Below are 72,089 nucleotides of genomic sequence, written 5' to 3' on the forward strand. Positions count from 1 at the left end.
ACTAAAAAGGATTGCCACCGCCAATGATACACGGTCCGTACTTGACATCGTATATTTTTGTACGGGCAGTACATGACACCCTATTTCTCAGATTTGAGATCTGTCACTTGCATTGGAATGAAAACTCTCTAAACCTAAATTTACATAGGTTATGCATTCCATAATGTCTCAAATACTAAAAGACATACCTCCCCAAAGTTGGACCAAAATCCTGTCTAGAATTCTGCCAAATTTTTCCAAAGTTTCAACAACTTAATTTCTTCGATTCGCTTGATCTCAAAACCTTCCAATACCTACTAAAGGTCTTAAGCTCTTATACACTTAAGATAGACATGTCTAATCCCATATGACCTCAAAGGTTGTCCCGCTCTTCCAAGTCTACGACGACTAACTCGCGACGAAATCCACATATAAAAGTATGAGGTGTAACATTTGAACTGTCCTACGTATATTGAGGTAAGTATGTTATGTCCCGTATTTTCATACGTCGGGACGATTTAAAATAAGCGCGACAAGTTAAAGACAAGACTATCTTAAGATATGAAGTAGAGATTTTAACTTCCGGTTTCGTGTCGAGTCACAATTTATCCACAATTTTCGTGTGGCATTAAACTATTAATGGAAAATTGGGATTAAACTAACCATAATTGGATTAATAAGTGAGATTGGAAAGACCAAAAATCAGTCCACTTTTGGACCATGTTTGGCCGTGCCTTTCAAGGTTGTGGTCAAGGAATCTTGACTCAATTTAGTGTGATCCACATGTCCAAGTCAAGGAGGGGGGACATATAGACACAAAATTCTGATTCACTCCACTTTAGCAATTCATTTCAACACCCAAAGTTAGAGAAAGAAGAGTGTAGCGAGAGTTGCTCTCGGCTAAGAGCTAGCCGAGAGAGTGAGGTGAAATTGTGCCCAAGAATTCCAGTTTTTCTCCATCAAATTTACTCCTCATCTAGTGTATAAGAAGGTGTGTTAGTTGTTGAAGAGAAACAAGAAAGTGAAGCACCCAAATAGATTGAAGTTTCGGCCAAGTGAAGCACAAGATTGAAAGGTAAGAATGTTTGTTGTTTCTTGTGTTGCATGATGATTTGAATGTATAGTTCATGCAAGTTGTTGTTGGATTGTGGTTGTAGTTGAAGTAGGGAGTGAGCCGTGTGTGAGGTGAGTTCATGACTGATTTCATTGTGCATGTATTGTTGGTGAATTGAATATGTATCAACATATGTAAACGAACAAAGATTGTAGGAGTTTGGTTGTGATGTTGCATGTTGGATATTGGACTGTTTTTGCTCGAATTTAAAATGAATCATGTCTTGAAGATTCTAATGAAGTCATGCTTAATCTTGTTTAACATGTATTGGAAATGGATTGAATGCATTGTAGTTGGATAAACGGATGAAAATGATGAAATGGTGGAAGGGTGTTGTAGCCGTGTAGTAGGGACTGTTTTAGGGAGAATTAGGGACTGTTTTGGGTCACATTTCGATTGTTGTTGTTATGGACATTGTGGTGTATTGTATGCATGTTGAATATGTGAATTGGGGTGTTAAAGAAATGAATTATATTGAGGTGTAAAGGCAGTCCAAAACCGTGGACAGTTTTTGGAAGTTAGAAGTAAAAAATTGTGTGTGTTGAATGTTGATTCTTGTTGCAAACGTTTAGCGAATGTAAAATGCCATGATTCAAGTTAAAACTGAAATGATTGTGGGCTGTTGTAAGAATGAAAATGATGCTATAACAGTTCCAAGATTCATGAAAGTAAAGTAATTAAAAGTGTTGTGTTGTTGCAAGTTAAAACTGGAAATTTGCTAAGTAAGAATGGAAATGCGATGTGTGTTGATTAGCCGTGTGTATGAAACTGTTTTGGATGGTGTATGGACTGCCCAAGTTCCCTAAGTCATGCTTAAACAAGTTTTGATCAATATATGAAAGAACGATTAGCAATGGTAGCTTGTAACGCTAGTTGGTTCGAATGCGAACGAAACGTCGTTTAATTGTTAGAAAGGAAGTGTGAATGTCACAAGACGTATTGAATGCCCTTGTAGACTAATTGTAGTTCTTCACATCTTGATATAGGATAAGTGTTTTTGGGCATCAAGTACAAGTTAGAATACAACTAAACGCAAAAGGTATGTAAAGCCTATTCCTTCTTTCTTTTGGCATGTCCTAGACGTAAGAATGAAACGATATGAACGTTGGGGTAAATTCTATTCTCTAGTTCCATATATGACTTATGATTCTATATTTCATTAAGGTTATTGTCATGTGCCTACAATATGATTGACTAATGAATAATGCATGAAAGTTCCTATACTTAAAGAATTGCACAACTAGAGACATACTTGACTTTCAAAAGCTATACCTTGTTAAAGTGATACATGTACATGAAATCTGAAATGTTTCTTGAATAGTTTGTTATGAGACTTAAAATGAACTGAATATGAATATTATTTTGACACTTTAGAGCTGGTTAGTTGTTTATCCATTGAGTCTCAAAAAAAGATGAATTGCATATATGTGGTTGCCTATTATTCTGCTCGTGCTTACCGCTATATCCTTCACTGAGTCCCGGGCCAGGATACGTTTTCATGCGCATGTTTACTATATTATTCACCGAGTCCCTCATTAAAGGGTCGGGACACGTTATATATATATATATGATGGTATGATGATGATATAATGATATGATGATGATATGACGATATGATAATATGATGATGTGGAGATGATGGCCAGGAGGGCATATATATATTCCTTATTACCGAGTCCCTCATTAAAGGGCCGGGACACGTACATGTTTATGTTTATGATGCCATGATTATAAATACCGAGTCCCTCATAAAAAGGTCCGGGACACGTTATATATGTTATATACAGAATGACTATGCAGCTTTGATTACGAAACTATATAATGACATTGATATGAGAACGATACAGATGAAATATATTCAAAGGCAAATTTTATGAAAGTCTGGTTGTTGCATTGAATCCTATACACCTTGTCTCAATATAAGTCTATTACTATGTTTCAAGCTTTACATATTCAGTACATATTCCGTACTGACCCCCTTTCTTCGGGGGGCTGCGTTTATGCCCGCAGGTACAGATGCTCGTTTCGGAGATCCGCCAACTTCGGTCATCATTCAGCTATTTTGGACTGCTCCTTTGTTCCGGAGCTAGCTTGTGGTATAATCTCCTTATGTTGTGCTCGTATGTGTTTGTTTGGGTACGGCGGGGCCCTGTCCCGCCACATAATACGATCATTACTCTTAGAGGTTTGTGGACATCTGTGTGGGTCTGTTTACAGTTGTTGATGCGTTTTATGTTTTTGACTTAAGTTTGGGGCGTACCCATTCGTAATGGCAGCCTTGTCGGCTTGCATATGTTTGTATGTTTGGTATTTTGTATATCGTGGTAGCCTTGTCGGCATGCTTAGGATTATATATATATATATATATGTTGTTGTTTGAAAAGTGCAATTCCTCGGGAGACAGGTGACTAAGACATACAAAACTTGACGAATTTAAAATAACTCCTTATCTTTTTATATACAAATGAGATCATGACATGCTAATTGTAAATGACTATAGTTAACATATAATATGAGTGTCCAATTCGGGCACGAGTCACGGCCTACGGGGTTGGGTCGTGACAAAGTTAGTGCTTATATTTCCTTTTTCTAATCTTTTAGAAGGTGTAATCTTGTCGTAGAGGCTAGAACTTATTGGTTTTGGAAGAGCTGTTCTGTTGTTGATGTTGTGCCTTGTTGGGACTGTGTTGAAGGTTTTACTCTTGGTTTTTATGGCTGATTATAGTTAAGGAATGCTTAATAGAGTTGTTAAGATGGTTATATTGTGTTTTGAAGAATTATGGAAGTTGGAATTTATCGATTAGTAACTCTAAATCGAGCTTGTCGCTCGTTTGATTGTTGTTGTTGGGTTGTTGATTGTATTGTTCCGCCTATTAGGGGCTTGAGGGAGAGATAAGAACAAAGGAAATGCTGTCTATTTCGTTATAGGATAGGTTACTTTCCGTTATGCGATCATGAGAGTCGTTTGTATAGCTAACAATATTGTCATTCTTGTTATTGTATAGGTCGTGAAGCGAATATGAGTTGAGCTCTTGAACCACTGAGTTAAGACCAGGTATGTTAAGGCCAATCTTTTCTTCTCTTGGCATATTTTAAGTTGAAGCGAATTATAAACTAATGTTTTTCTAAAGTGAATCCACTTTTAGTTCGTAAGGACATCCAAACTATTCATTTCCTTACGATGTTGTTCAAGCATGTTAGATATCAGATTCCAAGTCTAGTCGATGCTCATGGTATTGATGTTAGTATTCATAGTGTAATCGGAGATATAACGATCTTACGTCACTCCGAAGGAAGTTCTAAAGATCCTAAAGGGTTCCCTAATCCTTATGTACTTTCGTAAGAGTAAGACATGATGTTATATATATATATATATATATATATATATATATATAGGTTGTAGTGACTAAAACACCCTAAACTTGGCACGAATTGCAACTTTAGTCCCTAAACTATTGCCACACTTAAAAACACCCCTAATCTTGGCTAACTGAATTTTAATTCACCCCCTAATTGACATGCCACAACAAGTGGAATGCACTCGCTGTCCACTTGGCATTTTCGTCCTATGTGTCCTCCACATAGATAAATTGTTTTTTAAAAAAATGGTAAAACTGATTTTCTTTAGATAAAAAATCTAAAACAATGGATTTTTTTAAAATCTGGAAAATTTGACCTTTAAAAAAAAAAAAAAAAAAAAAAAACTGCAAAACAAGAATTTTTTTTTTTAAAAAATGGATTTTTTTTAAAAAAATTGAAAACTTGATATTTTTTTAAAAAGTGTCCTAAAAATCCAGATTTTAATGATTCTTTTAGGACATTTCTTTAAAAAAGAACTGGAAAACAGTCGATTAAAATTGGAGTTTTATACAAATATGGAAAAACTGATATTTTTTTTTGGAACGTGGAAAACCCATCTTTTTAAAAAGAAAAAATTCGATAAATTAGATTATTTTTTAAATCTAGAAAAAATTTGTCAGTTTTTCACTTTATTCTTAAAAAAAATTAGTACTCCAGATTTTTAAAAAGTCCAGGTTTTTAACTAAAAATTCAATTTTCCAGATTTTTAAAAATTCCAGGTTTTTTAATAAAAAAAATCAATTTTGCTAGATTTTTTTTTTTTTTTAAATTGCACTTTTTTTAAGAAAAATTCAGTTTTCCGGATTTAAAAAGTTCCAGATTTTTTAATAAAAAATCCAGTCCAGATTTATTTTAAAAATGGGTTTTCCACTTTTTAATGGAGGAAGGGGATGATTTAGATATTGGAATAGGAAAAAAAACAAAGGGAAATGTAAAAATAAATTGATTCTTCTTCAAAAAGAAAAACAAAACTGATGTTGAAGCTTCTCACGCGTGTATAGGAGTTTGGGCACACTTTTTGTGCCATGTGTCAATTCGGGGGTGAATTAAAACCCAGTTAGCCAAGCTTAGGGGTGTCTTTGTTACACCCTGGAAAAAATTTCCGTTAACGCACAGTGAATAGACAATCGAAGCGCACGAAGTATACGGTATTGCAATAAGTGACAAATAACATTTGATGACCCTAACTCAAATTTGCGAAGACGTTCGGAGTAAGAGGAGAAAGTTTGCCAAGAGATAGCAAGGCGTACGATGTGTATCGGAAAGGATTTACAAGTAACAAGTTAATGATGACTTAATGGTGTCTTGGAGAAGAGTTATAACGTCCCTTAGATTGTTAATGAAGTGTTAAACAAGTGCGAAGAAGGTTCCATAAGGATTTGAGATCAAATGAAATGACGAGAAAAAAATCGGAGAAGAGATAGATTATACGACCAATTATACGGTCCGTATAATATTATACGGTCCGTATAATATTATACGGTCAGTATAATGGTCCGCAGAATCGTCAAAGTGAAGGTCCCTGACTGATGGGATTATACGGTCACTTATATGGACCGTATAAAATTATACGGACCGTATAATGTGACGTATAATGGTCACAGAAGCGAGATGTTGATGGGGTGATTTCACGGTCACTTATACGGACCGTATAAGTTTATACAGACCATATAAGTGTCCGTATATTTTCCCGACGGGTCAGATTTTAAGTTTTAAATAAAAGGACCCAAGTTCATTATTTTCATTTCCTATCTTCTTATTTCTTCTCCACGACTCAAGAACTCTCTAGAACATTCCACACTCTTCATCTACAAGAACCCAAGAAAAATTCATGATCAACTTCATCAAACCAAGAGAATCAAGTGTAAGAAACTCATTGAAGTTCATCTAAGCCAAGAAATTCCAATGGAAGTGAACTAGGGTTTTGGTGCAAGAGAAGTATTTCCACTAAAGGCTTATTCCTACATTATCTAAGGTAAGTTTTATGATCTTTTCATGTTGTTTAAGGTAATGAGGGGTTGAAAGATTTAGAATATGGAAGGAGAAAGAAAATGGGTCACAAAGATAAGAACAATGAGATTTTGAATAGTAGTTGGAATCAGTGATGAATATTGATATGTTGTGAATGTAAGTGTGCTATAAGTGATGTTTAGAATATGGGATAAGTATTATATGTGATAAAACGCAATAGTGAGCTATGACCATGATTATGGAGGAATTGAAGTAAAATTGTGAAATGTGGATAATGTAGATGAATTATGATTGTTGCTTATAATATTGCGAATGTTGTTATGGATGTTTGAGAGTTGATATGGAATATGGGGAAGGTTGTATAAACAAAGCAAATGCTGCCCAATTATCTCTAGCATTAGTAAGCACGTTCTTATAATCGCTTAGCTAATGTTAATATGAACTCCCTTGAAGGTAAAGACGTGAGCATTAAAGGAGAACGATCAAGCGGTAGGATAGCTAAAGGAAAAGGTATGTGAGGCTAGTCCCTTCTTTCTAAGGCATGAATCTTATGACATGATATTCCCTCCTTCTCCATGAATTTCCTACATTCCAGAAAACTAAAAGTCTATGTTCATGAATAGCCATATGAGTTAAAAATAAGAGATATTATGAACATGATGATGATGAGCGTAAGTCCAAAGATTCTAGAGTTCACGAATATGATGTTTCTACAAAGCTAATGATGTTAACTACGATCCATTGATGTTGTTCATTGTATACACTCACCTTATACGCTAATTCCTTCAAGGTGAGGCAAAATGCTTATGAATGCTCCGTAATGGAATCAGGGCTTCACGACCTTATGTCACCCCGATAAAGTATAGCTGTCTTTGAGTTCTATGCATGCATTATGACGAGTACATAATGAGGAGATAATCCGATAAGTTAGTTAAATTCCAGTGGAATGATGCTTGTGAACGCAGCTTCCAAGAGCTGAAGGACAGATTAACCTCAGCCCCAGTCTTGACACTCCCAGAAGGGACAGACGGTTATGTTGTATATTCTGATGCTTATGGTGTTGGGTTAGGATGTGTGTTAATGCAGCACGGTAAAGTCATAGCTTATGCTTTGAGGCAGCTGCGGAAACATGAAAAGAACTACCCAATTCATGATCTCGAATTGGCTACAGTTATTCATGCATTAAAGATGTGGAGACATTACTTGTATGGCGTGCATGTTGATATCTATATAGATCACAAGAGTCTTCAATACATTTTCAAACAGAAGGAGTTGAATCTGCGGCAGAGGCGGTGATTAGAATTATTGAAAGATTATGATGTGAGTATTTTATACCACCCCGGAAAGGCAAATGTAGTAGCTAATGCTCTTAGCCGCCGATCGATGAGCAGCCTATGTGAAGTTCCTCCGAAAAAGAAAGAATTAATTCATGAGCTCCACCAACTAGCTAATCTTGGAGTACGTTTAATTGATTCAGGTAGTGCAGGGATTGGTATTAATAATCCCATAGTTTCGTCCCTGAATATGGAAGTAAAAGAACATCAATATGAAGATCCTCAGTTGAGCCATTATAGAGACACACTACATGAAAAAGAGAAGTCTCCATTTGAAACTTCTATGGATAGAATTCTTAGATACCGAGGCAGGCTATGTGTTCCGAATGTTGCAGAATTACGTCATCGAATCCTCAAAGACGCTCATTATTCTCGGTATTCTATTCACCCAGGTGCAATGAAGATGTATCATGATCTCAAGTTAATATATTGGTGGGATGGCATGAATAAAGACATAGCAGACTTTGTAGCTCAATGTCCAAATTGCCAGCAAGTGAAAATCGAACATCAAAAGCCAGGAGGATTATTGCAGGCAATGGAAATTCCTACTTGGAAATGGGAAGTGATCATTATGGATTTTATTATGGGATTACCTCGTTCCCGAAGCAAGTATGATTCGATATGGGTGATTGTGGATAGATTGACGAAAGCAGCTCATTTTCTTCCTGTTAGAACCACATACTCAGCAGAAGATTATGCAAGGTTGTATCTCAAGGATAATGTGCAATTTACAGCCAAGTTCTGGAAATCTTTCCAAGAAGGTCTAGGTACTCAAGTAAAGCTCAGCACGGCATTTCATCCGCAAACTTATGGGCAAGCCGAACGTACTATTCAGACCTTGGAAGATATTCTACGGGCATGTGTACTAGATTTCGGTGGTAGTTGGGATGACTACTTACCTCTTATTGAGTTTGCATACAACAATAGCTACCATTCCAGTATCCAAATGGCTCCATATGAAGCTTTATATGGAAGGAAGTGTAGATCCCCAATTGGATGGTTTGAAATAGGAGAAGTGCAGTTAATAGGCTCTGAGTTGATTCAACAAGCAGTAGAAAAAGTCAAGGTGATCCGAGATCGATTATTGACAGGCCAAAGTCGCCAAAATTTTTATGCGGACAACCGCCGGCGAGACTTAGAATTTCAAGTTGATGATTGGGTATTCTTAAAGGTGTCACCAATGAAAAGAGTGATGAGATTTGGTAAGAAATGAAAGTCAAGTCCTTGATACATTGGACCCTATAAGATTACCCGCAAGGTGGGTCAAGTAGCTTATGAATTGGGCTTGCCTCCAGAACATGAATTAGTCCATCCAGTTTTTCATGCCTCCATTCTCCGCAAGTGTGTTAGAGATCCTACGAGGATTGTTCCAGTAGATGATGTTCAAGTGACAGAAAATATAGTCTATGAAGAAGTACCCATTGCCATATCAGACAGGTAGGTATGGAGACTGCGAAATAAGGAAGTGGCCTCAGTTAAAGTCATATGGAGAAATAACAACCGAGAAGAAATGACTTGGGAAGTAGAAGAGAGTATGAAATCCAAATACCCGCGCTTATTTCAGCCCCCAGAAGAGATCCACGATGAAACATCGATATTATGAGGTATGTATGTTTTCTTTTTATGCATATGGGCCGTGTGTGGCCAACTTATATTGCTATTGTGTTGTGGCCCTGTGAGGCAATGTTATTATGGGCTGTTGTGACAAGATAGTAGTTCCATATTACAGGGAAAACTCTGGCAAAATTTTCGTAGAATTCCCGAGTGCTTAACATTCGAGGACGAATGTTCCAAAAGGGAGGAAGAATGTTACACCCCGGAAAATTTTCTGTTAATGCACAGTGAATAAACTAACGAAGGGCACAAATTATACGGTATTGCAATAAGTGAGAAATGAAATTTGATGACCCTAATTCAGATTCGCGAAGACGTTCGGATTAAGAGGAGAAGGTTTGCCAAGAGAGAGCAAGGCGTACGATGTGTATCGGAAAGTATTTACGAGTAACAAGTAAATGATGACTTAATGGTGTCTTGGAGAAGAGTTATAACGTCCCTTAGATTGTTAATGAAGTGTTAAACAAGTGCGAAGAAGGTTCTATAAGGATTTGAGATCAAATGAAGTGACGAGAACAAAATCGGAGAAGAGATAGATTATACGACCAATTATACGGACCGTATAATATTATACGGTCCGTATAATGGTCTGCAGAATCGTCACAGTGAAGGTCCCTCACTGATGGGATTATATGGTCACTTATACGGACCGTATAATGTACCGTATAATGGTCAAAGAAGCGAGATGTTGATGGGGTGATTTTAGGGTCACTTATACGGACCATAGAAGTTTATATGGACCGTATAAGTGTCCGTATATTTTCCCGACGGGTCAGATTTTAAGTTTTAAATAAGAGGACCCAAGTTCATTATTCTCATTTCCCATCTTCTCATTTCTTCTCCACGACTCAAGAACTCTCTAGAACCTTCCACACTCTTCATCTACAAAAACCCAAGAGAAATTCATGATCATATTCATCAAACCAAGAGAATCAAGTGTAAGAAACTCATTGAAGTTCATCTAAGCCAAGAAATTCCAATGGAAGTGAACTAGGGTTTTGGTGCAAGAGACGTATTTCCACTCAAGGCTTATTCCTACATTATCTAAGGTAAGTTTTATGATATTTTCATGTTATTTAAGGTAATGAGGGGTTGAAATACTTAGATTATGGAAGGAGATATAAAATGGGTCACAAAGATAAGAATAATGAGATTTTGAATAGTAGTTGGAATGAGTCATGAATATTGATATGTTGTGAATGTAAGTGTGCTATAAGTGAAGTTTAGAATATGGGATAAGTATTATATGTGAGAAAATGCAATAGTGAACTATGATCATGATTATGGAGGAATTGAAGTGAAATGTGGATAATGTAGATGAATTATGATTGTTGCTTATAATATTGCGAATGTTGTTATGGATGTTTGAGAGTTGATATGGAATATGGGGAAGGTTGTATAAACAAAGGAAATGCTGCCCAATTTTCCCTAGCTTTAGTAAGCACGTTCTTACAATCGTTTAGCTATTGTTAATAGGAACTCCCTTGAAGGTAAAGACATGAGCATTGAAGGAGAACGATCAAGCGGTAGAATAGCTAAAGGAAAAGGTATGTAAGGCTAGTCCCATCTTTCTAAGGCATGAATCTTATGACATGATCTTCCCACCTTCTTCATGAATTTCCTACATTCCGGAAAACTAAGAGTCTATGTTCATGAATAGCCATATGAGTTAAAAATAAGAGATATTATGAACATGACGATGATGAGCTTAAGTCCAAAGATTCTAGAGTTCACGAGTATGATGTTTCTACAAAGCTAATGATGTTAACTACGATCCATTGATGTTGTTCATTGTATACACTCACCTTATATGCTAATTCCTTTAAGGTGAGGCAGAATGCTTATGAATGCTCCATAATAGAATCGGGGGTTCACGACCTTATGTCACCCCGATAAAGTATAACTGTCTTTGAGTTCTATGCATGCATTATGACAAGTACATGATGAGGAGATTACATCGCGCCTATATGGCCGGGCAGACACCGATAAGGCGGGCAGTGTATACACCATGTCTAGGTGGCATGGGCAGACACCACTAGTGGGCTGTTATATCCCGTGTTTTCGCACATTTGGAAAATTAGAAATAATCTTGACTTGTATAAACTAAGGTTATAATTGGTTACATCTAACACATGAGTTGTTTATGAAAGAATATTAATGTGGAAGGGTCGAGGAAGGCTAAGGGCAAAAACGTGGAATTTTGGAAATTAGTTTCGGGAATTACAAATATAAAATTTGTAGCCAATTGGGCTTGTAAAATAAGAAACAAATGAGGCCCAAATCAAGGCGGGGGGGGGGGGGGGGGGGTGGCCGACCAACATGGCCTTGGCCCAAACCCATTTAAGTAGTCATGTGCTTGGTCATGTGACAAACAAGACAAAAGGGGATAAGTCTTTATTTCTTCAAGAAAATTCAAGAAAAATCAAACAAGCAAAAGAGAGAGCAAAGAGTAGAGGGTTCGGCCATGTCCATGATTTTTCACCCCTCAAAAATCTTGTTCTAAAAATTGTTGTCTTGTGATTTTCCTACTAAACTAAGTGCCCTCTTCAACTTGGTGTAGTTGTCTTGGAGGAAGAAGCACTTGGTTCCTCAATTTGATCACCTATTCAAGTGAAGAAGACTAGGGAAAAAGGTAAGAAATTATCCCTTGTTCTTGTGTTATGAAGTCATGTTTATGTTGTAGTATGTAGAAATGAATTGATTGTATGAAAATATGGAAGTTTGCAAAGTGGGTAGGAGATATAGTATATGGCCGTGTGTGTATATATGTTGTATAATTATGGTGAGTTTAAATTATGTCATATTCTAGTTGTGATTGTGGTAAAATGCATATTGGGAATGAAAGTTGAATGAAATTGATAGAAGTTGTTAGTGGGGTGTTTGGCCTTGTGGTTTGGAGTGTGTGGAATGGAAATGGATTAAGTTTGTTTAATGTGTTATTATGATACTTGCAATGTATATGGAGATAAAATGATATAAGTTTGTATCGAAATGGAATATTAAAGCTTATGTCGTTTTAGTACGATTTTGCGACATTATGAAAATGAAGTTATTAGGTTACTAATTATGACAAGTATTGATGAACTTGGAAGAAGGAAACATGTTATGAATACGTATGCCAAAGATTAGGAGTTTTGGATAAATTACGACTTTGGCGGAAAGTTTGTATATTAGGTATATCGTGTGTATAATTTGAGGAAAACGATATGAAATGCTTCTAAACTATGTTGTGGTGATCTAGATTGATAATGAATGTGAAATCGTTTAGATTAGTTTGAAAGTTAAGGTAAAAGTAAAGGTTATGGCATTATGTCGGCAAGTAGAACTAGTTGTGCCATATTGTGTTTCTAGTATTTGTTGTTCATGTTGATGTTGTTGTTTGGGTTGTTGTTGATGATTTTAAGCCGAGTTGAATTCTCGGGGGTGCTATATGTATAGGGGAAGTGCTGCCGAAATTTCGGTAGACAAATATGAGTTGAATTGAATTCGTAGCATCTATAGCTTACAATTGGTAAATGTGACCATTTGCAGATTTTCGACGAAACGGAGAGTGAGCTTGGATAGGCTTAAAAAGCTCAAAGGGTATGTAAAGCTACCCCGATCCTTCTTTTGGCATGCCTAAGTGTATTAGGATCGAATTCGGGCCTCGAAAGACTTTCTGCCCCTCGGAATCCGCAAGTGAAAATATCACTTTTTCTTTCAGTAAGATTGAACTCTTTTGGTATGTTTTCTTGGAAATTATGCAAACTTTCTCTAAACTCCTTGGAAAGCTACAGAATGTCCGTAGAACCTTTATAGGTGACCCCATAAGCTTAAAGGGCGTAATTTGGACCCACCGCCTTGCTTGTCCCGAGGTGGGCCCACTATTCCCGGTTTTGCCCTTAATGTACTTAAGTCTTCTTTTCGAATAGTTCTTAAAAGAAACGTTTTGACTACTATTCTAGTTACCTAACAAACAATGTTTAAATACTCCATTGAGTCCAATAAATTGTGTTGACACTCGGAACGATTTCAGAAAGGTTATACTTCTGTAATCCATTATGATATCCGAAACTCGTTTATTATGTTCCCGTTCGACTTCATTGGATCGGTTTGTCTTTGATATGCCTCATCGAGTCTATTAAAACATTTATGATATTTTAATTGCATTAGTCTCTCACTACTCTATTCGTGGATGCCCCAATGTTTCCCACACTAAGCCCGGGCCAGGATATGTTGTCAAGCGTGATCCTTTGCATTGTTCGCCGTGCCTCGATGTGAGGGGGCAGGTATACGCGTACATGGGTTTGTGGAGTATGTTGTGCCATGTACGCTTGTTCTGATATGATTTACTATGGCCATCTGATATGACATATTATGTTATGGGGTTATGCCCCTATTCTGATTCTTCTGTGTTGTGGCACCAGCGTCGGGAGGGTGGCCACGTTCTGTCTGTCGAGTCCCTTGGCAGGGGCCGGATTTGATATGACATATGTCTCTGTACACACTCCGCATGTTTTGAAAATATGTCTGATACTTTGTATTTTCTGTTTACTTTCTGTACGTTCTATACCAGTTATGATTTTGTTTTTGCAATTCAGGCTTTACATATTTCGTACTGACCCCCTTTCCTCGGGGGCTGCGTTTTCATGCCGCGCAGGTACTGACGACAGGTTTGCCGATCCGTCTGTCTAGGATATATTTTCCGCCATTTGGAGCGCTCTTTTATTCAGAGCCATCTTTTGGTACAGTCTGTCACTTCTATATGTGAATATTCTCGTTCATGGGTACGACGGGGCCCTGTCCCGCCATATGATTCTGTTGGTCCATTTAGAGGTCTGTAGACATGTTTGCGGGTTGGGATCTTTCTGTACAGCTGTGTGTATGTGTTGTGTTTGGGCGATCCCATTCGCCGCGGTGGCCGGTCCGCATATATTTAAATGTTACTCTGTTGGCCCTGTGTGGCCTTTGTTGGTATTTTCTGCGTGCAGGGTATATGGGATAGTCCGTAAAACAAAGGAAACTCTGCCGAAATTTTTCTGGAAATTATCTAAATTGGAAATAAAGCCTTGTCGGCTTCTGCTATATACTAGAATGTGTTTGAGTGCCCAGATCGGGCACTAGTCACGGCCTACGGGGTTGGGTCGTGACAAAAGTGGTATCAGAGCGGTTCGTCCTCGGAATGTCTACAGACCGTGTCTAGTAGAGCCTTGTTTATCGGTGTGTTGTGCACCACACCTATAAACAGGAGGCTACAGGGCATTTAGGATACTACCTTTCTTTCTGTCTTAGATCGTGCGATAGAGCTGTGTTATCAGGATGATTCCTCCCTAACGAATTGTTACATTTGCAGTTATGCCTCCCAAAAAGGCAACAGCAGCCCAAAAGGCCAAGGCAGCAGTTGTGGGAGAGACTAGTCGGGCCCAGAGGGTTACCAGGGCCCATGCACATATTGCTCCTGATATTTTGCCCCCGGCAGAGGGCTCTTCCACACCGCCACACGTAGAGGAGATTGGAGCAGCAGCAGCTGCAGGTCGAGGAGCGGCTCCACCGCCAGCTCCCGAGATTCCAGTACCTGAGCCCCCAGCTCCACGGCCAGGCACTGAGGATCAGTCCATGAGAGAGGCATTCCAGCTATTGACCAGACTTGTGGCAGGACAAGTTCAGGGGCACGGACTGGGAGGTGATCGGGCTTACAGGCGTGACAGTTCGAGAGCCCGTGAGTTCTTGACTTGTGGTCCTCCAGAGTTCTTCGGGACTAAGCCCGAGGAGGATACTGAGGAGTTTATCAGGAAGATGCGGCGCACTTTACAGCTGATTAATGCTTCCGAGACAGAGTCAGTTGCGTTGGCCTCGTACCGGTTGTATGATGTGGCGGCTAATTGGTACGAGTCGTGGGAGTTATCTAGGGGTGACGGCGCTCCCCCAGCAGTTTGGGATGATTTTTCTCAGGCTTTGCTTAGCCATTTTCTGCCCCCGGAGCTACGGCGGGCCAAGGCTAACAGATTCTTATTATTGAGACAGAGGGGTCGCAGTGTTCGAGAGTACAGTATGGAGTTCGACTCGTTGGCCCGATACGCACCTGCTGTGGTAGCTACTATGGCTGACAGGATGCATAGGTACATTATTGGGCTGGACCGTTATTTTGTCGACAGCTGTTTGGTAGTGGCTGCTCAGCTCGGCATGGATATTGCCCGGATTCAAGCCCACGCCTAGGGCATGGAGGACCGGCATATGGAGCGTCAGCCTGATAGGAGCCAGGATCGGAGACAGCCCAAGAGGGCCAGATCATCTGGGTATTCTGGAGATTTTCGAGGCAGACAGCCGCAGCAGCCTAGCAGACATCTATCCCAGCCGGCACAGAGCGCACCTCCACAGCCTACAGGTCGCAGATTTGATAGCCCAGGGTATTCAGGAGCAGGTCAGAGCTCCAGGGCTTTAGGTTCGCGGACAGACAGGGGTTCTGGTCAGACGAGGCCACCTAGGCCTCAGTGTTCTTATTGTGGCAGATACCATCCTGGGGAGTGCTACAGAGCCACCGGTGCATGTTTTTCTTGTGGCCGTCAGGGCCATTCCGTGAGAGATTGCCCGTATAAAGGTAGTTCGGGTGGTGCAGCGCAGCCTACCGGGTCAGCCGCTGGGTCTTCATCTTCATCAGTGGCTATGCGCCCTATGGGGCCAGGTACTTCAGCACCAGCGGGTCGCGGCAGAGGTCGTGATGGAGCTTCTGGTACTAGCGGTCCTTCGAACCGCATTTATGCTTTGTCCAGCCGCCAGGATCAGGAGGCATCGCCTAATGTCGTTACAGGTACATTATTGGTTTTCTCTCGGTCCGTGTATGCATTGATTGATCCAGGTTCGACTTTGTCATATATTTCGCCTCTGGTTGCTACTAAAATTGGTATAACGTCTGAACCTATAGAGTCGTTTGAGGTAGCCACACCGATTGGGGACTTTATTGTAGCAAAACAGGTATATAAAAACTGTTCTGTAATTGTATGTGGCCGTGACACTAAGGCAGATCTGGTGGAGTTAGATATGATCGAGTTTGATGTTATTATGGGAATGGACTGGCTAGCCTCCTGTTATGCTAATGTTGACTGCCAAAATAAGGTAGTTCATTTCCAGTTTCCCGGGGAGCCAGTTATAGAATGGGCCGGTAATACAGCATCGCCGAAAGGTAAGTTTATTTCATACCTTAAGGCGAAGAAAATGATCAGAAAGGGTTATTTTTATCATCTGGTTCGGGTACAAGACTTGACAGCAGAAGCGCCGACTCTTCAGTCAGTTCCCGTGGTTAATGAATTTCCGGATGTATTCCCAGATGAGCTTCCAGGCCTTCCTCCGGAGCGGGAAATAGATTTTACTATTGATTTGCTTCCAGATACTCAGCCGATATCTATTCCCCCGTACAGAATGGCACCAGCAGAATTGAAAGAACTGAAAGAGCACTTGAAGGATCTGTTAGAAAAAGGCTTTATTAGGCCCAGTACTTCGCCTTGGGGAGCCCCGGTATTATTTGTGCGTAAGAAAGACGGGTCGCTGCGTATGTGTATTGATTATCGGCAGCTGAATAAGGTAACTATAAAGAATAAATACCCCTCCCCAGAATTGATGACTTGTTTGATCAGTTGCAGGGCGCCAAATATTTTTCGAAGATAGATATTCGGTCAGGTTATCATCAGGTACGGGTACGAGAGGGTGATATTCCTAAGACAGCATTCCGGACCAGATATGGGCATTATGAATTCAGAGTTATGTCTTTTGGGCTGACTAATGCTCCTGCGGTATTCATGGATTTAATGAACCGGGTATTCAGGCCATTCTTAGACATGTTCGTAATTGTATTTATCGATGATATCCTGGTTTATTCTCGGTCCGAGGCAGAGCACGCAGATCATCTGAGAGCGGTACTTGGGGTACTTCGGCATCGGAAATTATATGCAAAACTTTCTAAATGTGAATTCTGGCTGGCTTCAGTGGCATTCCTGGGGCATATTATTGCAGCTGATGGTGTCCGGGTGGATACACAGAAGATTGAGGCCGTGAAAAATTGGCCCAGACCCACGACGCCCACAGAGGTACGTAGTTTCCTGGGGTTAGCAGGCTATTACAGGAGATTTGTGGAAAGGTTTGCTTCGATTTCAGCGCCTTTGACAAGGCTAACTCAGAAGGGAGCCAAGTTCCAGTGGACTGATGCTTGTGAACGAAACTTCCAATTGCTGAAAGAGAAGCTGACTACAGCCCCAATTCTGACTCTCCCAGAGGGACCTGATGGATATGTTATTTATTGTGACGCTTCTGGCGTGGGATTGGGCTGTGTATTGATGCAGCACGGCAGAGTTATAGCTTATGCTTCTCGGCAATTGAAAAAGCATGAAAATAATTATCCTACTCACGATCTGGAGCTTGCAGCGGTGATCCATGCCCTGAAGATATGGAGACATTATTTATATGGCGTTCATGTTGATATCTGTACAGATCATAAGAGTCTCCAGTATATTTTCAGGCAGAAAGAGCTTAATTTGTGGCAGCGGAGGTGGCTGGAGCTCCTGAAAGACTATGATGTGGATATTTTGTATCATCCAGGCAATGCTAATGTTGTTGCAGATGCGCTTAGCCGGAAATCTATGGGCAGCTTGGTAGATTTATAGCTAGACAGGAGAGAGATAGTACGTGACATTCATCAGTTGGCTAAACTTGGGGTTCGTCTGGCCGATTCTGGAGGTACACGGATTTCTGTCCGAGGGGTTTCTGAATCATCTATTAAGGAAGATATCAAGCGGCATCAATATGAAGATCCTGTTTTGGCTCGATACAGAGACACAGCCTATGATAAGGAGAAGACTCCGTTCGAGTTCACTCCGGACGGGACTTTATTATTCAGGGGCAGGTTGTGTGTACCTGATATTGCAGGCCTTCGGCAGCAGGTTATGAGTGAGGCACATTATGCTCGCTATTCGGTCCATCCTGGGTCTACGAAGATGTACCATGATCTTAGATGCCTATACTGGTGGGATGGCATGAAACGGGATATCGCAGAGTTCGTCGCCCAGTGTCCCAATTGTCAACAGGTCAAAATTGAACATCAGAAACCGGGTGGACTGTTGCAAGAAATGGAAATTCCGACGTGGAAGTGGGAGATCATTAATATGAACTTCATTACAGGTTTGCCTCGCACTCCACGGAAGTATGATTCCATCTGGGTTATTGTTGCTAGGCTGACAAAATCAGCCCATTTTCTCCCCGTCAGAACTACTTATTCCGCCGAGGATTATGCCAGGCTTTATGTTAAAGAAATAGTGAAGCTTCATGGAGTTCCTATATCTATTATCACTGACAGAGGTGCTCAGTTCACAGCGAACTTCTGGAGATCTTTTCAGGAAGGATTAGGGACTCAGCTGAGCCTGAGCACAGCTTTCCATCCTCAGAGTGACGGACAGGCCGAGCGCACTATCCAGACGCTTGAAGATATGTTGCGGGCCTGCGTTATTGATTTCAGAGGTAGGTGGGAGGATCACTTGCTATTGACTGAATTTTCTTATAATAACAGCTACCATTCCAGCATCCAGATGGCTCCGTACGAGGCTTTATATGGTAGGAAATGCAGGTCACCTATCGGCTGGTTTGATATTGGCGAGACAGAGTTAATTGGCCCAGATATGATCCAGCAGGCCATTGATAAGGTGAAGCTTATCCGCGAGCGACTATTGGCAGCCCAGAGTCGACAGAAATCATACGCTGATAAACGGCAACGACCGTTGGAATTCCAGGTAGGCGATTGGGTATTCCTGAAGGTATCGCCTATGAAAGGCGTGATGCGGTTCGGCAGGAAGGGTAAGCGCAGTCCGCGTTATATTAGGCCTTATCAGATTATTAGAAAAATTAGAAATGTCGCCTATGAGTTAGATCTGCCATCAGATTTGGAAGCGGTACATCCGGTATTCCATGTGTCTATGCTCCGCAAGTGCATTGGTGATCTTTCCAGAATATTCCCTGCGGATGACATTCAGGTGACAGAGCAGTTATCTTACGAGAAGCAGCCCGTAGCCATTCTAGACCGCCAGGTAAGAAAGCTCCGGAACAAAGATGTAGCCTCTGTTAAGGTGCTGTGGCGGAACAATAATAGGGAGGAAATGACCTGGGAGGCCGAAGAGGAGATGAAGAAGAAATATCCTCATTTGTTCCCAGTGCCCTCAGGTAATTTCGAATCTTTGCTTAATTCCATTTCAATAATGAATGTGTACCACATGTGCTGTCTATATACATGAACTCCCCCACTGTATTTTCAAACCCTATAAGATTAATTTAACATTCGAGGACGAATGTTCTAAAGGGGGGGGAGGATGTTATATCCCGTGTTTTCGCACATTTGGAAAATTAGAAATAATCTTGACTTGTATAAACTAAGGTTATAATTGGTTACATCTAACACATGAGTTGTTTATGAAAGAATATTAATATATAAGGGTCGAGGAAGGCTAAGGGCAAAAACGTGGAATTTTGGAAATTAGTTTCGAGAATTTCAAAAATAAAATTTGTAGCCAATTGGGCTTGTAAAATAAGAAACAAATGAGGCCCAAATCAAGGGGGGGGGGGGGGGGGGGTGGCCGGCCAACATGGCCTTGGCCCAAACCCATTTAAGTAGTCATGTGCTTGGTCTTGTGACAAACAAGACAAAAGGGGATAAGTCTTCATTTCTTCAAGAAAATTCAAGAAAAATCAAACAAGCAAAGGAGAGAGCAAAGAGTAGAGGGTTCGGCCATGTCCATGATTTTTCACCCCTCAAAAATCTTGTTCTAAAAATTGTTGTCTTGTGATTTTCCTACTAAACTAAGTGCCCTCTTAAACTTGGTGTAGTTGTCTTGGAGGAAGAAGCACTTGGTTCCTCAATTTGATCACCTATTCAAGTGAAGAAGACTAGGGAAAAAGGTAAGAAATTATCCCTTGTTCTTGTGTTATGAAGTCATGTTTATGTTGTAGTATGTAGAAATGAATTGATTGTATGGAAATATGGAAGTTTGCAAAGTGGGTAGGAGATATAGTATATGGCCGTGTGTGTATATATGTTGTATAATTATGGTGAGTTTAAATTATGTCATATTCTAGTTGTGATTGTGGTAAAATGCATATTGGGAATGAAAGTTGAATGAAATTGATAGAAGTTGTTAGTGGGGTGTTTGGCCGTGTGGTTTGGAGTGTGTGGAATGGAAATGGATTAAGTTTGTTTAATGTGTTATTATGATACTTGCAATGTATATGGAGATAAAATGATATAAGTTTGTATCGAAATGGAATATTGAAGCTTATGTCGTTTAAGTACGATTTTGCGACATTATGAAAATGAAGTTATTAGGTTGCTAATTATGACAAGTATTGATGAACTTGGAAGAAGGAAAAATGTTATGAATACGTATGCCAAAGATTAGGAGTTTTGGATAAATTACGACTTTGGCGGAAAGTTTGTATATTTGGTATATCGTGTGTATAATTTGAGGAAAACTATATGAAATGCTTCTAAACTATGTTGTGGTGATCTAGATTGATAATGAATGTGAAATCGTTTAGATTAGTTTGAAAGTTAAGGTTAAAGTAAAGGTTATGGCATTATGTCGGCAAGTAGAACTAGTTGCGCCATATTGTGTTTCTAGTATTTGTTGTTGATGTAGATGTTGTTGTTTGGGTTGTTGTTGATGATTTTGAGCCGAGTTGAATTCTCGGGGGTGCTATATGTATAGGGGAAGTGCTGCCGAAATTTCGGTAGACAAATATGAGTTGAATTGAATTCGTAGCATCTATAGCTTACAATTGGTAAATGTGACCATTTGCAGATTTTCGACGAAACGGAGAGTGATCTTGGATAGGCTTAAAAAGCTCAAAAGGTATGTAAAGCTACCCCGATCCTTCTTTTGGCATGCCTAAGTGTATTAGGATCGAATTCGGGCCTCGAAAGACTTTCTGCCCCTCGGAATCCGCAAGTGAAAATATCACTTTTTCTTTCAGTAAGATTGAACTCTTTTGGTATGTTTTCTTGGAAATTATGCAAACTTTCTCTAAACTCCTTGGAAAGCTACAGAATGTCCGTAGAACCTTTATAGGTGACCCCATAAGCTTAAAGGGCGTAATTTGGACCCACCGCCTTGCTTGTCCCGAGGTGGGCCCACTATTCCCGATTTTGCCCTTAATGTACTTAAGTCTTCTTTTCGAATAGTTCTTAAAAGAAACGTTTTGACTACTATTCTATTTACCTAACAAACAATGTTTTAAATACTCCATTGGGTCCAATAAATTGTTTTGACACTCGGAACGATTTCAGAAAGGTTATACTTCTGTAATCCATTATGATATCCGAAACTCGTTTATTATGTTCCCGTTCGACTTCATTGGATCGGTTTATCTTTGATATGCCTCATCGAGTCTATTAAAACATTTATGATATTTTAATTGCATTAGTCTCTCACTACTCCATTCGTGGATGCCCCAATGTTTCCCACACTAAGCCCGGGCCAGGATATGTTGTCAAGCGTGATCCTTTGCATTGTTCGCCGTGCCTCGATGTGAGGGGGCAGGTATACGCATACATGGGTTTGTGGAGTATGTTGTGCCATGTACGCTTGTTCTGATATGATTTACTAGGGCCATCTGATATGACATATTATGTTACGGGGTTATGCCCATATTCTGATTCTTCTGTGTTGTGGCACCAGCATTGGGAGGGTGGCCACGTTCTGTCTGCCGAGTCCCTTGGCAGGGGCCGGATTTGATATGACATATGTCTCTGTACACACTCCGCATGTTTTGAAAATATGTCTGATACTTTGTATTTTCTGTTTACTTTCTGTACGTTCTATACCAGTTATGATTTTGTTTCTGCAATTCAGGCTTTACATATTCAGTACATATTTCGTACTGACCCCCTTTCCTCGGGGGCTGCGTTTTCATGCCGCGTAGGTACTGACGACAGGTTTGCCGATCCGTCTGTCTAGGATATATTTTCCGCCATTTGGAGCGCTCTTTTATTCAGAGCCATCTTTTGGTACAGTCTGTCACTTCTATATGTGTATATTCTCGTTCATGGGTACGGCGGGGCCCTGTCCCGCCATATGATTCTGTTGGTCCATTTAGAGGTCTGTAGACGTGTTTGCGGGTTGGGATCTTTCTGTACAGCTGTGTGTATGTGTTGTGTTTGGGCGATCCCATTCGCCGCGGTGGCCGGTCCGCATATATTTAAATGTTACTCTGTTGGCCCTGTGTGGCCTTTGTTGGTATTTTCTGCGTGCAGGGTATATGGGATAGTCCGTAAAACAAAGGAAACTCTGCCGAAATTTTTCTGGAAATTATCTAAATTGGAAATAAAGCCTTGTCGGCTTCTGCTATATACTAGAATGTGTTTGAGTGCCCAGGTCGGGCACTAGTCACGGCCTACGGGGTTGGGTCGTGACAAAAGTGGTATCAGAGCGGTTCGTCCTCGGAATGTCTACAGACCGTGTCTAGTAGAGCCTTGTTTATCGGTGTGTTGTGCACCACACCTATAAACAGGAGGCTACAGGGCATTTAGGATACTACCCTTCTTTCTGTCTTAGATCGTGCGATAGAGCTGTGTTATCAGGATGATTCCTCCCTAACGAATTGTTACATTTGCAGTTATGCCTCCCAAAAAGGCGACAGCGGCCCAAAAGGCCAAGGCAGCAGCTGTGGGAGAGACTAGTCGGGCCCAGAGGGTTACCAGGGCCCATGCACATATTGCTCCAGATATTTTGCCCCCGGCAGAGGGCTCTTACACACCGCCACACGTAGAGGAGATTCGAGCAGCAGCAGCTGCAGGTCAAGGAGCGGCTCCACCGCCAGCTCCTGAGATTCCAGTACCTGAGCCCCCAGCTCCACGGCCAGGCACTGAGAATCAGCCCATGAGAGAGGCAGTCCAGCTATTGACCAGACTTGTGGCAGGACAAGTTCAGGGGCACGGACTGGGAGGTGACCGGGCTTACAGGCGTGACAATTCGAGAGCCCGTGAGTTCTTGACTTGTGGTCCTCCAGAGTTCTTCGGGACTAAGCCCGAGGAGGATCCTGAGGAGTTTATCAGGAAGATGCGGCGCACTTTACAGCTGATTAATGCTTCCGAGACAGAGTCAGTTGCGTTGGCCTCGTACCGGTTGTATGATGTGGCGGCTAATTGGTACGAGTCGTGGGAGTTATCTAGGGGTGACGGCGCTCCCCCAGCAGTTTGGGATGATTTTTCTCAGGCTTTTCTTAGCCATTTTCTGCCCCCCGGAGCTACGGCGGGCCAAGGCTAACATATTCTTATTATTGAGACAGAGGGGTCGCAGTGTTCGAGAGTACAGTATGGAGTTCGACTCGTTGGCCCGATACGCACCTGCTGTGGTAGCTACTATGGCTGACAGGATGCACAGGTACATTATGGGGCTGGACCGTTATTTTGTCGTCAGCTGTTTGGTATTGGCTGCTCAGCTCGGCATGGATATTGCCCGGATTCAGGCCCACGCCCAGGGCATGGAGGACCGGCATAGGGAGCGTCAGCCTGATAGGAGCCAGGATCGGAGACAGCCCAAGAGGGCCAGATCATCTGGGTATTCTGGAGATTTTCGGGGCAGACAGCCTCAGCAGCCGCAGCAGCCTAGCAGACATCTATCCCAGCCGGCACAGAGCGCACCTCCAGAGCCTACAGGTCGCAGATTTGATAGCCCAGGGTATTCAGGAGCAGGTCAGAGCTCCAGGGCTTCAGGTTCGTGGACAGACAGGGGTTCTGGTCAGACGCGGCCACCTAGGCCTCAGTGTTCTTATTGTGGCAGATACCATCCTGGGGACTGCTACAGAGCCACCGGTGCATGTTTTTCTTGTGGCCGTCAGGGCCATTCCGTGAGAGATTGCCCGTATAAGGGTAGTTCGGGTGGTGCAGCGCAGCCTACCGGGTCAGCCGCCGGGTCTTCATCTTCATCAGTGGCTATGCGCCCTACGGGGCCAGGTACTTCAGCACCAGCGGGTCGCGGCAGAGGTCGTGGTGGAGCTTCTGGTACTAGCGGTCCTTCGAACCGCATTTATGCTTTGTCCAGCCGCCAGGATCAGGAGGCATCGCCTAATGTCGTTACAGGTACATTATTGGTTTTCTCTCAGTCTGTGCATGCATTGATTGATCCAGGTTCGACTTTGTCATATATTTCGCCTCTGGTTGCTAGTAAAATTGGTATAACGTCTGAACCTATAGAGTCGTTTGAGGTAGCCACACCGATTGGGGACTTTATTGTAGCAAAACAGGTATATAAAAACTGTTCTGTAATTGTATGTGGCCGTGACACTAAGGCAGATCTGGTGGAGTTAGATATGATCGAGTTCGATGTTATTATGGGAATGGACTGGCTAGCCTCCTGTTATGCTAATGTTGACTGCCAAAATAAGGTAGTTCGTTTCCCGTTTCCCGGGGAGCCAGTTATAGAATGGGCCGGTAATACATCATCGCCGAAAGGTAAGTTCATTTCATACCTTAAGGCGAAGAAAATGATCAGAAAGGGTTATTTTTATCATCTGGTTCGGGTACAAGACTTGACAGCAGAAGCGCCGACTCTTCAGTCAGTTCCCGTGGTTAATGAATTTCCGGATGTATTCCCAGATGAGCTTCCAGGCCTTCCTCCGGAGCGGGAAATAGATTTTACTATTGATTTGCTTCCAGATACTCAGCCGATATCTATTCCCCCGTACAGAATGGCACCAGCAGAATTGAAAGAACTGAAAGAGCACTTGAAGGATCTGTTAGAAAAAGGCTTTATTAGGCCCAGTACTTCGCCTTGGGGAGCCCCGGTATTATTTGTGCGTAAGAAAGACGGGTCGCTGCGTATGTGTATTGATTATCGGCAGCTGAATAAGGTAACTATAAAGAATAAATACCCCTCCCCAGAATTGATGACTTGTTTGATCAGTTGCAGGGCGCCAAATATTTTTCTAAGATAGATCTTCGGTCAGGTTATCATCAGGTACGGGTACGAGAGGCTGATATTCCTAAGACAGCATTCCGGACCAGATATGGGCATTATGAATTCAGAGTTATGTCTTTTGGGCTGACTAATGCTCCTGCGGTATTCATGGATTTAATGAACCGGGTATTCAGGCCATTCTTAGACATGTTCGTAATTGTATTTATCGATGATATCCTGGTTTATTCTCGGTCCGAGGCAGAGCACGCAGATCATCTGAGAGCGGTACTTGGGGTACTTCGGCATCGGAAATTATATGCAAAACTTTCTAAATGTGAATTCTGGTTGGCTTCTGTGGCATTCCTGGGGCATATTATTGCAGCTGATGATGTCCGGGTGGATACACAGAAGATTGAGGCCGTGAAAAATTAGCCCAGACCCACGACGCCCACAGAGGTACGTAGTTTTCTGGGGTTAGCAGGCTATTACAGGAGATTTGTGGAAAAGTTTGCTTCGATTTCAGCGCCTTTGACAAGGCTAACTCAGAAGGGAGCCAAGTTCCAGTGGACTGATGCTTGTGAACGAAACTTCCAATTGCTGAAAGAGAAGCTGACTACAGCCCCAATTCTGACTCTCCTAGAGGGACCCGATGGATATGTTATTTATTGTGACGCTTCTGGCGTGGGATTGGGCTGTGTATTGATGCAGCACGGCAGAGTTATAGCTTATTCTTCTCGGCAATTGAAAAATCATGAAAAGAATTATCCTACTCACGATCTGGAGCTTGCAGCGGTGATCCATGCCCTGAAGATATGGAGACATTATTTATATGGCGTTCATGTTGATATCTATACAGATCATAAGAGTCTCCAGTATATTTTCAGGCAGAAAGAGCTTAATTTGCGGCAGCGGAGGTGGCTGGAGCTCCTGAAAGACTATGATGTGGATATTCTGTATCATCCGGGCAAGGCTAATGTTGTTGCAGATGCGCTTAGCCGGAAATCTATGGGCAGCTTGGTAGATTTATAGCTAGATAGGAGAGAGATAGTACGTGACATTCATCAGTTGGCTAATCTTGGGGTTCGTCTGGCCGATTCTGGAGGTACACGGATTTCTGTCCGAGGGGTTTCTGAATCATCTATTAAGGAAGATATCAAGCGGCATCAATATGAAGATCATGTTTTGGCTCGATACAGAGACACAGCCTATGATAAGGAGAAGACTCCGTTCGAGTTCACTCCGGACGGGACTTTATTATTCAGGGGCAGGTTGTGTGTACCTGATATTGCAGGCCTTCGGCAGCAGGTTATGAGTGAGGAACATTATGCTCGCTATTCGGTCCATCCTGGGTCTACGAAGATGTACCATGATCTTAGATGCCTATACTGGTGGGATGGCATGAAACGGGATATCGCAGAGTTCGCCGCCTAGTGTCCCAATTGTCAACAGGTCAAAATTGAACATCAGAAACCGGGTGGACTGTTGCAAGAAATGGAAATTCCGACGTGGAAGTGGGAGATCATTAATATGAACTTCATTATAGGTTTGCCTCGCACTCCACGGAAGTATGATTCCATCTGGGTTATTGTTGATAGGCTGACAAAATCAGCCCATTTTCTCCCCGTCAGAACTACTTATTCCGCCGAGGATTATGCCAGGCTTTATATTAAAGAAATAGTGAAGCTTCATGGAGTTCCTATATCTATTATCACTGACAGAGGTGCTCAGTTCACAGCGAACTTCTGGAGATCTTTTCAGGAAGGATTAGGGACTCAGCTGAGCCTGAGCACAGCTTTCCATCCTCAGAGTGACGGACAGGCCGAGCGCACTATCCAGACGCTTGGAGATATGTTGCGGGCCTGCGTTATTGATTTCAGAGGTAGCTGGGAGGATCACTTGCCATTGACTGAATTTTCTTATAATAACAGCTACCATTCCAGCATCCAGATGGCTCCGTACGAGGCTTTATATGGTAGGAAATGCAGGTCACCTATCGGCTGGTTTGATATTGGCGAGACAGAGTTAATTGGCCCAGATATGATCCAGCAGGCCGTTGATAATGTGAAACTTATCCGAGAGCGACTATTGGCAGCCCAGAGTCGACAGAAATCATACGCTGATAAACGGCGACGACCGTTGGAATTCCAGGTAGGCGATTGGGTATTCCTGAAGGTATCGCCTATGAAAGGCGTGATGCGGTTCGGCAGGAAGGGTAAGCTCAGTCCGCATTATATTGGGCCTTATCAGATTATTAGAAAAATTAGAAATATCGCCTATGTGTTAGATCTGCCATCAGATTTGGAAGCGGTACATCCGGTATTCCATGTGTCTATGCTCCGCAAGTGCATTGGTGATCCTTCTAGAATATTCCCTGCGGATGACATTCGGGTGACGGAGCAGTTATCTTACGAGGAGCAGCCCGTAGCCATTCTAGAACTCCAGGTAAGAAAGCTCCGGAACAAAGATGTAACCTCTGTTAAGGTGCTGTGGCGGAACAATAATAGGGAGGAAATGACCTGGGAGGCCGAAGAGGAGATGAAGAAGAAATATCCTCATTTGTTCCCAGTGCCCTCAGGTAATTTCGAATCTTTGCTTAATTCCATTTCAATAATGAATGTGTACCACATGTGCTGTCTATATACATGAACTCCCCCACTGTATTTTCAAACCCTATAAGATTAATTTAACATTCGAGGACGAATGTTCTAAAGGGGGGGAGGATGTTATATCCCGTGTTTTCGCACATTTGGAAAATTAGAAATAATCTTGACTTGTATAAACTAAGGTTATAATTGGTTACATCTAACACATGAGTTGTTTATGAAAGAATATTAATGTGGAAGGGTCGAGGAAGGCTAAGGGCAAAAACGTGGAATTTTGGAAATTAGTTTCGGGAATTACAAAAATAAAATTTGTAGCCAATTGGGCTTGTAAAATAAGAAACAAATGAGGCCCAAATCAAGGGGGGTGGCCGGCCAACATGGCCTTGGCCCAAACCCATTTAAGTAGTCATGTGCTTGGTCATGTGACAAACAAGACAAAAGGGGATAAGTCTTCATTTCTTCAAGAAAATTCAAGAAAAATCAAACAAGCAAAAGTGAGAGCAAAGAGTAGAGGGTTCGGCCATGTCCATGATTTTTCACCCCTCAAAAATCTTGTTCTAAAAATTGTTGTCTTGTGATTTTTCTACTAAACTAAGTGCCCTCTTCAACTTGGTGTAGTTGTCTTGGAGGAAGAAGCACTTGGTTCCTCAATTTGATCACCTATTCAAGTGAAGAAGACTAGGGAAAAAGGTAAGAAATTATCCCTTGTTCTTTTGTTATGAAGTCATGTTTATGTTGTAGTATGTAGAAATGAATTGATTGTATGGAAATATGGAAGTTTTCAAAGTGGGTAGGAGATATAGTATATGGCCGTGTGTGTATATATGTTGTATAATTATGGTGAGTTTAAATTATGTCATATTCTAGTTGTGATTGTGGTAAAATGCATATTGGGAATGAAAGTTGAATGAAATTGATAGAAGTTGTTAGTGGGGTGTTTGGCCGTGTGGTTTGGAGTGTGTGGAATGGAAATGGATTAAGTTTGTTTAATGTGTTATTATGATACTTGCAATGTATATGGAGATAAAATGATATAAGTTTGTATCGAAATGGAATATTGAAGCTTATGTCGTTTTAGTACGATTTTGCGACATTATGAAAATGAAGTTATTAGGTTGCTAATTATGACAAGTATTGATGAACTTGGAAGAAGGAAACATGTTATGAATACGTATGCCAAAGATTAGGAGTTTTGGATAAATTACGACTTTGGCGGAAAGTTTGTATATTTGGTATATCGTGTGTATAATTTGAGGAAAACGATATGAAATGCTTCTAAACTATGTTGTGGTGATCTAGATTGATAATGAATGTGAAATCGTTTAGATTAGTTTGAAAGTTAAGGTTAAAGTAAAGGTTATGGCATTATGTCGGCAAGTAGAACTAGTTGCGCCATATTGTGTTTCTAGTATTTGTTGTTGATGTTGATGTTGTTGTTTGGGTTGTTGTTGATGATTTTGAGCCGAGTTGAATTCTCGGGGGTGCTATATGTATAGGGGAAGTGCTGCCGAAATTTCGGTAGACAAATATGAGTTGAATTGAATTCGTAGCATCTATAGCTTACAATTGGTAAATGTGACCATTTGCAGATTTTCGACGAAACGGAGAGTGAGCTTGGATAGGCTTAAAAAGCTCAAAAGGTATGTAAAGCTACCCCGATCCTTCTTTTGGCATGCCTAAGTGTATTAGGATCGAATTCGGGCCTCGAAAGACTTTCTGCCCCTCGGAATCCGCAAGTGAAAATATCACTTTTTCTTTCAGTAAGATTGAACTCTTTTGGTATGTTTTCTTCGAAATTATGCAAACTTTCTCTAAACTCCTTGGAAAGCTACAGAATGTCCGTAGAACCTTTATAGGTGACCCCATAAGCTTAAAGGGCGTAATTTGGACCCACCGCCTTGCTTGTCCCGAGGTGGGCCCACTATTCCCGGTTTTGCCCTTAATGTACTTAAGTCTTCTTTTCGAATAGTTCTTAAAAGAAACGTTTTGACTACTATTCTAGTTACCTAACAAACAATGTTTTAAATACTCCATTGGGTCCAATAAATTGTTTTGACACTCGGAACGATTTCAGAAAGGTTATACTTCTGTAATCCATTATGATATCTGAAACTCGTTTATTATGTTCCCGTTCGACTTCATTGGATCGGTTTGTCTTTGATATGCCTCATCGAGTCTATTAAAACATTTATGATATTTTAATTGCATTAGTCTCTCACTACTCCATTCGTGGATGCCCCAATGTTTCCCACACTAAGCCCGGGCCAGGATATGTTGTCAAGCGTGATCCTTTGCATTGTTCGCCGTGCCTCGATGTGAGGGGGCAGGTATACGCGTACATGGGTTTGTGGAGTATGTTGTGCCATGTACGCTTGTTCTGATATGATTTACTATGGCCATCTGATATGACATATTATGTTACGGGGTTATGCCCCTATTCTGATTCTTCTGTGTTGTGGCACCAGCGTCGGGAGGGTGGCCACGTTCTGTCTGCCGAGTCCCTTGGCAGGGGCCGGATTTGATATGACATATGTCTCTGTACACACTCCGCATGTTTTGAAAATATGTCTGATACTTTGTATTTTCTGTTTACTTTCTGTATGTTATATACCAGTTATGATTTTGTTTCTGCAATTCAGGCTTTACATATTCACTACATGTTTCGTACTGACCCCCTTTCCTCGGGGGCTGCGTTTTCATGCCGCGCAGGTACTGACGACAGGTTTGCCGATCCGTCTGTCTAGGATATATTTTCTGCCATTTGGAGCGCTCTTTTATTCAGAGCTATCTTTTGGTACAGTCTGTCACTTCTGTATGTGTATATTCTCGTTCATGGGTACGGCGGGGCCCTGTCCCGCCATATGATTCAGTTGGTCCATTTAGAGGTCTGTAGACATGTTTGTGGGTTGGGATCTTTCTGTACAGCTGTGTGTATATGTTGTGTTTGGGCGATCCCATTCGCAGCATCGGCCGGTCCGCATATATTTAAATGTTACTCTGTTGGCCCTGTGTGGCCTTTGTTGGTATTTTCTGCGTGCAGGGTATATGGGATAGTCCGTAAAACAAAGGAAACTCTGCCGAAATCTTTCTGGAAATTATCTAAATATAAAGCCTTGTCGGCTTCTGCTATATACTAGAATGTGTTTGAGTGCCCAGATCGGGCACTAGTCACGGCCTACGGGGTTGGGTCGTGACAAAAGTGGTATCAGAGCGGTTCGTCCGCGAAATGTCTACAGACCGTGTCTAGTAGAGTCTTGTTTATCGGTGTGTTGTGCACCACACCTATAAACAGGAGGCTACAGGGCATTTAGGATACTACCCTTCTTTCTGTCTTAGATCGTGCGATAGAGCTGTGTTATCAGGATGATTCCTACCTAACGAATTGTTACATTTGCAGTTATGCCTCCCAAAAAGGCGACAGCGGACCAAAAGGCCAAGGCAGCAGCTGTGGGAGAGACTAGTCGGGCCCAGAGGGTTACCAGGGCCCATGCACATATTGCTCCTGATATTTTGCCCCCGGCAGAGGGCTCTTCCACACCGCCACACGTAGAGGAGATTGGAGCAGCAGCAGCTGCAGGTCGAGGAGCAGCTCCACCGCCAGCTCCCGAGATTCCAGTACCTGAGCCCCCAGCTCCACGGCCAGGCACTGAGGATCAGTCCATGAGAGAGACAGTCCAGCTATTGACCAGACTTGTGGCAGGACAAGTTCAGGGGCACGGACTGGGAGGTGACCGGGCTTACATGCGTGACAGTTCGAGAGCCCGTGAGTTCTTGACTTGTGGTCCTCCAGAGTTCTTCGGGACTAAGCCCGAGGAGGATCCTGAGGAGTTTATCAGGAAGATGCGGCGCACTTTACAGCTGATTAATGCTTCCGAGACAGAGTCAGTTGTGTTGGCCTCGTACCGGTTGTATGATGTGGCGGATAATTGGTACGAGTCGTGGGAGTTATCTAGGGGTGACGGCGCTCCCCAGCAGTTTGGGATGATTTTTCTCAGGCTTTTCTTAGCCATTTTCTGCCCCCGGAGCTACGGCGGGCCAAGGCTAACAGATTCTTATTATTGAGACAGAGGGGTCGCAGTGTTCGAGAGTACAGTATGGAGTTCGACTCGTTGGCCCGATACGCACCTGCTGTGGTAGCTACTATGGCTGACAGGATGCACATGTACATTATGGGGCTGGACCGTTATTTTGTCGACAGCTGTTTGGTATTGGCTGCTCAGCCCGGCATGGATATTGCCCGGATTCAGGCCCACGCCCAGGGCATGGAGGACCGGCATAGGGAGCGTCAGCCTGATAGGAGCCAGGATCGGAGACAGCCCAAGAGGGCCAGATCATCTGGGTATTCTGGAGATTTTCGGGGCAGACAGCCTCAGCAGCCGCAGCAGCCTAGCAGACATCTATCCCAGCCGGCACAGAGCGCACCTCTACAGCCTACAGGTCGCAGATTTGATAGCCCAGGGTATTCAGGAGCAGGTCAGAGCTCCAGGGCTTCAGGTTCGCGGACAGACAGGGGTTCTGGTCAGACGAGGCCACCTAGGCCTCAGTGTTCTTATTGTGGCAGATACCATCCTGGGGAGTGCTACAGAGCCACCGGTGCATGTTTTTCTTGTGGCCGTCAGGGCCATTCCGTAAGAGATTGCCCGTATAAGGGTAGTTCGGGTGGTGCAGCGCAGCCTACCGGGTCAGCCGCCGGGTCTTCATCTTCATCAGTGGCTATGCGCCCTACGGGGCCAGGTACTTCAGCACCAGCGGGTCGCGGCAGAGGTCGTGGTGGAGCTTCTGGTACTAGCGGTCCTTCGGACCGCATTTATGCTTTGTCCAGCCGCCAGGATCAGGAGGCATCGCCTAATGTCGTTACAGGTACATTATTGGTTTTCTCTCGGTCTGTGTATGCATTGATTGATCCAGGTTCGACTTTGTCATATATTTCGCCTCTGGTTGCTAGTTAAATTGGTATAACGTCTGAACCTATAGAGTCGTTTGAGGTAGCCACACCGATTGGGGACTTTATTGTAGCAAAACAGGTATATAAAAACTGTTCTGTAATTGTATGTGGCCGTGACACTAAGGCAGATCTGGTGGAGTTAGATATGATCGAGTTCAATGTTATTATGGGAATGGACTGGCTAGCCTCCTGTTATGCTAATGTTGACTGCCAAAATAAGGTAGTTCGTTTCCAGTTTCCCGGGGAGCCAGTTATAGAATGGGCCGGTAATATAGCATCGCCGAAAGGTAAGTTTATTTCATACCTTAAGGCGAAGAAAATGATCAGAAAGGGTTATTTTTATCATCTGGTTCGGGTACAAGACTTGACAGCAGAAGCGCCGACTCTTTAGTCAGTTCCCGTGGTTAATGAATTTCCAGATGTATTCCCAGATGAGCTTCCAGGCCTTCCTCCGGAGCGGGAAATAGATTTTACTATTGATTTGCTTCCAGATACTCAGCCGATATCTATTCCCCCGTACAGAATGGCACCAGCAGAATTGAAAGAACTGAAAGAGCACTTGAAGGATCTGTTAGAAAAAGGCTTTATTAGGTCCAGTACTTCGCCTTGGGGAGCCCCGGTATTATTTGTGCGTAAGAAAGACGGGTCGCTGCGTATGTGTATTGATTATCGGCAGCTGAATAAGGTAACTATAAAGAACAAATACCCCTCCCCAGAATTGATGACTTGTTTGATCAGTTGCAGGGCGCCAAATATTTTTCGAAGATAGATCTTCGGTCAGGTTATCATCAGGTACGGGTACGAGAGGCTGATATTCCTAAGACAGCATTCCGGACCAAATATGGGCATTATGAATTCAGAGTTATGTCTTTTGGGCTGACTAATGCTCCTGCGGTATTCATGGATTTAATGAACCGGGTATTCAGGCCATTCTTAAACATGTTCATAATTGTATTTATCGATAATATCCTGGTTTATTCTCGGTCCGAGGCAGAGCACGCAGATCATCTGAGAGCGGTACTTGGGGTACTTCGGCATCGGAAATTATATGCAAAACTTTCTAAATGTGAATTCTGGCAGGCTTCAGTGGCATTCCTGGGGCATATTATTGCAGCTGATGGTGTCCGGGTGGATACACAGAAGATTGAGGCCGTGAAAAATTGGCCCAGACCCACGACGCCCACAGAGGTACGTAGTTTCCTGGGGTTAGCAGGCTATTACAGGAGATTTGTGGAAAAGTTTGCTTCGATTTCAGCGCCTTTGACAAGGCTAACTCAAAAGGGAGCCAAGTTCCAGTGGACTGATTCTTGTGAACGAAACTTCCAATTACTGAAAGAGAAGCTGACTACAGCCCCAATTCTGACTCTCCCAGAGGGACCCGATGGATATGTTATTTATTGTGACGCTTCTGGCGTGGGATTGGGCTGTGTATTGATGCAGCACGGCAGAGTTATAGCTTATGCTTCTCGGCAATTGAAAAATCATGAAAATAATTATCCTACTCACGATCTGGAGCTTGCAGCGGTGATCCATGCCCTGAAGATATGGAGACATTATTTATATGGCATTCATGTTGATATCTATACAGATCATAAGAGTCTCTAGTATATTTTCAGGCAGAAAGAGCTTAATTTGCGGCAGCGGAGGTGGCTGGAGCTCCTGAATGACTATGATGTGGATATTCTGTATCATCCGGGCAAGGCTAATGTTGTTGTAGATTTATAGCTAGACAGGAGAGAGATAGTACGTGACATTCATCAGTTGGCTAATCTTGGGGTTCGTCTGGCCGATTCTGGAGGTACACGGATTTCTGTCCGAGGGGTTTCTGAATCATCTATTAAGGAAGATATCAAGCGGCATCAATTTGAAGATCCTGTTTTGGCTCGATACAGAGACACAGCCTATGATAAGGAGAAGACTCCGTTCGAGTTCACTCCGGACGGGACTTTATTATTCAGGGGCAGGTTGTGTGTACCTGATATTGCAGGCCTTCGGCAGCAGGTTATGAGTGAGGCACATTATGCTCGCTATTCGGTCCATCCTGGGTCTACGAAGATGTACCATGATCTTAGATGCCTATACTGGTGGGACGGCATGAAACGGGATATCGCAGAGTTCGCCGCCCAGTGTCCCAATTGTCAACAGGTCAAAATTGAACATCAGAAACTGGGTGGACTGTTGCAAGAAATGGAAATTCCGACGTGGAAGTGGGACATCATTAATATGAACTTCATTACAGGTTTGCCTCGCACTCCACGGAAGTATGATTCCATCTGGGTTATTGTTGATAGGCTGACAAAATCAGCCCATTTTCTCCCCGTCAGAACTACTTATTCCGCCGAGGATTATGCCAGGATTTATATTAAAGAAATAGTGAAGCTTCATGGAGTTCCTATATCTATTATCACTGACAGAGGTGCTCAGTTCACAGCGAACTTCTGGAGATCTTTTCAGGAAGGATTAGGGACTCAGCTGAGCCTGAGCACAGCTTTCCATCCTCAGAGTGACGGACAGGCCGAGCGCACTATCCAGACGCTTGGAGATATGTTGCGGGCCTGCGTTATTGATTTCAGAGGTAGCTGGGAGGATCACTTGCCATTGACTGAATTTTCTTATAATAACAGCTACCATTCGAGCATCCAGATGGCTCCGTACGAGGCTTTATATGGTAGGAAATGCAGGTCACCTATCGGCTGGTTTGATATTGGCGAGACAGAGTTAATTGGCCCAGATATGATCCAGCAGGCCGTTGATAAGGTGAAACTTATCCGAGAGCGACTATTGGTAGCCCAGAGTCGACAGAAATCATACGCTGATAAACGGCGATGACCGTTGGAATTCCAGGTAGGCGATTTGGTATTCCTGAAGGTATCGCCTATGAAAGGCGTGATGCGGTTCGGCAGGAAGGGTAAGCTCAGTCCGCGTTATATTGGGCCTTATCAGATTATTAGAAAAATTAGAAATGTCGCCTATGAGTTAGATCTGCCATCAGATTTGGAAGCGGTACATCCGGTATTCCATGTGTCTATGCTCCGCAAGTGCATTGGTGATCCTTCCAGAATATTCCCTGCGGATGACATTCAGGTGACGGAGCAGTTATCTTACGAGGAGCAGCCCGTAGCCATTCTAGACCGCCAGGTAAGAAAGCTCCGGAACAAAGATGTATCCTCTGTTAAGGTGCTGTGGCGGAACAATAATAGGGAGGAAATGACCTGGGAGGCCGAAGAGGAGATGAAGAAGAAATATCCTCATTTGTTCCCAGTGCCCTCAGGTAATTTCGAATCTTTGCTTAATTCCATTTCAATAATGAATGTGTAGCACATGTGCTGTCTATATACATGAACTCCCCCACTGTATTTTCAAACCCTATAAGATTAATTTAACATTCGAGGACGAATGTTCTAAAGGGGGGGAGGATGTTATATCCCGTGTTTTCGCACATTTGGAAAATTAGAAATAATCTTGACTTGTATAAACTAAGGTTATAATTGGTTACATCTAACACATGAGTTGTTTATGAAAGAATATTAATGTGGAAGGGTCGAGGAAGGCTAAGGGCAAAAACGTGGAATTTTGGAAATTAGTTTCGGGAATTACAAAAATAAAATTTGTAGCCAATTGGGCTTGTAAAATAAGAAACAAATTAGGCCCAAATCAAGGGGGGGTGGCCGGCCAACATGGCCTTGGCCCAAACCCATTTAAGTAGTCATGTGCTTGGTCATGTGACAAACAAGACAAAAGGGGATAAGTCTACATTTCTTCAAGAAAATTCAAGAAAAATCAAACAAGCAAAAGAGAGAGCAAAGAGTAGAGGGTTCGGCCATGTCCATGATTTTTCACCCCTCAAAAATCTTGTTCTAAAAATTGTTGTCTTGTGATTTTTCTACTAAACTAAGTGCCCTCTTCAACTTGGTGTAGTTGTCTTGGAGGAAGAAGCACTTGGTTCCTCAATTTGATCACCTATTCAAGTGAAGAAGACTAGGGAAAAAGGTAAGAAATTATCCCTTGTTCTTGTGTTATGAAGTCATGTTTATGTTGTAGTATGTAGAAATGAATTGATTGTATGGAAATATGGAAGTTTATAAAGTGGGTAGGAGATATAGTATATGGCCGTGTGTGTATATATGTTGTATAATTATGGTGAGTTTAAATTATGTCATATTCTAGTTGTGATTGTGGTAAAATACATATTGGGAATGAAAGTTGAATGAAATTGATAGAAGTTGTTAGTGGGGTGTTTGGCCGTGTGGTTTGGATTGTGTGGAATGGAAATGGATTAAGTTTGTTTAATGTGTTATTATGATACTTGCAATGTATATGGAGATAAAATGAAATAAGTTTGTATCGAAATGGAATATTGAAGCTTATGTCGTTTTAGTACGATTTTGCGACATTATGAAAATGAAGTTATTAGGTTGCTAATTATGACAAGTATTGATGAACTTGGAAGAAGGAAACATGTTATGAATACGTATGCCAAAGATTAGGAGTTTTGGATAAATTACGACTTTGGCGGAAAGTTTGTATATTTGGTATATCGTGTGTATAATTTGAGGAAAACGATATGAAATGCTTCTAAACTATGTTGTGGTGATCTAGATTGATAATGAATGTGAAATCGTTTAGATTAGTTTGAAAGTTAAGGTTAAAGTAAAGGTTATGGCATTATGTCGGCAAGTAGAACTAGTTGCGCCATATTGTGTTTCTAGTATTTGTTGTTGATGTTGATGTTGTTGTTTGGGTTGTTGTTGATGATTTTGAGCCGAGTTGAATTCTCGGGGGTGCTATATGTATAGGGGAAGTGCTGCCGAAATTTCGGTAGACAAATATGAGTTGAATTGAATTCGTAGCATCTATAGCTTACAATTGGTAAATGTGACCATTTGCAGATTTTCGACGAAACGGAGAGTGAGCTTGGATAGGCTTAAAAAGCTCAAAAGGTATGTAAAGCTACCCCGATCCTTCTTTTGGCATGCCTAAGTGTATTAGGATCGAATTCGGGCCTCGAAAGACTTTCTGCCCCTCGGAATCCGCAAGTGAAAATATCACTTTTTCTTTCAGTAAGATTGAACTCTTTTGGTATGTTTTCTTCGAAATTATGCAAACTTTCTCTAAACTCCTTGGAAAGCTACAGAATGTCCGTAGAACCTTTATAGGTGACCCCATAAGCTTAAAGGGCGTAATTTGGACCCACCGCCTTGCTTGTCCCGAGGTGGGCCCACTATTCCCGGTTTTGCCCTTAATGTACTTAAGTCTTCTTTTCGAATAGTTCTTAAAAGAAACGTTTTGACTACTATTCTAGTTACCTAACAAACAATGTTTTAAATACTCCATTGGGTCCAATAAATTGTTTTGACACTCGGAACGATTTCAGAAAGGTTATACTTCTGTAATCCATTATGATATCCGAAACTCGTTTATTATGTTCCCGTTCGACTTCATTGGATCGGTTTGTCTTTGATATGCCTCATCGAGTCTATTAAAACATTTATGATATTTTAATTGCATTAGTCTCTCACTACTCCATTCGTGGATGCCCCAATGTTTCCCACACTGAGCCCGGGCCAGGATATGTTGTCAAGCGTGATCCTTTGCATTGTTCGCCGTGCCTCGATGTGAGGGGGCAGGTATACGCGTACATGGGTTTGTGGAGTATGTTGTGCCATGTACGCTTGTTCTGATATGATTTACTATGGCCATCTGATATGACATATTATGTTACGGGGTTATGCCCCTATTCTGATTCTTCTGTGTTGTGGCACCAGCGTCGGGAGGGTGGCCACGTTCTGTCTGCCGAGTCCCTTGGCAGGGGCCGGATTTGATATGACATATGTCTCTGTACACACTCCGCATGTTTTGAAAATATGTCTGATACTTTGTATTTTATGTTTACTTTCTGTACGTTCTATACCAGTTATGATTTTGTTTCTGCAATTCAGGCTTTACATATTCAGTACATATTTCGTACTGACCCCCTTTTCTTGGGGGCTGCGTTTTCATGCCGCGCAGGTACTGACGACAGGTTTGCCGATCCATCTGTCTAGGATATATTTTCTGCCATTTGGAGCGCTCTTTTATTCAGAGCCATCTTTTGGTACAGTCTGTCACTTCTATATGTGTATATTCTCGTTCATGGGTACGGCGGGGCCCTGTCCCGCCATATGATTCTGTTGGTCCATTTAGAGGTCTGTAGACATGTTTGTGGGTTGGGATCTTTCTGTACAGCTGTGTGTATATGTTGTGTTTGGGCGATCCCATTCGCCGCGGCGGCCGGTCCGCATATATTTAAATGTTACTCTGTTGGCCCTGTGTAGCCTTTGTTGGTATTTTCTGCGTGCAGGGTATATGGGATAGTCCGTAAAACAAAGGAAACTCTGCCGAAATTTTTCTGGAAATTATCTAAATTGGAAATAAAGCCTTGTCGGCTTCTGCTATATAATAGAATGTGTTTGAGTGCCCAGATCGGGCACTAGTCACGGCCTACGGGGTTGGGTCGTGACATGGGCGTCATGAGATGGTACCCCGGACGCGGGCTAATGATTATCACACCGTACCTATATGGTCGGGCAGCTTATACATATATGCATACATGATATAATGATGATTATGGAGTAAGCCAGCATGCATTATTTCTTTTTTAATTGATAGTCAGTTACAGGTTGCTCCTCATTTGATGCTTCCTTATTTCATTGATGTATTGTTATTGTTGATGCCTTACATAATTAGTACAATGTTCGTACTGACGTCCGTTTTATTTGGACGCTGTGTTCATCCCCACAGGTAGACAGGGAGGTGATCCAGACTCGTAGGAGCTACTACCAGACTTGAGAGCACTCTATTATTCCGGAGGTGCCATTGATTTACTGTTTTGTATATATATATGTTTTGGGCATGACGGGGTCCTGTCCCTTCCATATGTCTAGTACTCTAGTAGAGGCTCGTAGATATGCATGTGTGGGTAGAATGGTCTCACAATTTTTCCCACGTGTATATATATATATATATATATATATATATATATATATGTTGATAGTCGAAGGGCTTATGTATATAAAGGTAACTATGTTTCAATGTGAAAAATGGTTTTCCTATGATTTGAGTATAAGATTAATGAATGAATGGTTGATGTGTACGATGGGTAATGGTATGAGCGGTGCTCGGTGGTTAGCCCTGGGTACCCGTCATGGCCCCTAGTCGGGTCGTGACAGTCTTGAAGTGCATCAATAGTTTGGGGTCTAAAACTGCAATTCGTGCCAAGTTTAGGGGTGTTTTAGTCACTTCAGCCATATGTATATATATATAGGCTTGACTATTACATTTTCATTTACCACCGAGCTACTGCTGGTTGGGCAGTTATGTTATATGCATTTACCACCGAGCTACGGCCGGTTGGGCAATTATCCATTTACCACCGTGCTACGACTGTTTGGGTAGTTACCACTGATCAGTTGGGCAGTTACGTCTCGATAATGATGTAGTGAAAAGTCTGGCATTCTAGATATACTTATTCGAGGTAGTATTCATTATGCATATATTCTTGTCACGGAAAGTCAAAGCTTACAGGTTGATTCTTATCCCTCTCAGTGATAGTTTCTTATTGTTGTGTTATGTTTCATTTCTGCCTTACATACTCGGTACATTCTTCGTACTGACGTCCTTTACCTAGGGGCACTATGTTTCATGTCACGCAGGTGTAGATAGACGAGGCAAGGATCATCTACTATAGGGTTCCTCCAGATATCAGCTTTTGGTTGGTGAGCTCCATTTCCTCCTGTAGTAATGCCGAGTCAAGGTTATGTATATGTCTTTTGATATGGGTATGTCGGGGGCCCTGTCCCAACATATGTACGATGATCATGTTTCTCTTAGAGGCTTTGCAGACAGTTACATATGTGCAGTTTTAGTAGTATCATGTCAGTTTAGTATGATGGCCTTGTTGGCCTTTATATATATATATATATATATATATATCCTTTTGGATTGCGTTTATAAGTTAACTTCGATGTTCCCATTTTACGATGAACGTTAGTATGGCCTTATCGGCCCACGACGAGCTTTATTGTACGAGAAGCAGTAATGTATGTTGGCGCTCGGTTATGTAGGTCACCAATTGTCACTCATGGTCTAGGGTTTGTGTCATGACAATAGTGTTTTCCAGTTCTTATGTCTAGAATCTTGTATTAGGTTGTTCTAACGAGTTGTATCTTTATCAGCTCATTAAGAAGCACAAAATTAGATACAAACCATTGTAACTTCAAGTAGGAGTTTACTACTTGAAGATATCTTGCTAGTCACATTTGGATAGCAAGGCTGGGGCTAGGAATTAGATTGCAAAATTTGTAACCTAATTTGCAGTTGGCTCATAGTTGTAGTGGAGTTTGGGGTAAATCTTGTAGGTTTGTAGGTTGTGATTTTTATCGCCCTTGTGAGTCGGCTGGTTTCCACGTAAATATCGTGTGTCCTTTACTTACCTGCTGATTAAATTCTGCAAGATGTTAGCATAGAACAGGTAGAGTAAGGTGTTCCATCCTATTAGTGAAAATCCAATATGCCATAGGATAGAAAGTAGGTCGTGCAAACTAACACCCTTCTTCAGCATATTCTATATGAACTATCACCACTATTAACAAGTAAGGTTATCACCGCGTTATTAGCTAGCAATCATCAAAAAATAAATCCCCATACTACCTTTACTAATGGTCGTTATAACACACCACAATTATCAAACAAGTAAGATTCCTACCCCATCGTCCACTAACCGCCGTCATGCTATGAAAACTCTTTTGAGGGTACCACTATTGTCTCAACCCGAATAGGGGGCCATGACGGGTACCTGGAGCTGACTACCGAGCACCACTCAACACGCTAATCATCATACCCATCCTGGACACACATAATCTCCAAGGCAATACATAAATATACATAAGCCCTCACGGCTGAAAAAATGATATAAAAAAATATACACTGATGTATTCGTGAGACCACTATTACCCACACATACATATCTATGAGCCTCTACTAGAGTATTGAAACATAAGGACGGGACGGGACCCCGTCGTGCCCAAATATATACATAAAATAATGTATCACAAAAGGCACCTCCGGAATAGTGGAGTGCTCCTGTAAATCTGCTGAGTAGCTCCTAGGAATCAGTACCGCCTCCCTGCCTACCTGTGGGCATGAACACAACGTCCATAAAGGAAAAGGACGTCAGTACAAATGATGTACTGAGTATGTAAGGCATGAACAATAATAACATATCGAAGAAATAAGGAAACATCAAGTAATGAAACAACCTGTAACTGAATGTCACTTAAGACGGAATAATGCATGCTAACTTACATCATAAACAACATCATATCAAGTATGTATATCTAAGCTGCCCGACCATATAGGTACGGCGTTATCATCATTAGCCCGCATCTGGGGTAACTATCTCATGCCACCCACTTATGGTGTCTGCCTATGCCATCTAGACATAGTGTATATGCTGCCCACCTTAGCGGTGTGTGCCCGACCATATAGGCGCGGTGTAATCAAGTCATCATATACTTATCATAAAGCATTTATTAGAAATCAAGTACCAACTATAACTCTATCGGGGTGACGTCAGGGCGAGAACCCCCGATTCTATTATGGAGTAATCATGATCATCATGCCTCACCTTGAAGGAACTAGCACTATAAGGTGAGTCTAACAACAATGAATAACATCAAGGAATAATTAGCTTCATAAGAATATCATAACATAAGCTTTGGAATTCTCTAGACTTAGACTCATCATCATCATTGTCCTGTTCACAACACATCTCTTATCTTTATTTCATGAGAAGCTCTTAATAATCATAGACTCATAGTTTCCGGAATATAAGAGAGTCATAGAAAGATGGAGGAAGTCATGCCTTAGAAAAGAAAGGACTAGCCTTATATACCTTTATGTTTCCTTAACGACTAAGCGTCCACCTTCCAAGCTTACAACTCTACATTCAAGGGAATTCGTACTAAGATTAGATAATCGGAAACATACTTAAGCTTAAGCTAAAGCTAATGAAAATTGGGCAGCTTTTCCTTTGTTTCTACAACTTTCTCCATATAATATAACAACTCCCAAACATCAATAACAACATTCTTAATATCATAATCAACAACTTCAACAAGTTCGACATTATCCAATTCTCAAAATTCCCTCTCAAAGTCATTCATAACCATAGCCATAATATATAACCACATTCATCCTCATATAATGCTTCTCCAATATTCTTAATACCATTTATAACAATATTATACTCATAACATGTCAAGAATCATGATTTATGTCAAGCTACTACTCAAGAATACTACTATTCTCATATTTTTAACCCATTTTCTACTTTCTTCCATATTCGAAGTCTTTCAACCACTCAATACTATTAATAGCATGAAATGAACATAAAACTCACCTTTGATTGTGACGGAATGGGTTTTGGATGGAAATACTTCACTTGGAGAAAACCCTAGTTTCAATTCCAAAGAGATTTCTAGCTTCCATCAACCCTAGAGTGCTTCCTTGCACTTGATTTCCTTGGATTAATGATGTTGATCTTTGAGTTCCCTTGAATTTATGTTAGTGAAATGTGTGAAACCTTCTAGAGGTCTTGAGAGAAGTGGAGAAGTTGGAAGAATGAAAAATTAGAAGTGGGAACATGTATTTATACTTGGAAAATACTCAACCCGACGGGACTTATAGGGACCCTTATACGGTCCATAAAATATTATACGATCCGTATAAAGTGGTTGTATTTCACCATCAAGGAAATCCCTTTTTCTGTAAGGTTATCCGGACTGTATAAAGTTATACAGACCGTATAATTAGTCGTATAACTCCATTTTTTTCTGAAGTTAATCTCATCGTTTCGTTTGATCTCCAATCCTTATGGAACCTTCTTAGCACTTGTTTAACACTTCATTAACAATATAAGGAGCGTTATAACTCTTCCTCAAGACATCATTAAGTCAACATTAGTTCGGTACTTTGCAAAACCCCTTCAAAAACATGACTCGTGCTTTACATTCTTCCAAAAACTTTCTTCTCTTACTTCAAATGTCTTTGGAATATTAATTAGAACCGTTAAGTACTACTTCTTACTTGTAGAAACATCATATACTTCTTACCCTGCATTAGTCTATCTATCATACAACGACATGAAATTTTCCGAGGTGTAACACTCTTCCCCCCTTTAAAAACATTCGTCCTCGAATGTTAAGTTCTCAGGAATCCTACAGAAATTTCGCCAGAGTTTCCCCTGTAATATGGCACTACCATCCTGTCACAACAGCCCATAATAATATCGCCTCACAGGGCTACAGCACGATAGCAAGAAAATGTGGCCACACACGACCAAAAGCATTAAAAAAAACATTACATACCTCATAATACTGATGTCTCATCTTAAGTCTCTTCCGGGGGTGGAAACAAGTGCGGGTACTTGGACTTCATGTTTTATTCCACTTCCCAAGTCATTTCCTGTCGATTATTATTTTGCCACAAGACCTTAACTGAGGCTACCTCTTTATTTCTAAGTTTCCGTACTTGCCTATCTAGTATGGAAATGGGTACCTCTTCGTAAGCTAACCCTTCTGTAGCTTGAACATCATCTATAGGCACAATTCTAGTAGGATCTTGGACACATTTATGGAGCATTGATACGTGGAAAACTGGATGGACTGATTCAAGTTCTGTAGGTAAGTCCAGTTCATAATCTACTTGGCTTATCATGCGGACCATCTTATAAGGTCCAATGTATCGAGGACTTAATTTTCCCTTCTTGCCAAATCTCATCACGCCTTTCATCGGAGATACCTTCAGAAATACCCAATCATCAACTTGGAATTCTAAGTCTCGCCGACGGTTGTCCGCATAAAATTTCTGGCGACTTTGGGCTGTCAATAATCGATCTCGGATGACCTTGATCTTTTTCATGCTTGTTGAATCAATTCTGGACCTATTAATTGTACCTCTCCTACTTCAAACCACCGAATTGGCGATCCACACTTCCTTCCATAGAGACCTTCATACGGAGCCATTTGGATGCCGGAATGGTAGCTACTGTTATACGCAAACTCAATAAGTGGCAAGTGAACATCCCAGCTACCTCCAAAATCTAGCACGCATGCCCGTAACATGTCTTCCAAGGTTTGAATGGTACGTTCAGCTTGTCCATTAGTTTGTGGGTGAAATGCGGTGCTAAGTCTCACTTGAGTACCCAAACCTTCTTGGAAAGACTGCCAGAACTTAGCTGTAAATTGTGCTCCTCTATCTGTGATAATAGATATCGGGACACCATGAAGTCGTACGATCTCTTTAAGATACAACCTTGCATAATATTCTGCTGAATATGTGGTTTTGACTAGAAGAAAATGAGGTGATTTCGTGAGTCTGTCAACAATCACCCATACGGAGTCATATTTTCACCGAGAATGAGGCAAGCCTACAATGAAATCCATGTTAATCACTTCCCATTTCCAGGCTGGAATTTCCATCGCTTGCAATAATCCTCCCGGCTTTTGATGCTCAATTTTCACTTGTTGGCAATTTTAACATTGAGCTACAAATTCTGCTATGTATTTCTTCATTCCATCCCACCAATACATTAGCTTGAGATGGTGATACATTTTTGTCGCTCCTGGGTGAATGGAATACTGAAAGTAATGAGCTTCTTCTAGAATTCGACAACGTAGTCCTGCAATATTTGGAACACATAGCCTGTCTCGGTACCTAAGAACTCCATCTGTAGAAACCTCAAATGGCGACTTCTCTTTCTCAGGAAATGTATCTCTATAGTGACTCTACTGAGATTCTTCATATTGGCGCTCTCTCACCTCCATATATAAGGATGAAATAGTTGGGTTGTGAATACCAATTCCTGCATTGCCTGAATCAATTAGACGAACTCCGAGGCTGGCTACCTGGTGAAGCTCACGGATTATTTCCTGCTTCTCCGGAGGGACCTCACATAGACTACCCATTGATTTGCAGCTAAGTGCATCAGCTACTACATTCGCCTTTCTGGGGTGGTATAAAATACTCACATCATAATCTTTCAGTAGTTCTAACCACCGCATCTGTCGAAGATTTAACTCCTTCTGTTTGAAAATATATTGGAGCTCTTATGATCTGTATAAATATCAACATGAACGCCATACAAATAGTGTCTCCACATCTTTAGTGCATGAATAACCACAGCCAATTCGAGATCATGAGTCAGATAGTTCTTTTCATGTTTCCGTAACTGCCGGGAAGCATAGGTAATAACTTTACCGTGCTGCATTAACACAAAAACTAACCCAACACCAGAGGCATCACAATACACTACATAACCATCTGGTCCTTCTAGAAGTGTCAGGACTGGGGCTAAAGTTTATATATCCTTCAATTCTTGGAAACTGCGTTCACAAGCATCCGTCCACTGGAATTTTGCTGATTTCTGTGTTAGCTTCGTTAATGGTGCTGAAATAGAAGAGAATCCTTCCACAAATCTCCTATAATAGCCTGCTAATCCCAAGAAGCTCCGGACCTCTGTAGGTGTTGTGGGCCTTGGCCGTGTCTTCACAGCCTCAATTTTTTGAGTATCAACTCGAATGCCGTCAGCTGAAATGATATGGCCCAGAAAAGTAACAGAATTCAGCCAGAACTCACATTTCAAAAATTTAGCATACAACTCATGAGTTCGAAGAATCCCAAGGACAATACGCAAATGATCTGCATGTTCTGCTTTTGTCCGAGAATACACTAAAATATCGTCAATAAACACGATCACAAACAGATCTAAGAGAGGCCTGAATACATTATTCATTAGATTCATAAACACCGCCGGACCATTAGTCAACCCAAATGACATCACCTAAAATTCATAGTGGCCATATCTCCTTCGGAAAGCTGTTTTGGGAATATCTTCTTCTCTAACTCTCACTTGGTGATACCTCGATCTTAGATCAATTTTGGAAAACAATTTGGCACCCTGTAATTGGTCAAACAAATCATCGATTCTTGGAAGCGGATATTTATTCTTTATCGTCACCTTGTTCAGCTGCCTATAGTCAATGCACATCCATAGGGAATCATCTTTCTTTCTCACAAATAGGACAGGTGCTCCCCACGGTGACGAACTGGGCCTAATAAATCATCTCTCAAGCAAATGTTTCAATTGCCCACTCAGCTCTTTCAGCTCTACAAGAGCCATTCGGAAAGGAGGAATAGAGATTGGTTTAGTATCCGATAACACATCAATAGCAAAATAAATCTCTCTTTCCGGAGGAAGGCCTGGAAGTTCATCTGGAAATACATCCGGAAATTCACTTACTACCCGGATGTGTCATGATCTTAAGTCTATATATTGGTGGAATAGGATGAAGAAAGATATAGCGGAATTCGTAGCTCAATGTCCTAATTGTCAGCAAGGGAAAATCGAGCACCAAAGGCCGGGTCGATTGTTGCAAGCTATAGAAATCCCAACCTGGAAGTGGGAAGTGATTAACATGGACTTTATTACAGGCTTACCCCATTCTCGACGCAAGTATGACTCTATATGGGTGATTGTAGATAGGCTCACAAAGTCAGCTCATTTCTTACCGGTCAGAATGACCTATGTGGCAGAAGATTATGCAAGGCTTTATGTTAAAGAGATAGTGAGACCCCATGGTGTTCCAACGTCTATTATCTCTGATAGAGGGACTCAGTTTACAACAAATTTTTGGAAGTCTTTCTAAGAAGGTCTAGGGACCCAAGTGAGCCTTAGTACGGCATTTCACCCGCAGACTGATGGACAAGCCGAGCGTACCATTCAGACTCTTGAAGATATGTTGTGGGCATGTATGATAGATTTTGGAGGAAATTGGGATGACCATTTGCCACTCATCAAATTTCCTTACAATAACAGTTATCATTCTAGCATCTAAATGGCATCGTATGAAGCTTTATATGGGCGAAAGTGTAGATCCCCAATTGGGTGGTTTGAAACAGGAGAGGCCAGACTGATAGGGCCAGACTTGGTCCAGCAAGCCATAGAGAAATTCAAGCTCATACAAGATCGGTTGTTAGCAGCCCAAAGTCGTCAAAAGTCCTATGCAGATAACCGTCGAAGAGACTTAGAGTTCTAAGTGAAAGATTGGGTATTCTTGAAAGTGTCACCGATGAAAGGTGTAATGAGGTTTGGCAAAAAGGGGAATCTTAGTCCCCGGTACATTGGACCTTATGAGATTATGCGCAAAGTGGGCAAAGTGGCGTACGAATTAGATCTACCTCCGGATTTAGAGTCAGTTCACCCAGTTTTCCATGTCTCGATGCTTCGAAAATGTGTTGGAGATCCTACTAGGATCGTGCCAATAAGCGATGTGCAAGTGACAAAAAAGTTGACTTATGAAGAAGTGCCCATTGCCATACTAGATAGGCAAGTACGGAGGCTTAGAAACAAAGAAGTGGCCTCAGTTAAAGTTTTATGGAGAAGCAGTAAACGAGAAGAAATGACATGGGAAGCGGAAGAAAGTTTGCGATCCAGATTCGTTGCTCCGGGGTGGATAGAATAGCGGGAACAATGGGCTTCCCTCATTATTTGGTGGCGTAAGTCTGCCACATCTGGAACACATATTCTACCTCAACATCGGAGAACTCCGTCTCCTGAAATATCGAATGATGACTCCTCTTTCTGAGGGAGTGAATCTCTGTACTGCATTAGCATGGAATCTTTGTATTGCCGCTCTTTCGCTTCTGCTACTAGCGACGAGACTACCGAATTGTAGTTCCCCTGCTACCTGAGTCCACTACTCGAACTCCTAGGCTAGCTAAATGCTGGAGCTCATGGGCCATTTCTCTCTTCTCTGGTCGTACATCACATTAACTTCCCATCAATCTGCGACTAAGAGCATCAGCCACAACATTTTCCTTTCCAGGGTGATATAAGATATCAATGTCGTAATCTTTTAGCAATTCTAACCATCGTCGTTGCCGTAAATTCAACACTTTCTGCTTGAAGATATACTGAAGGCTCTTATGATCTGTATAAATATCCACATGGACACCATATAAATAATGTCTCCATATCATTAGTGCATGAACCACTGCGGCCAATTCTAGATCGTGGGTCGGATAGTTCTGTTCATGTTTCCGTAATTGCCTTGAAGCATATGCAATCACCTTACCATGTTGCATCAATACACAGCCTAGCCCAACACCTGAAGCATCGCAATATACAACACATTCTTCCAATCCCTCTGGAAGTGTCAAAACTGGGGCAGAAGTAAATCTACCTTTCAACTCTTGGAAGCTACGTTCACAAGCGTCTGTCCATTGAAACTTTGCCGATTTCTGGGTCAACTTTGTGAGCGGTACAGAAATAGAAGAAAAACCTTCAACGAATCTCCTGTAATAAATTGCTAAGCCAGAAAGCTACGAACCTCCGTAGGAGTTGTGGGCCTTGGCCAAGTTGTCACGACCTCAATCTTTTGACTATCCACTCGAATACCATCGGCTGCAACAATATGCCCCAGAAATGCCACTGAGTTGAACCAAAACTCGCATTTGGAAAACTTTGCAAACAACTCTCGAGTTCGAAGAACTCCGAGGACAGTACGCAAATGATCCGCATATTCTGCCTCGGATCTAGAATACACCAAGATATCATCGATAAATACGATCACAAATAAATCCAGGAAAGGCCCGAACACATTATTCATCAGATCCATAAATACTGTCGGTGCATTAGTTAGCCCAAATGACATTACCCGGAACTCAAAATGACCATATCTTGTTCTGAAGGCTGTCTTAAGGATATCCTTCTCCCTAACTCTCACTTGGTGATACGCAGACCTCAAATCAATCTTTGAAAACCATTTGGCACCTTGAAATTGATCAAATAAATCATCAATCCTCGGAAGAGGATATTTATTCTTAATCGTCACCTTGTTCAATTGCCGATAATCAATGCACATTCTGAAGGAGCCATCTTTCTTTCGGACGAACAGTACGGGTGCTCCCCACGGGGATGAACTAGGCCTAATGAAGCCTTTATCAAGCAAGTCTTTCAATTGCTCCTTCAACTCTTTCAATTCTGCGGGAGCCATTCCATAAGGATAAATATATATCGGCTTAGTGCCTGGCAACACATCAATAGCAAAATCAATCTCCCGCTTGGGAGGAAGGCCTGGAAGATCTTCCAGGAACACATCCGTAAATTCATTTACTATGGGAACTTACTGGAGAGTCGGTGATTCAGCTTCTACATCTTGAACCCAAACTAGATGATAAATGCAACCTTTCGTGATCATTTTTCTTGTCTTTAGATAGGAAATAAACCTACCTTTTGGTGACGCCGTATTCCCTTTCCATTCTAAAACTGGTTCTCCCGAAAATTGGAAACGAACCATTTTCATTTGGCAATCAACATTGGCATAACAAGACGCCAACTAATCCATGCCCATAATAACATCAAAATCCACAATTTCTAGCTCATGCAAATCGATCATGGTACGACGATCACAAATCATAATTACACAATCTCTATATACCCGGCTACCTATTACCGATTCACCCACGGGTGTAGACACCTCAAAAGGTTTGATCGACTCTGGTTCGACCCTAAATCGACCCGCAATTATGGAGTAACATATGACAATATGGAGCCCGGATCAATAAAAGCATATACATCATGAGAGAATACCGACAATATACTTGTGACCACGTCAGGAGAAGACTCCAGATCTTGGCGTCCAGCCAAAGCATAAATATGGTGCTGGGGACTGCTAGAACTGGGAGCTCTCCCTCTGCCTCTACCATGGCCGACAGACGCCTGTGAACCTGGCCCCATAGGGCGCATAGAAGATGAAGATCTGGCTACTGACCCTGAAGGCTGGGTCCTACCTCTACCATGAACCGAGGGGCAATCACACTTAATATGGCTTGGACGACCACATGAATAGCAACCATCTGAACCCGATCGGCATTGACCCCAATGCAACTTCCCACACTGGGAACATCGTGGCACGGCCGGCTTCGCCTGAACCGAATCACCTCTAAACTGGGACCCTGAAGAACTCGGACTCGGCCCTGCACGAGCAGATCTATCAAATCTCTGGCCTGAAAACCGTGGAGGTGCACTGGTCATAGAATAGCCCGAATGCCTGGGAAACTGCTGCCTGTGCCCACCTCTGATCTCACTCATCGGACCCGAAGATCTGGCCCTCTTGCTATGGCCCCTATATGTTATATCCCGTATTTTATACATTCGGACATTTCAAGGTGGTCGTGGTAGGTTAAGGGCATGACTATGTTCCAACATTCTTTTAATATAAAAGTTGTTTATTAGTATGGAAATATTAAGAAAGCCTAAGGGTAAAAAGGGAAATTCACAAAATGATTCATGGTTATATTGTGGAAGGCTAGGGGCAAAATGGGGAATTTAAAAAAAATGGTCATGAAGATACTAGGGCCGTGTGACATGTGAAGGAATATGTTTCCATATTTTTATTTGGTGGAGCTAAATTATGTGTATAGACCAAAGCTTATAAGGCAAGACATTAGTCATCTTTATTTTAATTTAAAGAAGCTTCAAGAAGAAGGGTAGGTGGCCACTTGGTATTGGAAGGGCTAAGTACATATATAAACAAGTGGGGGCAAATAAGACATAATCATCTTTCAAGACAAGAAGTTTGGAGAAGGAGAAAAAGAAAGAAGAGAAATATAGTAGTGTTCGGCCATGGTGCAAAAATATTTGAGTCCGTGGAATTGATCAAGAAAAATTATTTTCTTCTAGTATTCCAACTAATTTGAAGGCCCTCATTAACATGAAGGAGTTGTTGGAGCAAGCAAAGCCTTTATTTGTGTAGTTCACAAGACCTAGCCGAGTAAAGGAGTTGGGTGAGAAAGGTATGTGTTCAATCCTCTTTTACATATGTTATGGGTGGTTTATGCATGTTGTTGTATGAAGAAATGGATGAAATTCATGTAATATATATGTGTGTGGGTGTTGGCCGAATAGTAGCTAGGTGGGTGAGATGTGATGAATTGATTTTATTTAGTAGTTTGATTGTTGTTATGTGGATTCCATGATGAAAAATGAGTATTTAATGGCTTGACTTGAAGTTGTAATCGTTGTGCTGTCGTTGTGGAAGCTAATGTGACACTAGCATGAATTCTTATGTTTGTATAAATGAAGTTGTTAATGTAAAATGTTGGTGGAATTCATGAATTTGGAAGTGAGACATTTGTTTGGAAGATTGTAAGTTGGGTTGTTGTGATTGAATTTGAAAGATGGAAATAGGTTGTTATTGTTCTTGTTGGAATTGGGAGGTTTCGGGTGAAGTAGTATGTTGATTGAGTCGTTTTGAATGTTATGTGAATTGAATTGAATATAAATGAAATATCGTTAAATTGTATGACAAAGGTTGTTAACGTTAGAATGCGCCTTGAATTGATTGTTGATGTTGTTGGTATGATTATTGGTATTGTTGTTGATAATGTGGCCGAGTTGAATTCTCGGATTGTTGTTGATAAATTGGCCGAGTTAGATTCTCGGGGATGGTGTATTTACAGGGGAAATGCTGCCGAAATTTCGGTAGAATATAAATGAATTCATTTGAAAGACTAAGACAAGTGTGTGTGACGATGAATCTAATGATTATGTAAATCTTCTTGAATGTAGACTAGCGATAACGAGCTTGGACAATTAAGCGTAGCTAATAGGACGTGGAGCAGGTATGTTAAGGCTTGTCCCTTTCTTTCAAAGGCATGATCCCGATGTTATGATTTCAAAATTGTTTCCATATCTTACTTGTTTTTTAAAAGTTAGATGTTTACGATTCCAAGGCATGATTCTCTTCCCAATAACTCGTAAATGTTTTTCCAAAGTGTCTGTATTCTACCAAAACAGAGGTTTATGATTTTGTAAGATTTTATGACAATAACGATGGATATGTTTTACAATGACGTTGATGATGTCAAGGATGAGAATGTTTTTATGATGACTATGATAAGAAAGATTTCATGTTTAAAGGTACTTGGTATGATTATTGCTTTGATTTTCCAAAAATAGCTTCTGAAACGTTCGTAGAAGGTTCTGTACTTCAAACGCTCATAACTTTCTTATACTAAATCGGATCGACCCGAAACTTGTTTCTGAGTCTTTAGGTGTCGGTTTATGTACGCTGTTATTCGTTGCTAATCTCATCTTATAATAATTGTTCCTTCAAGGTGAGACAAAGCGACCATGGTTATTCCATAATGTAATCGGAGGTTACCGACCTTACGTCACTCCGATGGATACATGACTTTCTTTGGGCTCTCATGCATGCTGCTTATATGATATATGTATATGTATAAGGGGAATATGGGGAAAAGGGCCATATGTTGTGCTATAGACCCATTGCCACCTGGTCAGTTGGCGTAATTTATCATCCCGGACGCGGGATGCCTGGACGCGGGACATAGGCGAGGGAGCCGATGTTGTTCAGCGCTATGATATGTTCTATTTTCTATATGAAGAAGAAATGTTTTTCAAAGAAAGCCAAGCATGCATGGCATCCGCCCTAAGAGGCACTCAGATGTACAGGTTACTCTTTTACCTCATGATATGCTCTGTATTTCTATCCTATTATGATTTACAATTACATCCCTTACTATGTTGCCTTACATACTCTGTACATTGCTCGTACTGACCCCCTTCCTTCGGGGGTTGTGTTTCATGTCGCGCAGGTACACCCAGATGAGTAGAAGCTATTAAAGAAGATGTTCCAGTGGAGTTGGTAAGCTCCATTTGCTCTGGAGTGTTGCCGGGTCAGAGTACTATGCTATGATATCTTGTTCGAAGTTAGAGACTTTGCAGGCAGAGTCGTGGGTGTAGTATGTCAGTCTTGAAAGTGGCTCCACCAGCCGATGTATCTTTATATATTATGTTACAGATTCCACATAACCACAAATTTTGTTTAATTTGAGAACAACGAAAGAAAGATTCTGAACGCTTAACTATGTTTTTCATTTCTTATTGATTTAAGAGACTAAAGGGATTAAGTATGTGATAAGAGTCAGCGGGTTCGCTCGGCTCCGAATGTGGGGTCGGGTGCCCATCACACCCTAGTAAGGTCGGGGTGTGACACTATCTTGCTTGCGTTCACTTCTTTGCTGTTGCAAGCTTTCTTCTAAGTTCTTAGCATGGGCCTGAATGCGCTCAATATCCATACCGTCCTGAAGGGACGCAGTTAGGCATCTATCCATCAAGTGTGGCCCTAGGCCTTTCACAAATCAGTGTACTCGGTCACCCATGTCCGCTACCATGGCCGAAGCATACCTAGCCAAGGAATTGAAGCGGATACTATACTCTAAAGCACTCATACTACCTTGCCTCAAATTTAAGAACTTATCGGCTCTAGCTCACCGAACTTTCGGAGGCATATAGTGTCGGAGAAAAGCATCAACATACCATCGATACGACGCTATCTCCACCGATTCGGTGTCCGAAGCATGTATCAATCGTAGCGTCCTCAACATACCATCGATAAAATCCTGAGGGTCATCCTCCGGCTTTGACCCAAAGAATTTCGGAGGGTTCAAAGTAATGAAGTCACGGGCCCTTGCACTAACAACCCTATCACCCTGCCTTCTACTTTGCTGCTGGGTCTGGGCAGCAACCAACTGAGTAAGCAAATGTATGGCCTCTTTCACATCTTGGCCTAGAGCGTCCGGTGGAAGAGCCGAAGGTGCTGGAGCTGGGGCTGAGGCTCCCTCACGCTCCTCAGTAATAGGCTCTGTCTGGGAGGATTGAGATTGAGCCACATTCTGGGACTCACTTTCCTCTACTACCGGTGGCGGTGCTCTTTCAGCCCGCTTTTCTGCTACCGTCTTTCCCTTTTGGGCTGCTGTAGCTTTTCTCTTTCTAGGCATTTCTGAAATACACAACACACAATTAAGGAACAAGAATTTCTTATATCATAGCTCTATCGCACGATTCTTATGAAGAAAGAAGGTCATTTATTCCTAAAATGTCCGCAGCTTCTTGTTTATAAGTGTGGCGCGCAACACACCCATAACCAAGACTCTACTAGACACGGCTCGTAGACACGCCCTAGGACTGAACTGCTCTGATACCACTTTTGTCACGATCCGTCTAGAAGGCCGCGACGAGCGCCCGGTGCTAGCCCACCCGGGCACCCCTTGGCTTACACTTATACTTACATCTAGGTGAGGCACATAATTTAACATACTTCTTTTCATTCATCATGCTAGTCCCGTTGGACAACAATGCCTTTATATCATGATTGGCATCTACGCCACATCAATGTACAGGATCCGACAAGGCTAACAAAATGATATACAAAATATAGGCCAACAAGGCCAGACATATCTAACCATATACACATGACTACGAGCCTCTAAGGAGAGTATAACATATCACATGAGCGGGACAGGACCCCGCTATGCCCATAATTATGTACACAAAAGAATAAGTACCCAAAAGCTATGGCTCCGAATGAAATGGAGCTCTGCTAGGTGGTCTCTGAGAATACCGCTATAGATCAAGCCTGGCTCCCTGTGCACCTGCGGGCATGACGCAACATCCCCAAACAAAAGGACGTCAGTATGAAGAATGTACTGAGTATGTAAAAGATGATCAATATCAATGTAGAAGCATAACGAACATCATAATAAATAGCACAAGATGGGAGATGGTAATATTATCGCCATGGGCACTTACTTGCCTTTCATAGAAACTTTCCATTCTAATGTGTGTTTGTGCTCATACCGCCATATCCGTATCCATATTCGCATCCGTTCCATATTAGTACTCGTATTCGTATACATACCCTTATTTACATTTATATTGTATACATAATCACATCACATACATAATCATATCATATACATAGAATTTACATAACATACCCGACCTCGAAGGTTCGGTGTTTCACGTACCCGACCATAGCTAGGCTCGGTGGTCATACATACCTGGCTAACCAAGGCTCAGTGTTACACATACCAGGCCCGACCAAGGCTCAGTGTTATCCATACCCAATTGCAGTGGTGTGCGCGCATTACGTAATCATACACATACTCTATACATATTCATATACATACATTCTACCCGGCATCATAAGCTCGGGGTCTTATTATATCCCTTCATAGGCACACATACATACAATAGCTCGTACATTTCTTTAACATCATATTATTCTTATCATCATTACTATCATTATCACTATCTTCGTTGTTATCATTACATCTATTTTATAGGCCTACTCGTCATATGAGGAACTTGGCACAGCCGTAACGTATCAAGCATCGTGAGCTTACTAGCTCGGAAGATCAAATCATTTGAAGGATATCATAGTCACATAGAAGATTTAGACGTTTGGCCAAAGAAACATGCCTTATGAATGAAGGGTTAGCCTTACATACCTTTTCGTTCGACTATTTACCACTTGCACGTTCTCTTTCAATGGTTGCGTTTATATCTTCATTAAAGTCATACTATCGTTAGAATCAACAACTAGCACACATGGATAAACCTAGAGAAAATCGGACAGCATCTCCTTTATTTATACAACATTCCTCCATATCGTAATTCAACTCCCAAACGTCAACAATACATTCACAATACCATAACAATGGCCAATAATCATTTACGTTAACCACATTATCTAGATTTCTCAATTCGCTCCCAATTCACCCATATTCATGGTCATATCACCTTAATTCGTCCATTTATATACAATGCCCATTTTCATGATCTTAACATCATTTATAACACATTGATATCACAACACAACAAGAATCATGGTTCAATTCAAACTATCTCTCAAAATGTCACTATTTATCGTTCATGACCCATTTTTCTATACTCATCTAATTCCAAGCATTTTAACTCTCAAATACCTTAAACAACATATAAATACCATAAATCTTACCTTAGATGTTGTAGGAACGAGCCTTGGTCGAAATACTTCACTTGAGCAAAAACCCTAGATTTCCTTCAATAAGATTTTCTTGACTTGAATAATCTTAATAGGCTTCCTTACACTTGATTCACTTGATTTGTGTTGTTGATGACTAATAATCCTTGAAACTTGTGGAATAAATGTAGAGATATGTTTTAGAGAGAAGGGATGAAATGTGGGAATGAAATAATAAACTTGGATCCCTTATTTAATGACTTAAAATCTGGTCTGGAGTGAACAGTACAGTGGTCGTAAACTTGGTTTACGGTCCGTATTCCATTTTACGGACCGTCCTTCGTGGTCGTATTTATTCATAACAGAACTAGAAACTCAGGTTGAGACGTGGTGATTTATGGACACATTTTACGGGCCGTAAACCACTTTACGGTCTGTATTTTAGGTCGTATTTAACCATTTGATCATTTGGCAGAAAGTTGAAGTTTTGGAAGCCAAAATATGACATGCCAGTTTACGGTCCGTATTTCATTTTACGACCAACTGGCCAGAATGCAAACCTGCAACTTTCACATTTCCAAAACCTATAATTAGTCATTGTGGAGCATAACCTACCTTTCATTGCAATTGCCTTTGAAATCTTACTTAGGGTCGTCAAACGTTGTTCCCTTCTCATTAAATCATCATATACTCGTATTCTTCGTTAGTCTATTTACTGTACGTTCACGGGGGAATTTCCGAGGTGTAACAGTACAGGAGTGGTTGGTCACTAGAGATCAGACACTCATGTCACGACTCATCGGCTTGGGTCGTGACAATTGTTTTGCCTTAATCTGGTCTAGAAGATATAACCTAGCCTCAATAAAGGCTAATACTCTGCCAAAACCGGATAAATCAAGTCTCACCAAACTGTAAGATAGAGTTTGAACCTCCATGGCCAAAAGACGCTCTGATGTGATCAAACGATCCAAGCTGCCCATAATAGCTGACTTCCTGCTCAGGGCATCCGCCACTACGGTTTGCCTTGCTGGGATGATATAAAATAGTAATATCATGATCCTTTAACAACTCCATCCACCTCCGCTGCCTAGAATTTAGATCCCACTGAGTAAACACGTGCTGCAAACTATGGTGCTAAGTGAATATATGATAATGGACGCCATAAGGATAGTGTCTCCAAATCATCAATACAAACACCACTACTGCCAACTCTCAGTCATGAGCACGATAATTATTTTCATGAATCTTCAATTTCCTAGGAGCATAGGCAATAACTCTCTTATCCTGCATCAACACAGTACCCAAACTCGAATGGAAAACATCACAATAAACTACAAAATCTTTACCCTCTACAGGCAAGGCTAGAATCGGTGTTGTAGTTACCAGTGTCTCAAGTTTTTGAAAGCTCTCTTCACACTCATCGGACCACTGAAAAGGTACCTTTTTCTGCGTCAAACTGGTCAAGTGTGGAGCAATGGAAGCAAACCCCTTCACGAAGCTGTAGATCTCAGTCACTGATGTAGGCCTAGCCCAATCTCTGACGGCCTCAATATTTTTGGGATTGATCATAATCCTGTTACACCTCAAAAAAAATTTCGTTGATGCACAGTGAATAGAATAACGAAAGGCACGAAGTATACGATATTTCAATAAGTAAGAAATAGCATTTGATGACCCTAATTGAGATTTCAAAGACATTCGAGGTAAGAGAAGAAAGTTTTCCAAGAAAGGCAAGGTATACGTTATGTATTGGAAAGGATTTACGAGTAACAAGTTAATGATGGATTAATGATATCTTGGAGAAGAGTTATAGCATCCCTTATATTTTTAATGAGGTGTTAAACAAGTGTTAAGAAGGTTCCATAAGGATTGGAGATCGAATGAGTCGACGAGAATGAGTTTCGGAATAGCTGGGCATTATACGGTCCAACATACTGGCTGTATAAAATATACTGGCCGTATGTTAGGCCATATATTCTGCCCAGAAATGAAGCCTTCTCTGGACCAAATCTACGGCCACACATACGGTCCATATAAATTATACGGACCATATGTTGGTCCGTAGAACTGAGTCGGGACAGATTGTGAGTTATTAAAAGGGGACCCAATTCTTTTCATTTCATTTCATCTTCACTCCCCTTCTCTAAAGAACTCTCTAGAATATTTCTCCACACCTTTTCCACAAGAATTCAAAGGAAATTTATGATCAACTTCATCAAACCAAGAGAATCAAGTGTAAGAAACTCATTAAGGTTCATCCAAGACAAGAAATCCAAGAGGAATTGGAACTAGGGTTTTGCTCAAGTGAAGTGTTTCCACCCAAAGTCCATTCCTACACCATCTAAGGTAAGGTTTATGGTCATTCCATATTGTTTAAGGTATTGAGAGGTTGAAAGACTTGGATTGTAGAAGGAGATAGAAAAAGGGTCATAAATGTTAGAATAGTATCATTTTTGAGTAGTAGCTTGGAATGAGTCATGATTCTTGATATGTTGTGATTATAATTATGTTATAAATGACATTAAGATCATGGGATAAACATTGTATATGAGTGAATGTAATAGTGTGCTATGACCAGGGTTATGGATGACTTGAAGTGAATTGGGAAATATGGATAATGTAGGTAAATAAAGGTTATTGTTTATGATGTTGTGAGTGTTATTATAGACGTTTGGGAGTTGATATATGATATGGAGAAAGTTATATAAACAAAGGAGATGCTGCCCAAATTTCTCTAGCTTTAGTCAAGTATGCTAAGCTAGCGATTATCTAATGTTATTATAAACTCTAATGAAGGTAGAAACGTGAGCATTGAAGGAGAATGTTCAAGTGATAGAATAGCTAAACGAAAAAGTATGTAAAGCTAACCCTTCTCACAATAAGGCATGGTTCCTTGGCTATATATCTATCCTTTCATGAGTCTATATTTACCTCCAAATGATTCTATCTTTAAAGCTACTAAAGCTCATGATTCTCGTTATGTTTACAATTCTACTAAATTCCTTACATGATGGGTGATCCTCTAAGGATAGATGCAATTAAACGATGATAGTAATGATGCCAAAGATGCTTATGAGCTCTTATGTATATGTGTCTATGTATGACTATTATATAACACCGAGCTTATATGGCCGGGTATGATATGTATTGCGCGCACACCACTGCAGATGGGTACAGATAACCCTGAGCCTTAGTAGGGCAAGATATGTATAATCACCGAGCCTTGCCATGGCCAGGTATGTGAAACACCGAACCTTCATGGTCGGGTATGCTATGAATACGAATATTAATATGAATATGGATATGAATACGAATACGAATACGGATACGGATACACAAACACATATTAGAAAGGGAGGGTCCCTATGAAAGACAAGTAAGTGTTTATGACGATGGTTCTACTACCTCCCTCTTATGCTATTTCTTATGTTGTCTCTTATGCTTCCATAATGATGTTGATTATGATTTACATACTCTGTACATTCTTCGTACTAATGTCCTTTTGTTTGTGGACGCTGCGTCATGCCCGCAGGTGGCCAGGGAGACAAGCTTGATCCATAGCTTTATTACTCAGGGACTACGTAGAGGAGCTCCATCTCATTCAGAGCTACAACTTTTGGTATTTATTCTTTTGTGTACATATTTATGGGAATGGCGGGGTCCTGTCCCGCCTATATGAAGTGACATACTCTCCTTAGAGGCTCGTATACATGTGTATATGGTTAGATGTATTTAGTCTTGTCAACTTATATTTTGTATATCATTTTGTTAGCCTTATCGACTTATGTACATTGATATGGGCATAGTTGCTGATGGTGGTATAAATGTATTGTTGCCCAATGGGATTAGTATGAATGATGGATAGAAAGTATGATTAAGCTATGTGGCTCACCTAGATGTAAATGTGAACGTACGATAAAAGGTGCCCGAGTGGGTTAGCACCGGGTACCCGTCATGGCCCTCCGGTTGGGTTGTGACAAAAGTGGTATCAGAGCAGTTCTATCCTAGGGTGTGTCTACGAGCCATGTCCAGTAGAGTCTTGTTTATGGGTGTGTTGCGCACCACACTTTTAATCAGGAGGCTGCGGGCATTTTTGGAATGAATGACCTTCTTTTTTCATAAGATCGTGCGATAGAGACATAATATAAGGATTTCTCTTTTCCTTAACTGTGTATTGTGTATTTCAGAGATGCCTGTGAAGAGATAGGCTACGACAACCCATAAGGGCAAGAGAGTGGCAGGAAAGCGGGCTGAAAAAGCACCGCCAACGGTTGTAGAGGAAAGTGAGTCCCAGAATGTTACACCCCATATCTTCGAAGAAGCACTTATCAAATTTGAAACATAAGTACGTTGAGTTATGGTTAAGTAAAAAACCTTTGGAATGTAAGGAGAAAGCATTATTAAGTATATTTAATGAGTGAAGGATGTATATAAGGTATACCGAAAGGTTTTATAAGGAAATGAGTGGAAGTAATGGAGTAGTACGACTTTGGAGAAAGGATGGGTGAAGTTTTGTGTGAAAATTTTTGTCCAACTTGGGGGACGAATATCTCTTTGCATATGAATTGTTTTAAAGTGAAACAAAAGCCTAAAATGAAGTTCGTCGAGTCTAGTTTCCAATACAACAAACCACTCATCGATAGGACATCATAGTAGAGAATTATGGACGTTACAATTTCGTCTGACAAAGCACAAACGCGTGCTACAGTACTGCTACAGTACAGACTTGATACAGCGCTGCTACAGTAAAATGATACAGCGATCCCGACCCGAATTTGAACTTTATAAAAGGGGAAAACCCCCATTTGTTTCAAAATAAAATCAGATTGGGAGCTCAACACATATAGGGGTATTTTGGTCATAAAAAGTTGAGAGAATTGAGTGATTTTAGCTAATCAAGGCTCGGATAGTGCGTAGTTTTGATCACGGTATTAACTTGTGTTGGGTTTAGCTTGTATTCAAGGTGGAATCTTGAAGATATTATCGTTTTGACAAGAAAAATGTATGAATCTTTCTCTTTTGGTATTATTTAGGGCTTATTTACGAAGATAAAGTCGTTAAATAATTGTATAGTAAGTGGGTTCGTTACGGAAGTTAAAAAACAATATGTGGGCTGTTTATGGTATATATTAGTGTTGGAAATGATATTATTGATGTTGGTATGGTTGTTGTTGTTGTTGGTTGCCGAATTGAGATTTTAGGCTAGGCATATAAACAGGGGAGATGCTGCTTTATTTTCGGCAGAATATAACATAGTAGATTTGAAAACATAGGACAAGTGTACGGTGATGAGTCTAACATTAGCGTAATTGCTCTCAAATGTAGATTTACGAGCTCAGACAGATAAGCGTAAATAGTAGGAAGTTGAACAGGTATGTTTAGGCTCGTCCCCTTTCTTTCAAAGGCATGATTCCTATGGTATGATTCCATAATTGTTTTCATAACCTCGATTTCAAAGCTAGAAGTTTATGACTCTTAAAGCTTCTTATGATGTTAAGAACGAGAATGTTTTTATGAGGATTACGTTGAGGATGATTTTATGCTTAAAGGTCTCAAGTATGATTTCAACGATGATATGAAAATGTTAAGCTATTTCATGATTTTCTCGATTTATTTCATTGTTGTTGATCTCACCTTATAAATTTTTCCTCCAAGGTGGGATAGAACGATAGTTTTCATTTGAACTCCTATTCATGCCATGAGTATAATATATGTATATGGCTATTTTGTGACATTACAGAAAGCTCTATTATTTCATTTTGATTATGCACTGCACTCATTTTCATTCTTCATGTATATATAAGTCACAGTTGACAGGGGTGACGCTGTGACCTTTGTCGTGTATTACAAGGCCCAGTTGACAGGGGGTGATGCTGTGGCCCTTGTTGTGATGTGTATATGTTTATGGCCCAGTTGACAGGGGGTGTGCTGTGGCCTTTGTTGTGATGTGTATATATATGGCATAGTTGACAGGGGGTGTGTTGTGGCCTTTGTTGTGATGTGTATATATATGGGACAGTTGACAGGGGGTGAGCTGTGGCCTTTGTTGTGATGTGTATATGTATGGCACAGTTGATAGGGGTGACGCTGTGGCCTTTGTTATGATGTGTATATATATGGCACGGTTGACAGGGGGTGACGCTGTGGCCTTTGTTGTGATATTTCTATGGATATATGTGTTTCTTTTATATAGCTATACTGATGCATTTATTTTGCCCATTCATTGACATGTCTCAAATGTTTTCCAGGATTTTATATATATGTTGATTTCATGCCTTACATACTCAGTAAACTATTCGTACTGACCCACTTTCTTCGAGGGCTGCGTTTCATGCCCGCAGGTACAGACACTCAGTTTGATGATCCTCCAGCTTAGGACTTCTGCCCAGCAGCTTGGAGAGCTCCATTGTTCCGGAGAATGAGTTATTTTGGTACAGATCCTTTTGACATAGACTTTGTTATACTCTTAGAGGTCTGTAGACATATGTGGGTTGTGTATATACGGTTTGGTTAGCTATATCGATGTAGTTCCTCTTGAATTTCCCCGTGTATAGTAGCAGCCTTGTCGACTTGCATATTTGTTATGTTTTGGTTAGCTGTGGCTTCTCAGGAGACATGTTATTTTTGATGTAAGACATGATGAGTTCACAACATGGTTTTAGAGAGTGCCATATTGTTTTCAGTTTCAGTCTGATTATATCTAGCAGGTCGTATACGGGTGCCCAGTTCGGGCACTAGTCATGGCTCATCGGTTTGGATCATGACAAAAGTGGTATCAGAACAGTTCATCCTCGAAGTGTCTACAGACCGTGTCTAATAGAGTCTTGTTTATTGGTGTGTTGTGCACGTCATCTACAAACAGGAAGCTACAGGACATTTAGGATGTCATCTTTCTTTCTGATCATAGATCGTGCAGTAGAGCCAATGATAGGAAAGCTCTTTCTGGGTACTTTTGTTAAATTGCAGGATTCTATTGGAGAAGAGGACAAGTTCAGTTAATGGGAGCGTAAGTGAGGCTCCGTAGGGGGACATGAGACCCGTATCACTCGTTGACTCAGGATCGATGATATCAAGAGGTATAAGAAAAAGCATCAGCTATTCTATTGAGACGGACCCATCGGAGGATGTGGCTCCAGTAGAAGGAGACTCGACTGAGAAATCATATGACAAAGACCCGTTTAAGGGTTCATGAGACTCCGGTGGACGAAGACGTAATTGAGGAAGTACAGAGTTTGGCACATCTAGATTTTCCCTACGTTTCAGCATTATGTTAGGCCAGACTAGTAGACAGTGGGAAGACAAGCATGAAGAGCACAATTCACTCTATAGCCCACCAGATCAGGCTAAGGACCAATCGGCTACAGGTATACGTGTTCTTATTGGAATTTCCTATGTGCGTATGTAATTACTTCAGGGTAATATTGAATAGTGAGAGCGGAAATTCAAAAAGGGATCAGTGACTTAAGTATTTGGAAGTAACTATGATTAAGATGCTTTTGCCACCATTGGGAATCTTGAAAGCTAAGATAAAGAGTAGTCATACATGCAGATTGAAGGTGATTATTGAGGATTTTAAAGGCCAAAATAGCATTTGCTTAGTCGAAAGAGTAAGAGATCCTTTTAATCCGGAGGGAGATGCATTACGAGAATTTATTGGGGCCCATTAGAACTTCAACTAGTTCTAGGTTATGTGAGGAAGGTCACACAGTAGGGTGGATGTGATCGTACCAGCACTAACGCGCCGGATCCCATTATCACTCCAAGGTTAAGCGTGCTGGGGTGAGAGAAATACTAGGATGGGTGACCCCCTGGGAAGTATGTTAAGAGTCCTACAAATTCAGACATAAGAGACAGATGAGAAGCTAGAGTAGCCTAAGGGAAATTGGAGTATGCGGAGTGATTGGAAACCCTAAAAGGTCACGACGGATGAGGCGGACGAGACCGGCAAAGAGAAAAAAAGTGCATCACAGCTCTAGAATTAGGATGAGTTCGAATAGTATTGGGAAGTACTTTGTAAGCGAGGCGTTAGTATATATATATATATATATATATATATATATATATATATATATATATATACATGTATATGTATGACATCCCATATGTGGCTGCGCCAACCGGTATATGTGTCCCAGCAACTGACGTTGCGTTATACTGAAGGCATCAATCGAACAGGGTAGTGAAGTTCAAGTGACAAATTTTACAAGGTAAGTTGATGTTACTTTCACTACAGGTTAGAGTTGGAAAGTCTTAATGCGATAATATCAGGGAAAGGAAGAAAGTGAATATATAGAGAGTAAAGAGATAAGAATGTCTTGAGAAAAGGGAAAAGTGTAAGAAACGAGTGTGAGTGAAGCTTCCAAGAGAGACGATGGCCAAGGCAAGGGATTAATTAGATAAAAATTTGAAGGTAGGCAAGCAAAGGGGATAAAAGATGGTAGTACGGAATAAAAGACAAATGCGTGGGGTCAGGGAATAGACTTCAATAAGTGGGACTAAAGGATAGTAACCACAACTAGGAATGTGAAGCAAGAGAAACAATGATCAGGCCTTGCAACAATACTAAGAGAGTTCCAGCTCTCGAGAGGCATATAAAGGGATAAATGTGTGGTCAAACTAACATGGTTGCCTCGGACACGGAGAAGCTTTCCCAAAAGATGATTTAAGAATAGAACGGATATACACGTTTAAAGGAATGTTTCACAAACTTCAGGGTCAATACTATGAAATAACAAGTGGATAAGGGCGCTTGAGGAGGAAGGAACTCAAGGAAGGTTTGAGGACGAAAGGAGGAAAGGTACACTAATGGGCTGGTCAAAAAGAGAGGAGAGAAGAAGAAGGGAAAAAAAGGAAAATTGAGCAATCACCAAGGACAATCGAGAGGATAATGAACTAACAAAGCTAACCGGGAGGTAGGACATCAATGACATGGGATGAGGATAAGGAATATTGAGATTTAATTATAAAGGAAATAGAAAGATGTATGGGAAATATTCATGAGTCTAGACTAGCCTTGGCGACAGGAAGGAGAAGAAAGAAGAGGGTATATTTGCAAGGAATTCATGATACGAACAAGAAGTGGCAGAACACTGGAAGAACTACAACGCATAGGTGGGACGCAAATAAGTAGTCAAGGAAAATTTTGGATAAGTGAGCTAAGTGAATAAAAGGATTGATAGTGGAAGGGGAAGAGTGTAGCTTATTAACCCTCAATGATATATTGTAGATGTACAGTGAAACCGAAAACTCAGAGTAAGAAGAATTTTAGTGATAATAGTGGTGGAGGAAGACGAGGGATAAAAAGAGAAAAGTGTGACCAAACGTTCCGTAAATTTTTTTGATGGATTCTAATGTTCCCATTAACCCGTTGATTCGAAAAATGTTCAGTCATAAAAGGTAGAAGTAGAAAGGCCTTAAAGAAGGCAGCGAGAATGGATCTGAAATGCATAAGCTCTTCGTTTAAATGCAAAGCCCTCGATTAGCAGAAAGGAAGTTAAGTCAAACTATACGATGAGAGAAATCTGGTATTATAAGAGACCAAAGGAGTTGGAGGATCGTTAAGGTTGGCCGATGACTACTGATATTCGGGAGTTACTAGTGTGTAAAAACACTCTTAAAAGGGGGGAAGAACAGATCTAGTCCTGAAATGAGGTATGGCTTTGTTAAAATTCCAAAGAAAGAAAGAGGTTAGCTTAAGGAGGCCAATATTCGGGATGTAGTGGCATATCAAGAATGCATTAAGAGGGAGCAGGAACGAATTAAAGATAAGCATACCACAAAGTAGGTATGAAAAGGAATTAAAATGGATCAAGAGAATACTTCATACGGATGCAAGATATGATATTTCTAGACTAGGGAAATTTATGTCGCACCATAAATAGGCAGCGACGCATCCTAAAAGTAATAAAGAGAGTAAGAACACTCTGCAAGCTAACTACAGAGAGAGTGACTAAATTGATGATGAGTACAAGGACACCTTGGGTTACAACGGAAGAAAATCTTGATATTAAATGAAAAATATGAGAATCTTAACAAAGTGAGTAACGATAAGCGGTGTGGCGATCTCTAAAGAGAGGAACAACGATGTGGGTGCAGATAGAAAGGCATTAGCATCACCAAAAATTAGAAAGTATATCACGGGTCACTAATCATACTGAGCATAAGGGTATGTATTATAGAATTATATGAACCATCAGCGTAAGGTTATGCCCCGCAGATAGGAATGGATACACCGGAAATCCAACAAGGAATGATAGCTAACTAAGTAATCACTGGAATGAGGAAGTCAAGGGTAAGTATACCGTATCGATGTTGGAAAAGAAGCTGTGTTAAAGTGAGAATTGTCCTAACTTCATAATTATAAGTTATATTGTAAGATTTGAGGCAAAGGAATTAAAGGGAGAGTTTGACAAGAGCTCAAAGATATTGTGAGCTATAGACCAGTTCGAGCTATGATTATTGGTTCATCGCAATATATAATCCTGCTACGAGAAATAATAAAGATGGTGATAGAACGTTAGGAACCGTTAAGAGATTGTATTGAGGATATGCTTATAACTGATCATGGAAAGGAATTAAGATGGATGGTTCAAGAAATGTAACCGTTAAGAATAAGGATTTGTCAGTAGTAGAGTACCGCTGAACAAGCAATGGGACATTAGTATAAGAAAATTTATGATGAATCAGAAAGTTTGGCTGATGAATTACGAGGGGATGATCTAGCACGTATCTAAGCTCAACAAGTACAAGTAGGGATAGCCAAGATAGCATCAGAGGAGTCAACAAAAGAAAGTGTTGTATTCGAGCAAGGGAGTTATCCGTTAATAAATAAATGAGAAACGAAGAGAATGGACGCTCGCAGAACGGCGAGTAGTCGTGGCGTGGCTAGTTAAACCACAGGAATAAAGACAGAATGAAAACGGAATACTAGTTGACTTGTTATCATATACATGAGGATTGAAGACTGTACGACTCAAAAATGAATTCGATAAGGAGCTAAGAAAGGGCAGGACGAAACTGACCAAATTATAGTATAAGTATATGGTAATCGAACAATAATTCAATGAGGATATTAAGGATCGGTGCACTACAACATTCGAGGATGAATGTTTTTAAGGGGGGAAGGATGTTACACCTGTATCTTCGAAGAAGCACTTATCAAATTTGAAACATAAGTACGTTGAGTTATGGTTAAGTAAAACCACTTTGGAATGTAAGGAGAAAGCATTATTAAGTATATTTAATGAGTGAAGGATATATATAAGGTATACCGAAAGGTTTTATAAGGAAATGAGTGAAAGTAATGGAGTAGTATGACTTTGGAGAAAGGATGGGTGAAATTTTGTGTGAAAATTTTGGTCCAACTTGGGGGACGAATATCTCTTTGCATATGAATTGTTTTGAAGTGACACACAATCCTAAAATGAAGTTCGTCGAGTCTAGTTTTGCAACGACACAAACCGCTCGCCGATAGGTCATCGGAGTAGAGAATTATGGACGTTACAAGTTCGGCTGACAAAGCAGAAACGCATGCTACAGTAAATGCTACAGTGACCCCCGAATTTGAACTTTATAAAAGGGGAAAAACCCCATTTTTTCACAAAAAATCAGATTGGGAGCTCAGCACATATATGGGTATTTTGATCATAAAAAGTTGAGAGAATTGTGTGATTTTAGCTAATCAAGGCTCGGATAATGTGTAGTTGTGATCACGGTATTAATTTGCGTTGGATTTAGCTTGTCTTCAAGGTGGAATCTTGAAGATATTATCGTTTTGACAAGAAAAAGGTATGAATCTTTCTCTTTTGGTATTATTTAGGGCATATTTACGAAGATAAAGTCGTTAAATAATTGTATAGTAAGTGGGTTAGTTACGGAAGTTGAAAAACAACATGTGGGCTGTTTATGGTATATATTAGTGTTGGAAATGATATTATTGATGTTGGTATGGTTGTTGTTGTTGTTGGTTGCCAAATTGAGATTTTGGGCTAGGCATATAAACAGGGGAGATGCTGCTTGATTTTCGGCAGAATATAAAACAGTTGATTTGAAAACATAGGACAAGTGTACGGTGATGAGTCGAACGTTAGTGTAATTGCTCTCGAATGTAGATTTACGAGCTCGGGGGGATAAGCGTAACTAGTAGGAAGTCAAACAGGTATGTTAAGGCTCGTCCCTTTTCTTTCAAAGGCATGATTCCTATGGTATGATTCCATAAGTGTTTTCATAACCTCCTTGACTTCAAAGCTATAAGTTTATGACTCTTAAAGCTTCTTATGATGTTAAGAACGAGAGTGTTTTTATGAGGATTACGTTGAGGATGATTTTATGCTTAAAGGTCTCAAGTATGATTTCGACGATGATATTAAAATGTTAAGCTATTTCATGATATTCTCGGTTTATTTCATTGTTGTTGATCTCTCCTTATAAATTGTCCCTCCAAGGTGGGATAGAACGATTGTTTCATTTGAACTCATATGCATGCCATGAGTATAATATATGTATATGGCTTTTTTGTGACATTACAGAGAGCTCTATTATTTCATTTTGACTATGCACAAAACTCATTTTCATTTTTCATGTATATATAAGTGACAGTTGATAGGGGGTGACGCTGTGACCTTTGTTGTGTATTACAAGGCCCAGTTGACAGGGGGTGATGCTGTGGCCCTTGTTGTGATGTGTATATATATATATGGAACAGTTGACAGGGGTGTGTTGTGGCCTTTGTTGTGTTGTGTATATATATGGCACAGTTGACAGGGGGTGCGCTGTGGCCTTTGTTGTGATGTGTATATATATGACACAGTTGACAGGGGGTGCGTTGTGGCCTTCGTTGTGATGTGTATATGTATGGCACAGTTGACAGGGGGTGACACTGTGGCGTTTGTTATGATGTGTATACATATGGCTCAGTTGACAGGGGTGACGCTGTGGCCTTTGTTGTGATATTTCTATGGATATATGTGTTTCTTTGATATAGCTATACTGATGCATTTATTTTGCCCATTCATTGACATGTCTCAAATGTTTTCCAGGATTTTATGTATATGCTGATTCCATGCCTTACATACTCAGTACACTATTCGTACTGATCCCCTTTCTTCGGGGGCTGCGTTTCATGCCCGCAGGTACAGACACTCAGTTTGATGATCCTCCGGCTTGGGACTTCTGCCCAACCGCTTGGAGAGCTCCATTGTTCCGGAGAATGAGTTATTTTGGTACAGATCCTTTTGACATAGACTTTGTTATACTCTTAGAGGTCTGTAGACATATGTGGGTTGTGTATATACGGTTTGGTTAGCTATATCGATGTAGTTCATCTTGAATGTCCCCGTGTATAGTGGAATCCTTGTCGGCTTGCATAATTGTTATCTTTTGGTTAGCTATGGCTTCTCAGGAGACAGGTTCTTTTTGATGTATGACATGATGAGTTCACAGCATGCTTTTACAGAGTGCCATATTTTTTTCAGTTTCAGTCTGATTATATCTAGCAGGTCGTATACAGGTGCCCAGTTCGGGCACTAGTCATGGCTCATCGGTTTGGGTCATGACACAGAATGCGGCTCAATCTCAGTCCTCTCATTCAGTGCCTATTCCTAAGGAGCATGAGGGAGCCTCAGCCCCAGCTCCAGCACCTCCAACTCCTCCACAGGATGCTTTAGGCCAAGATGTAAAAGAGGCCATTCATTTGCTTACTCAGTTGGTTGCCGCCCAGACTCAACGACAAAGTACAAGGCAGGGTGATAGGGCTGTTAGTGCAAGGGCCCGTGATTTTATTATCTTGAACCCTCTGAAACTTTTCGGATCAAATCCGAATGAGGACCCTCAGAATTTCATTGATGGGATGTTGAGGACACTTCAGTTGATACATGCTTCAGACATCGAATTGGTGGATTTAGCATCCTATGGATTGAGGGATGTTGTGGTTCATTGGTATACAGTTTGGATGGCTTCACGGGGAGCCAATGCACCTCTCTCGGTATGGCAGTAATTTTTAGATGCCTTCCTCCGACATTACTTGCCTCCAGAAGTTCGGTGGGCTAGAGCCGATAAATTCCTGAATCTTAGGCAAGGGAGTATGAGCGCTCTAGAGTATAGTATTCGCTTCAATTCTTTGGCTAGGTATGCTTCGGCTATGGTAGCGGATATGGGTGACCGAGTGCACCGACCTGTGAGAGGCCTAGGGCCACATTTGATGGATAGGTGCTTGACTGCGTCCCTTTAGGACAACATGGATATTTCACGCATTCAAGCCCATGCCCAAAATTTAGAGGAAAGCCAACAACAACAAAAAAGTGAGCTTGAGCATGATAGAGGGTATAACAAGAGGGCTAGATCTTTGGGTCTGATGAGTGAGTTTAAAGGCATGCCCAGACAGCAGTTTTCTACGTACTCTGGCCATTTTATGACTACGGTTTACAGGCCAGAGATTTGATAGATCTACTCATTCCGGGCCGAGTCAGAGTTTTTTCAATTCTCAGTTCAGAGGTGATTAGGGTCAAGAGAGGCCACCCATGCCACGATATTCCCAGTGTGGGAAGTTACATTGGGTCTAGTGCCAATTAAGTTTAGATATTTGCTATGCATGTGGTCGGTCAAGCCATATTATGCGTGATTGCCCCTCGGTTTGTGGTAGAGGTAGGACCCAGCCTTCAGGGGCGGTAGTTGGATCTACGCCCTATGGGGCCGAGTTCACATGTGCCAGTCGGCCATGGTAGAGGTAGGGGAGAGCCCCCAGTTCTAGCGATCCTCAGGACCGTATTTATGCTTTGGCTGGATGCCAGGATCTTGAGTCTTTTCCCGATATCGTCACAGGTATATTATCGGTATTCTCTCATGATGTATATACTTTGATAGATCTAGGCTCTATATTGTCATATGTTACACCATATATTGCGAGTCGGTTTGGAGTCAAACCGGAGTCGATTAAACTTGTTGAGGTGTCTACGCCCGTTGGTGAATCGGTAATAGCTAGCCGAGTATATAGAAATTGTGTAGTTATGATTTGTGACCATCGTACTATGGTTGACTTACATGAGTTAAAAATGATGGATTTTGATGTTAGCATGGGTATGGATTGGCTGACTTCTTGCTATGCCAATGTTAATTGTAGAATGAAAATGGTTTGCTTCCAATTTTCGGGAGAACCGGTTTTAGAATGGAAGGGAAATACTGTGTCACCAAAAGGTAGGTTTATTTCCTATCTAAAGTCAAGAAAAATGATCACAAAAGTTTACATTTATCATCTAGTTAGGGTTCAAGATGTGGAAGCTAAACCGCCAACTCTTCAGTCTGTTTCTGTGGTGAATGAATTCCCGGAAGAGCTTCCAGGTCACCCTCCAGAGCGGGAGAT

The sequence above is a fragment of the Lycium barbarum genome, chromosome 11 (assembly GCF_019175385.1).
Source record: "Lycium barbarum isolate Lr01 chromosome 11, ASM1917538v2, whole genome shotgun sequence".
Taxonomy (NCBI): Eukaryota; Viridiplantae; Streptophyta; class Magnoliopsida; order Solanales; family Solanaceae; genus Lycium; species Lycium barbarum.